This window comes from Cupressus sempervirens, chromosome 10 (genome assembly GCF_028749045.1).
Source record: "Cupressus sempervirens isolate cs-2001-9-10 chromosome 10, ASM2874904v1, whole genome shotgun sequence".
Lineage (NCBI taxonomy): Eukaryota > Viridiplantae > Streptophyta > Pinopsida > Cupressales > Cupressaceae > Cupressus > Cupressus sempervirens.
Window position 1 is genome coordinate 517,160,295 of NC_143127.1, and position 72,089 is coordinate 517,232,383.

Genomic DNA, 72,089 nt, shown 5'->3' on the forward strand with positions numbered 1-72,089 from the left:
GACCAGACTCATACCATTTTTAAACTAGTGGGGGAAATGGGTAAAAAATACAAACCACAATCATTCTTAATTTATTTGGCATCTATAAGGAAATTTTCAAATGTTTTTTTATATTCTTTAAATAACTTGATTGTTCCATGGGAACAATGCAATATTTTCTTTCCCCTTTTTCTTTCTTCCATGATCTATTGGTTTTATCTCTCACCAAGATCACCTTATAAGATCAATATGTCATCAAATTTGGGGTGGAATCACAAGTGGATCATTTGTGACTAGTTTAAATCCAACTCTTTTTTAATATATTAGTATTGACTTATCCAACTACAATGGTCCACATTCAATAGATTTATAACTTAGATTGTCATCAAACACAACAATCTAGTTGATTTATTGGTGGAATAATTATATATAACTCATGTCTCACTTTATCCACAGTTATAGTCACTAAACAAGTCATGTTTCACTAGAGGTTCTATGAGGCTAATAACTTGTGTATCATCCATGCCATGAAGGATCTCATTCCAACCCTTCTCTCTTATCTTATAAGTTAAGTTTTTTCAACTCTACCAAAAGAAGTATATTTTTTATAACAACATCACCTAAGGAGCTCAGATAAAATCCAAGCTCAACATCTTAACATGGTGGATTGTACTTCCAAAGTTTTTTTTCTAGCTCTTTGTGCTCATTTTTACTCACTTGGTATTAAAAAAATTAAGGAAGGCCATATCGTGTTCTCTAGGAAACCAACCTTCTCCAAGAAATTTTTACCATTATGAAAACTTTTTCATTTCTCAAGATGCTTCATCTTATATAGATAGAGTTTTTCATGATTTCTTACATATCTTTTCCTCCCAACCTTCAAATTTGTAGAGGTATTTTTTGACCAAATACTCTTCATACAAAACCTCAAGGAAGTGATTTTCTTAATATTTAATGATAAGGCCCCTGGGTGAAAACGACTTTCTTTACAAAATTTATAAATCCTTCTAGATGAGGTGAAGGTTGTGGTTTGCATAAGGTCTACATTGAGACATTTTATAATGAATCTTTAAGCCAACTACTCAACAAAGAGAATATAAAATTAATACATAAGCTAGGAGACCTTGAAGACATTTGTAACTAATAGTTTATCATCTTTTTCTATGTCTCCTATAGGATTATTACCAAGCCTTGGCCTTAAAAATCCATCATTTTCTTTGAAAATTTTCTTCCCAAGCCATACTAGTTTCATAAAATCCAAATTCATTCTATAAAACATTATTACTATGTGAGAATTCATGGACTGGGCTACTTACTCCCAACAAAGTATCATGTTCCTTAAAATTGGTTTTCTTAGGCCTAGGAATATATTGAATAACTTTTTATTAAGCCATGATGGAAGCATGTGGATTCAACTTTCATTCACACAATCTATGAAAATTGTGTTTGGGGGTGCCACTTCATGCATTCTATTAGGCTTTTGGACTTTTTAGATTTATGTTTCAAGAGTGTCCTTTGGATACTTGTACCTTATGGTTACTAAAGGCTTGGGGTATTTTCTAGCAAACTCTATATCTTGGGGTGAGCCAAGGGGATTTATTTACTTGATTCCCTTCATAGATGGTCAATGATTATTTTTTATATGGTTTTTTCTCACCTTGATGGAATAAGAGTAGAATATCAAAAAGGCTGTTAAATGTCTTGACACCCTTTTCTTGGACTTTAATTCTACTAATTGATGACATAAAACTTAGTGATAATAATACATTATCCTCTAGCTCTATCTTTTATATTCTAATATGTATGGCAGTGGATTGATTGGGTGAAATATTTCATTTTTATTTCATTCCCTTCACCTTAGAGGGCTCTTTTGTCGGCCTTTGGAATGTGGTCCTTGCTAGAATCAAATTTATTTTTTCCTGTTAGATTACAAATATTCTCTCTCTATCTAGTAAATTTTAAGTGTGCTCTTAAATCCTTGTAACCACTTATATTTATTATTAATTTCATTGGGAAACCTCAAATGGATCTTACAACAAGCTTGAGAAGTTAGTAAGAGAATTTTTTGGGCTGCTTCTTGTAGTTTCATAAATTACACCTTGTGCATTTATGATATCTAAACATCTAATATCACACATTTATTAAAAAAAAATCCATATTTGAGTATCCACATTTCAACATCATGAATTTTAAGAACAATGCATTATGGTTGGATAAATATATGTTGTGCAAATGTCTACATGACACATGTTCACCCCCAAAAGATTCAAATTCAAACATAGATTACATATTAGCTTTCTTTTTATACTCCCTCTCTCTCTTTCATTGATATTCTACTTTTTGGGGACTTGAGCACTCACTTGCACTCTTGCATACTTGCATTATACCATAGTATTTCCTTTTATTGCATTTATCTTAGCTCATAGGTTAAACTAGGAAGAATTTCAATCTCTCACATTGTTGGGTCAGTTTACTTGTAGTTACATTACATAATACCTTAATCTTACATCATCATTATAGTTTATCATTGCATTGCATAATCACTTGATTCCTGGATACTAGTACTATCATTTCTTGTACTCTTGAATCTTGTGTTCTATGGTGTACCTTGCAAGGGTCTCCTATCTTGGTTTCATTTGAGAGCCACAATCAATATCATTTGGTTCCTTACACATCATGGATAGAGAGCTATAAGCTATTAATCAAGACTCCATCTCCATTGGATATCTTGGATAGAAGGGTTTATAGAACTATGCTCACTTTTTAGCATACATTTTTGGCACCCACCATGGAGATAGAACCAATTTTCTAGCTCCATTTCTTTACATTTTTGAATTTTCCTATTGTATGTTTTTTATTTACACTCTCTAGCATGAAATATCATATGTTCCTTCTCTAGTTTGTGTGCAATATTCCTCTAGTCTATAGGTCATACTTTGAATTTTCATATTTATCATGTACAAGTACTATGGTTTATCATCTAGTGCTTGCTAGATTATCATTTTGGTTAAAAATATTTGTTACATGGGCCTATTTTGTTGCCTAGCTTCAAACAATTTATCATATGACATTCTGGTTAACTATGATTTAACATACAAACCTTTTTGCTAATTTTTTTTGAGTTGGATAACTTATTTTTCTTATGTCTAACTTGCATTTCAATTTTCTAGTTTTTTTACAATAGCTAACAAGTAGTTTCACAAGTGTTATTGTTCTTTGATTTGATATTATATGTCCTAACTTGCAAGTTTGCTTGTCAAAGGATATCGTTGCTAGATTACTAACTTGTAGTTTTGCAAATTGCCTTGGATATACAAATAAGCATTATGCTTGTTGTTTATTAACTTTCATTTCATTTCATAGACACTTAATAGATCATGACTAAGGGTTCATATCTTTGGTAGGGAAGTATGCTTTTGTCTTTCTAAGACTATAGAAAACCTTGACCCATTATTGTAGAACAAGAAAGTGAGTTGGATAGGTTACTCTTTAGTAGCCTTAATTAACCCTTGCTCGGTGTGTTTGGGAGAATAATTTGGAGTAGGATATTATGTTCTTTTCCTCTTTTAGGGAAATAAACAATCTAGACCTCCACTTTTCATCCATTTTGTGTTAATCTCTTAGTGAGATCTTTTTCCTTTAGAGGGTTTGTCATTAAGGGAAAAATCTCATGGGAATGACCCAAGAGGGAACAAGTGAACCCAAATAATCCAACCCACTATAATCACAAAACCCTTGATAGAGACTAAAGCCTCAGGGGGACATAGTACTTCTATTCATCTTGTGAGGATGCTCATGGGATTGTGACCATGCCAAAAATTCTACGTGGATATTCTTACTTGGTGAGACCATCACATCTAAGTACTCTAGTGGTCGTGAGTCCCTAGTCTTGTATCTGGTGTAAGAGGGATGTTATGAATGGATACCTTACAAATCATCTTAGTTTGAAGGCACCCTATTTTTTCCACATTGATATCTTGGTGTAAGGAATTATCTAAGTGGACTACCTAGATCACCCCAAGATTTGAATCATTGAGTATGTTCCTTTGGATGTGTTAATACCACTCCACAACAAAGCTAATATCAATTTGTGTGAGATGAGGGAGTATCAAGTTGTGGGATAAGGTATTGATGCAAGTTATGACCTTTAGGTAGATTTTTCTTGATGTTTCTTCATTTTGTGCTAGAGTTGTGGAAATTGTTTGAACATACACGTAATGGTAGTTCTAGGGCTTCCATTTTGAGAGCTCACATGTGTGTGTATCATGCAAGGTTTCTTTATCCCTTTCTTGATTGGTTGAAGAATACTACATGTGTCACTATTTTTCTTTAGGAAATTTCTATTTTATACTGATATTGAGTGTAGACATTGTCACAATAGTCAACATTGCCAAAATCACCAAAATGACAAATTAAACTAGGTCATTTGGTCAAAGAATTAATCATTTTTTATTTCTAACCTTCTTTATCACCTATATACTTGAGGTATATTGTACAATACTATAAATTATTTCATAGCTATGTCATCTATCACCTACCTCTTGGTAATCTTTCATATGGCCTTTATCCAAATATTTTCTTAAAGAGTTTTATTATCTTCCTTCTAGCAAAATATTGTATTGTTGTCCTTTTGTCCCCTATTTCATTATGTTTCATTATAAAAATTATGTTCTAAGTCTCTTACACTTGAAAAAAATTCTTGATTGGCTAGGGTAGCCTATACTTGGTCTCTTTGGTCTTTAGACTATTCCAATAGGTTGAAATTTATCTCTAGCCAAGAAATGTCACTTGGATTCCTTGACTATAACCTTAGTTAGCATTTTGTTTGCTTGTCCATATCTTTTCCTATAATTTCTTTGGTTTCTTTTACTTTATCCCTTTTCTTTCTTCACAAGTATTAGACATAGGGCATATCAAGCCCACAACTTGGACATCTTGTGACAACTTATATTTGCTATCTTTTTACTAGATAACTGGACACTTTTCTCATTTAGTTTGGACATCAAGTCATCATAGTCATCCTATTAGCTTTTAAATCTTATTTTGTACATGTGATAACTAGATACCAAATCTACCTAGGAAAATAAACCCACTCTCACTTTGACAAGTCACCTAGAAAGGAATCAAAAACTTGGCTTGATCCCTTTTATACCATTTTTGAATCACCTCTTTCTTAACCTAGGACTGCACATGATGTTTCCTTGAACCTATCTAGAAAAGAATGAGAAAAATAATTAAATGAAATATTCATGGAAAATGAAAGACTTAGATGCATAGAGCTAGAAAAAAAAACCCACTAGGAAGAAGAAGCACAAAACTTAGCTCAACAATTCAATAGACAAACCTTTTGACATGGTTCATTCTCACCTCTAAGGTCACCTCAAAAATCACAACATAAAATATATGCTTCACCTCCATGATCATCACATATTAGACATGCCTTACATGACTCTCAACATGATAATGATTCTAATCTTGAGATTACTAAAGAGGAAATCCTATAATTTTAACAAGATAGAATTTTGCAAAGGCTCATGAAAAAGACTTTAGACCAAAATAGAGATCAATTCTTTCTCTACTTGGCCTCTCAAGGAGTTAATTTTCCACATAAATTTAATGTTGGTGACTTGATACAAAAGGAAGATCCTTCACCCTTAGAGAATTTATTCCAGCAATTGGAAGAAATGAGGAAGGATATGGGTATGTGTAGGACCATGGTGTACCAAAAAGTGGCAATATGAAAAAGTTGTAGTTTTAAAATATCTAAAAGTATTTCAAAATTTTCTCTAACTTTTTTCCCACCCATCTTGATATCGAAGAAGAAATCTAATACCTTACCTTATTGAGTACTTGATCCCATATTGAGTACCCTATATGAGATTGGGTACCCAAAACCTATGTATACAAAATAAAAACAAAAAACTCGAGAGCATTGGTTTTTCACTTGGTGTTTTGAGTTTCTTTACCCCCATATAATGTATACAATCTGAGAGTAGGTATAGGATCCTTCCCAATCTAAAGTAATCTCGAGCAAGTCAAAATTTTTGGTTTTTTAAATTATTTTCATTGAGTTTAATTTAAAATTAGGTTTTTTTGTATATAAATCAATACTTCTTTCATTTTAATTATAAACTATCAATACAATTAGTAAATTTTGAATTTGTTGCAATTGAATAGGCATGGATGACCCAAACAATATTGATAAAAATGAGCCATGAAATAATGTTCCTCATAACCCTCCACCAAACATTCCACAACCCCGTTGAAATCCTCTACTTCCACCAAATGATCTGCTACCCCTTCAAAACCCTCCTTGAATTAAGGATTTGATACAAGAAAATCTTACCAAACTAAGGGGTTTTCAAGACACATATAACAATATACCTACATTGGTTCCCATTTTATCCACATTAAACACCATTGAGGATAATATCCAAACGCTCATCAATCAACAAAATGTTGATCTTCACTAGTGTGAGCAAATGCCTACCCAATTTGATGATGGGTTGGACTATGATGAGGTTGTGGCTCTAAACATAACCAAAGATGATATAGTTAACCTTTTTGTGAACTCAAAAATTGGTAAAATGGTAGAATGCATAAAACCCAAATTATCAATTAAATGGTGCATAAATGAGGCTATGTGTGTGAACTTTTAGGACCACTAGTGGATGGTTTTTGACAAATCACCACACAAAAATTTAGAGGTCCCATTCTATTCCATTAAAAAATTGTATGCTAAATTTATGTTAGGACTCAAGGTGAACTACTAGAGCATGAGGCCCAACATGGGCATAAAAGGAGGAGCTCCCCAGGATAGATCCTTTTCCTAGCAGAAAAAAGCTGGCACTTTTGTCCCCCCTACTAATGTTTCCCCCCCCCCTCCTCTAGGGTAACATCCTAATATCATTACAGAGGTTAGCTCTTAGACTATTAGAGCCATCCATAGATTGAGTAGCCTATTGATCTCCTAGACTAAGCCAATCTTGCCTCCCTATGTTGATGATGCTGGTGCAAATTCATCATCAGTGAGCACACCACATGTTAGAATATTTATCTTGGTCCCATTAGTGATAATTTTAAGTTTCAACTTATATTTGTGGTGGAGGATACAACACACATGCCCAGTGAGATTGTAGACCCTAAGGTAAGAGAGGAGGAGGGGCATGCAAAGCCATGGGTTCCTTTTGTGTTGGTAAGTATATACATTTTTTGTTACGACATAGTTGATTTAAAGTTAATCTTCTAGTAGAATAATCTTAACCCATACCAACTTATACATGTATGTGAACTTAATTCATGTGTAGATTTATGACTGAGGAGGAACTCAGATGGGTTGATGATGTCATGATTTTGCTATTTCATTTGGCCTTGAGATATCTATGGTGCATTAATTTTTTTTCTCATTACTTTTCTATTTAATATTGGAACATACATGGTTTATAATCTTTCTTTTCCTTTATAGGTATGACCTGTTAGTGAGGGATAAAGTATGGGTGGTGAGCCACAATGCATTGACAAGGGAAAGGTAATTAGGCTTTTTTAAAGTGATTAAATATCAATGCATACTTGTTGCTTGTGTATACCAATGAAATGTAATTACGTTCTTTATTGTACAAGGTGTGGCCACTATGATGAGTCCATGTAGATTTGGCATTGCAGACCCTCTAGCATTTCCATTTGTAGCGAGAGCCCCATCATATACATACATACATACATACATACATACATACATACATACATACATACATACATACATACATACATACATACATACATACATACATACATACATACATACATACATACATACATACATACATATATATATATATATATATATATATATATATATATATATAATTTATTTGTTATTTTCCTTATTTTCAAGATTGATTTCCATGATATTGACAACTAGGATTTTGTATCTCATAGGAAACACCTAGTGCCTAGGAGGTTGGATGCTAGAGTTATGTATCTTTGCTAATGTAGTTGATGCTTCCAAAGGATCAACAGAGACAAGTTTTAGTTTTAATTCTTGATTGTATGCTACAAGTTTTGTATGCTATAAATTATAGTTTTATAGTTTAAATTTTAAATCCATCTCACAACCATATTTGAACATATATAGGCCATAACTAGTGAGGTTCGAGCACTACCGATGACATATGAGAAGACTAATGATTGTTGTAGGAAATCAATGAGAGAGGTAAATGATGAAAGTTTGAAACTATAAATCTTCATTAAAATTATCGTATTCATTTGATTATTTTAATGTTACATATTTAGAATCATATAAATTCAATAGATGAGCTTTGGGTTTTCCTTTATGTAGGAGGCATATGATCCACATAGTGTAGCGAAGAGGCTACATTTTGATGATCCACCAACAACATAGGATAGTATAGTTGTCATAGGATATGTCATGAGACATTTTGATATGGTATATGCCACATTGTATATATAAAATTTGATATTATACACATTTCGATGGCATGATTAGCCAAATTTTGTATATGGATCTATGTATTTTGATATATATATATTTGTGTAATTTATAGATATATATTTTTGTCATTTATGTGCACATGGATATAAATTTTATTTTATTATAGTATTGTTCAATTTATTGTGCATCATGTGTATTATTCATGCTTATGGAATATCATTCATTTGATCATGTCTATTTTGATTAAGTAAAAACAAGTTTTAAAGGACCCACAACCTTTTACATAGTAGTAGCAAAATAAAAATTGAGAAGCCTAGAAGAACTATGTATTAGCACCAAGAGTAGAACAAGCTACAACAAGTAGCTAAAAACAACGAGGTAGAAAATACAACAAAAAGAAAGCAAAAAGATATCACAAAACTAGCTATAGGGTCCTCAGAAGATCTATTGCTTGATCAGAAAGGATATTCATGTTTTCTATAGAGGCCTTCAGATCATCCATTTCTTTGGCTTCGACACCCTTTGTCTTCTTTGAATTGGCCCTGGTGCACTTGCTAGGTCCTTGAACATATTTCACTTCTTTGGAACCTTGACCTTTCCCTTGTTCAAATTTGTCCAAGAGAGTGTTAATGTTGTCAACCACTGTCTTTAGAATAGAACAATTTTTTTTTTCCAATTTCTTGACCATCTTCTCCATATTAACCACTCTGTTATCCAGACCATTTTTTTTTGAAAATCTTTTATCAGCTAATCTAGAGCTCTATTTTTGGCTTCAAGGGGTGGAACATGTTTCATTAAATTCTTAACCTCTTCAGCATTACTAATCACCTCAAAAAGTTTATCAATATGTTGTCTCAGAGTTCTCTATCCTCTACTAGATTTTTTGAGCTAGTCAAATTCTCTAACAATGTCTTGCATCTACAGCTGAAAACTACTAATCTCCTTCTTCATCAGCCCTAGATTTCCAAAAATCCCTTTCAAAAACCCTTGGTCATCATTACCCTTGTTATGAGGAAGGTCATCCTCATTCCCACTAACAATATCTCTTTTATAATCGGTCTCCACATGCCCTTTAGCATCCATCTTCCCTTGGTGAAGTGCATTTTTTCCTTTTTGCTCCATCCTCTTAATTAGAGGTTCATCATCAGAAGGTATTCTTGGGGCCCTATCCATTTTCTTCCCCTTGTTTTTACAGACCTTACTAGCAATGCCACTTTTCCATTTCCCCTCTTCCAACTCCTCTTTAGAATCTGTATCTAGATTTGAATCAGTCTCCTTAATCTTCCTTTTCTTCCCATATGAGCTACTAGGCTCCAACTTTTTCCTCTTCTTAACCTCAATCTCCTTAATATCATCCTCTATGTCTTCATCAAAGCCCTCATCCTATTCACTCCCCTTTGTCTCACATTCCATAGTTTTCTTAATGAATTGGGGTTTATCCATTTTTAAAAAAATTTAAGGAGGTTCATAACTAGCACCATTAGACCCTTGTGATAGGCATAGTCACCCTCAAAATCATTCTAAATAGCTAAAATTGTAGTACCCAATGAGTGCTTGAAGTAGAAGGGAAGATTAAGCCTAACCCTATGCCTAAAATGGTTCACTCTAACCATAAAGTGGTACCCAAATATCTTAGTAAAGTGGCCATCCAAAGTTAAATATTCAATAACAAGGAACATGAAAAACCTCTAGGGGTGAGATATAGAACAAGGGCTAAAATAGGAAATACCAATTTTAACTAGTCTATTCCATTACTTTGCCATTTTTGCAAATTCCTCCATAGCCCAATCCAAAAGCTTCCTATCTCTATAAAAGTTGATCCCCTCTATGTCTAGGCCTATAGCTTCCATTATGATGTCCTTAGTAACCTTTATTCATGATTCACCACCAAAATGCTCCCATCCTTCCATATTTTAATGAATTGGTATGTAATAAAAGGGTTATTGCTTTTAAGATTCTCCATAAAACTCATAAACTTCCCCTATTCTAGAATATCTCAAATCTCTTTCTTCTTTTTCCAATCCTTACAACAAGTTGGTTCAACCCTCTTTCCCCTTCCTCCCATTTTCTTCAAATTGTTGCAAATTTTCACAATCTCAAGGTACACATTCAGAAAGAAAATTCTAGTGTTGATATTAAAGCAGAGGGAATTGGTACATAAATGTTCCCCCAATATGTATGGCAATGAATAAAAATTATTTGCCCATCTAATCATAATCTGCTCCTCGCCAAATCTGCTCAAGTAATAATTAATTCTTATTCATCATTAATAAGCCTTTTTTTCCTACTTCTCACCTCATCATACTCAATTAAGGATACTCCCTCAAAAGGGATATTATCAACTTGATTCCAAATCAGCTTCTCATCACTTTTGCAAGCCATATTCGTAACCCAAACATCAACATGAGTAGTTTCTCTATAGTTATACGTGATTATATGATTATGAAAAGAATTGATTAAAAAATGGGCCTTACAAATAATATTATGAATTTTCCAACAAGGATTTTTAACTTTATTGAAACAATTAATAATATTGAGGGAGTCTCTGTCTAGCCAAATCTTGTCCAAATTCATACTCTTGGCATAACAAAGGTCATAGAGAGTAGCACTAGCTTCTGCCACATGATTCATTTGTTCCCTAATAGGGATGGCCATCACACCCAAATTATCCTCATTCATGTTTCTAGTGATGACACTAGAGCCCACCATCCTTGGGTTTCCCTTCAAGGCCCCATCAAAATTAATCTTACACTAGCCTTGAGGAGGACAATCCCACCTAGTCATATCCCTAAGGTTATTTTGATTTTGAGAAACACTTAACCCATCCAAATTCTATTTCTAAGTCACTTTTTCTTCCCAATCTATCTGGGGATGGTGTCTTTTCCCAATAATCCTAATATTCTCAATCACCAAATGCTTGATCTTATAGAACAACTGGATAGAGTTAGTCTCCTTACCCCTAAACACCCTATCATTTCTTTCCTTCCACACTCCCAAACATAGAAAAGGGAGGATAAAATCCCAAATCTTCATAATCAATGTATTACAAGTAGGAGTCTTGCATCCTTTAAGGAACTCTTGAATAGTAAAGGGGGAGACCCAAATCAAATCCAGTGAACCAAATATCCTTTCCCATAACCTTCTGGTATAAGAGTAGTGAATAGTTGGATGATTAACTGAATATTTCACTTCCTTGTAGAGATATCACCTATTAAAAAAATTCATAGCTCTCTTCATCAAATTATCAATGGTTAGAATTTTATCCTATAAAAGAGTCCAGGAAAATATTAACTTTAGGGGTCATTCCTTTATACCAAGCTTGAGCCCAACAAGGTACCTGATATTACTCAAAAGCATTGGTATACAAAGAAGAAAAAGAGAACAAACCATTGGAATTATATTTCCATTTTAAAGTATCCTCCTCTTGAATTAAAAAGACAACATTCAAGATTTTGTTGAGATCATTAAGATTGATATCCACTCTATTGAGATTAACCCATTTTTTCTCTTCCTAATAATCAACAACAAAGATTCCAAATAGGTTCTTACATTAATCCATAAATCCATTCCACCTCTGATCATAACTAAGGGTATGATCAAGAATCCAAATATAATCCCAAAAATGAATATTCCTACCATTTCTATCCTTCCATCTAACCCCTTTTTTATAATCTACTTATTTTTTTGAAGATATTTCCATATTATGATACCTTGTTAAGACATCTCATTACTAAGGAAGAAGTTAAACCCAAGGTTCTCTCTATTATATTTTCATTCCAAATGTCATTCCATTCTCCCTCTTCTTGATTCCATCTCCAAATAAGCTTAGCAAGAAGAGAATCATTCATTGTTAAAAGCATTCTAAGACCAAGACCTCTTTGATCATGTTTTTTATACTCAATTCAAATGTACTAATTTGTGAAGAACATTTTATGAAACTTTAGTATTAAATTTCAATGCAATTTTTAATTTGAAATTATATCATATATTTAATTTTAAATGATGTCTAGGGTTCCTTAAGATGTCTACAATTATCCAAATCCACAACTAATTTGGTCTTAGGAGTTCATCTTTGGTTTTAGGTAACACTTTGTTACTGGATGGCCACAAAATTTTGAGGCTCTTCATGGTTGGAAAAAGGGTCTCTCTAGGGTTAGCTCTTCCATCCAAAGCTAAATTTTGGTGATTTGATACCATAGCCAATAGTTTGTAAGTTACATAATGATGCACCAATGAACTGAGGTACATTGCAAGTTTTGGCATTAGGAAAGATCGATGTGCCAAATCCAAATGGAATGTGATATCTATAAAATAAGAGAGGATATTATAGACCTTAGCATCACTATCTTGTAGCATTTTGCATTTTATCAATAGCCTACATGAGCTTTGAGTTACATCCCTTGAAAGATTGATCTTCAAATGCACTTGGAGCATCTTAGGGACACTTTAGTATGGGGTGGCCGTGAACTTTTGAGGCTCTCCATGGTCAAAATAGGGGTGTCACTAGGGTTCACTCACCCACTTGGAGGTAAAAACACTAATGATTCGATGCCACAATTAGTGATTTGAAAGTTATGTAGTGATGTACAAATAAGCTAAGGTACACTACCAGTTTTGGCATCAAGCAAGATCACTTGCAAAATCCAAATATAATTTGATATCTCTAAATTGGGGGAGGTTATTATAAACCTCAACATCACCATCTTGTAGCATTTTATGTTTCATTAATATCTTGCACAATCTCTAAGTTATGACCCTCAGAAGATTAACCTCTAAATGTACTTAGAGCATCTTAGGGATGCTTTAGTACGGCGTGACCACAAAAATTTGATTCTCTTTGTGGTCATAAAAAGGGTGTCACTAGGGTTCACCTACCCATCCAAAGATAACAACATTAAGAATTTGATTCCATTATCAATGGTTTGAAAGTTACACAGTGGTGCACCAATGAATTAAGGTACATTGTAAGTTTTGGCATCAGGTGAGATCATTGTACCAAATCCAAATGGAATGTGATCTTTCCAAATTGAGAGAGGTTTTTGTAGACCTTGGCTTCACTATCTAGTAGCATTTAACATTTCATTGATATCCCACATGATCTCTGAGTTACAACCCTCAGAAGATCAATCTCCAAATGTATTTGGAGCATATTAGGGATGCTTTAATACGAGGTTGTCATGGACATTTGAGGCTCTCCATGTTTAGAAAAGTGGTGTCACTAGAATTTCAATGTCCATATAGAGCTAACAATATTGATGATTTGATGCCACAATCAATAATTTGAAAGTTACATAGTGATGCACCAATGGACTGAGGTATATTGCAAGTTTTGGCATTGGGTGAGACACATTGTGCCAAATCTAAATAGAATGCAATCTCTTCGAATTGATAGAGGTTATTGTAGACCCTAGAATTATCATCCTATAGATTTTGACATTTCACTAATAGCCCACATGAGCTCTGAGTTATGACCCTTAGAAGATTGATCTCCAAATGCACTTGAAGAATTCAATGCTATGATCAGTAGTTTGAAAGTTATACAATGATGTACCAATGAATTGTGGTAGACTACAAATTTTGGCATTGGATGAGATCATTGTGCTAAATCCAAATAGAATGTGATCTCTCCAAATTGAGAGAGGTTATTGTAGACCTCTACAACATTTGACATTTTATAGATACCTCACATAGTCTTAGAGTTACAACCCTCAAAAGATTAACCTCCAAATGCACTTGGAGCATCTTAGGGAATTTTCAAATGAATAGTCAAAGATCTCTATGGTCAAAATAAGGGTATCATTATGGTTCACCTACCCATCTAGAGATAATGGTGCTAGCGATTTGATGCCACAATTAGCAGTTTGAGAGTTACACAATGATGCACTGATGAATTGAGGTACACTACAAGTTTTGGAATTTAGTGAGATCATTGCGCCAAATCCAAATATAATGTGATCCCTCTAAATTAAGATAGGTTATTGTAGACCTTGGCATCATTTTCTTGTATAAATTGACATTTTATTAATAGTTTGCATGAGCTCCAAGTTAAAACCCTTAGAGGATCAATCTCCAAACATGCTTGGAGCATCTTAGAGATGCTCTAGTATGGGGTGGTGACAAACATTTGAGGCTCTCTATGGTCAAAAAGAGGTGTCCCTAGGGTTTAACTACCTATCTAGAGCTAATGAAACTAACAATTTGATGCCACAATCATTGGTTTGAGAGTTACACAATGATACACCAATAAATTGAGGTACACTACAAGTTTTGGCATCAGCTGAGATCATTGCACCAAATCAAAATAGAATGTGATCTCTCTAAACTAAGAGATTTTATTATAGACCTTGGCATCACCATCCTATAGCATTTGAAATTTCACTGATATCCCACATGAGCTTTGAGTTACGAACCTCCAAAGATCGACCTCCAAATGCACTTGAAGCATCTTAAGGATGCTTTAGTACAAGGTGACCACAAAAGTTTGTGGCTCTCCATGGTCAAAATAGGGGTGTCACTAGAGTTAAATTGCCCATCTAGTTAATGGCTTTGACAATTTGATGCCATGATCAATGGTTTGAAATTTATGTAGTATCACACCAATGAACGTAGGTACACTACAAGTTTTGGCATCAGACAAGATTGTTGTGCCAAGTCCAAAAGGAATGTGATCTCTTTGAATTGAGAGAGATTATTGTAGACTTTGACATTAGTTTCATATAGCATTTTATGCTTCACCAATATTTTTTGCATGAGCTCCAAGTGATGACCCTCAAAAGATTGATCTCCAAACACACTTGGAACAACTTAGGGGAACTTCGGTACGAGGTAGCCATGAATATTTGAGGCTCTTCATGGTTAGAATAAGGGTGTCACTAGGGTTGAACTATCCATCTAGAGCTAATGGAACTAACAATTTGATGACACTATTAATGGTATGAAACTTATGCAATAATGTACTAATGAATTGAGGTACACAACAAGTTTTGGCACTGAGCAAGATTGTTGTGCCAAATCCAAATAGAATGTGATCTATACAAAATGAGAGAGGTTACTATAGACCTTTGCATCACCATCATGTATCACTCAACATTTCACTAATAGCCTACACAAGCTCTAAGTTACAACCTCAGATCATCAATCTAAAAATGCACTAGAAGCATCTTAGGGATACTTCATTGTAGGGTGGCCAAATGTTCTAGGCTCTTCGTGGTTAGAACATGAGTGTTACTAGGGTTCAAAAGTTTTTACAAAAAATATAATTTGTGTTAGTATTGTTAGAATTCTTTTAGAATAATTAAGAGGGGGGGTGAATTAGCTATTTAAGGTCCAAATGTACAAAATAAAACCTTTCTCACAATTTAGTGAACCCATAAAACATTCATACCCATGCATGCACTCATTGTGTATCTACTAAAACTTATATGTTACTATCAAATCAACTTGCAAAAATGTTAAACATGAAACACAACACATTCATCAACACATTTGACACAATGATTTAACATGGAAACCCAATTTGGGAAAAACCACCAGTAGCATGCCACTCCTTTTCACTCTTCTGAAGTGATGCCTTATGAAAGGCCAACCCTATTAAAGGTTACAATACACACTATTAAATGTGACCCTGTTAAGGGATTTCAATCACCTTGTTAGAGGACTTTAGGCCATTCACTTGGAATGCCACCCTATTAAAGGATTTCCCAATGATTGTTAAGTCAACCTTAATCCAAAGGATTTACCCTAGACTAATACAATTGTTAGAGAGTAATAGTAGAGCTTTGATCTGATACAACTTACAACTTCACTTGTAGATTACAAATCTTTATTTAGTCCTCAATTCTACTTGGCTTTCATTCTTTGCAGCTCTAATAGCTGGTTCACCCTTCAAGCATTCATCTCCTTAAGCCTTCTTGCTTGGTACACCATTTTAGACACTTCTCTTGGGTCACTTGATGAAGCAAAACCCCTAATTCCTTTTCCTTATTAGATTCTCATACATAACACCAATCTCTCTAACTCTTTTTCTTCATGACCAAACATTCCTATATAAATGAAATTAAAATATTTTCTTGCTCATTATCCATCATCTAAATTAGGGTTTTGGATGGATTAGGTAGGATACAATGTATCTACCCCATATCTTGTGTTCTCCAAAAACTTCTCTTAGAATCCATTTGAATTTGCCTCCAAAATAGTTTACATAAAATTCTATGCCACCAACTCATCAATCTTATCTTCCTCCTCATTCACAAGTTCCAGGAAAACAAACTTGTTGGCTTTTATTTGGCGAATCTTCGATCTTTGTCATAATACAACAACTCAACATTATCAATCTTCTAATGCTCAACACATACTGCATCACTCGACATCAACTAAATTATACTAGTGCTCGACATCAATTGAAATTCACTCAACATCTACTATCTTGCTCGGCATCCATTAGAATTTGCTTTCACTTGACTCCAACTAACGGTTTGTACTACCTTTTCTTGGCACCTACTATCCACTCGGTCAAGCTTGGTAGATAAAACTTGTTTAACTTATTCCTCTAAAATTTGTAAGTGTACCCAACCATTTTGTAACCTTAAGTAGATCATCAATACATCATGTCATCACTATCTTAACTGATCCTTGTACTTCATTACATAATCATAGCTCAACCTTTTCTCTAGGTGCTTTTGTTACATCTTGTTGATCAAATCCTCCTCATCAATCAACTAAGTGATAGTACTTGAAACATGTGACAAATTGTCTTACTAGGAAATAGTAGGTTTGACAACAGTGACAAAACAATGATTGAAACACATAGTCTTCTTCAATAATCTCATTCTTAACAATACTCTTTTCAAATGATCTTTTCAATCAAATATCAACAATCTCCCTCTTTGGCATTGATGGAAAACCAAACTGATCAACCAAGTCCATAAAATGATGAACATCTTGTTTAACCAAACTAACTAGGTTAAAACAGTAAGAAAATACCAAAAAGAAAACTTGTATTGAAATTTCTCCCTTTATCAACAGCTTTCATCTTCTGATAAGATTAAAAAATATAACTCCCTTTGATTTCCTTCTTATGCCTCTCTTTCATACTAAATTGATCAAAAAAATATCTCCCTCTAATAATTATCCTTCTAACACTCTGATCAATGTTTGACTCTTTGTTCTAATTCTTTCTTTGATTTCTTTCTCCCTCTTTGATCTTTTGATCAATTTTTTCTATTTCTTCCTCTTTGACAACAATTCCAAAGACATATACCAAACACTTGGCATCTTTAATACATGCAGATATTGGCTTTTGTAGGTTCTTTAATTTCTCCTTCTATCAATTTGCTTGTGACTGATTTATAGTTCCAATTTTGTGATTACTTTAGACAATTCCTAATGCAAGATCCACTACATCATTTTGTACTATATGAACATTAGCTTGTTTGATGTAGGGCACTCCCTTTGTCTCTTACATAGCCTTTGATAGGGGTATCATCCCTAGTTTACCTCTTAGATACTCATAAGCATCCTTAGGTAATGTTTTTGTGAAGATATCAACAATTTGTTCTTTTGTGTTAACATATTCCATCTTCATCTCTTTATCTTGAACTCTCTTACATAATGATACTTGATTGTAATGTGCTTTGTCTTTGTATGCATGACTAGATTCTTTGATATATTGATAGCACTTGAATTATAACCATAAAGTATCACTAGTTCCTTGATTTCCTTAAGTAACTATTTGATCCATACACTATTTGTGCAATGGATAGAAACAACAATATATTCTGCTTCAATAGAATATTGGGAAGTACAACTCTGCTTCTTACAAGTTCATGTAACTAGTCTATTGCCTAAGAAGAATGCTCCTCCACTGGTGCTCTTTCAGTCATCAATGTTTCCAACCCAATCAACACAAGTGTAGGCTCTCAGTTCAAAATTTTCATTCTTCATATAGTATAAACCAAACTCTTTGGTTCCTTTATGTATCTCATTATTCTCTTCGCAACCATCAAGTGATTCTCTTTGGAATTAGTAGAGAATCTTGCACCTAATCCCTATAGCTAATACAATATTAGGTCTGCTATGTACTACATATTGCAATTTACCAATCATAGATCTATACAAAATTTGATTCACCTCAATTGAATCATCATTCTTTGATAGCTTGAGACTTGTCACCACAGGTGTACTTGCTGGTTTGAAATCCTCTAATCCAAATATCTTATATATCTCCTTGATATATTTTGACTCAGTGATATATATACTATACTTCATCTGGTATGCTTGTAATCCCACAAAAAATTTGATCTATCCAAACATAGACATTTCAAATTCTTGCTTCATCTAATTTGCAAAGTCCTTACACAAAGCATCTTGTCCTCCAAATATGATATCATCAACAAATATTTCAAATAATAGTATACCTTTGTCCTTTTTTGTCTTCATGTATAGATTATTGTTATCATCAATCCTTTCAAATCCAATCTTCATAAGATAAGTATGAAGCCTATCATACCATGCTCTTGGTGTTTTCTTTAATCCATATAGGGCTTTGTGTAGTCTACATACCATGTTCTTATTATTTTCATCAAGAAATCCTTCTGGCTATTCTATGTAGACTTCCTCTTCTAGTATGCCATTTAGAAATGTAGATTTGACATCCATCTGATAAACTTTGAAACCTTTGTATATAGCATAAGCAAGTAGAATTCTCACTCCTTCCATTCTTGTAACAGGGGAAAATGTCTCACCATAGTCAATTCCTTCTTCTTGTGCATATCCTTTGCAAACTAATCTTGCTTTGTTTCTTGTCACTTCACCATTCTCATCTAGCTTGTTTCTAAATACTCACTTGGTGCCAATCACATTCTTGTCTTCTGGTCAAGGAACTAGACTCAATGTTTTGTTCTTCTCTATCTACTGAATCTCTTATTCCATGGCCTTGTACCTATCATCATCTTCTAATGTATCTTTTACTATCTTAGGTTCCTTCATACTTAACAAACATGATTCACTTCTCAATCTATTTCTTGTCATTGGCCTTGCATCTTTGTTTCCAATGATTTGATCTGCAGGATGATGTCTTTTGACATATTTTTATAGTCTTGGCTTAGTTCTTGTAACTATATCTTATTTCTTAGCTTTAGTGTCACTGAGTACATCTCTGTTAGGTATTTCAACATCTCTTTCATGTATACTAATCTCAAAATCAAAATGTGCATTTTCTTCATTTTGCAACTTGACATTTGAATGTAGCTCAGTTCTTGAATGCAACTCAACCTTCACAGGTTGTAACTCAACAGTTACTAAGACATGCTATTGGTTTGAAACTTGATTTGTAGCATCTTCTTTAGCTGACATTCCTTCATAGAAGTATACAAATGATTTTTATTCTTCTGGTTCTTTAATAGGTTTAGCCTCATGTACTTCTGTAAACTCATCAAAATTCACATTTTCACTTTTCACAATTTTGTTAGTGATAGTATTTAAACACTTATAAGCTTTGCTTCTTGTAGAGTATCCAAGAAATATACCTTCTTCACTTTTTGAATCAAACTTTCCATTCCTAACATCTTTAAGAATATAACATTTTCTTCCAAATACTTTAAAGTATTTTACATTATGTGGATATCCATACCATAGTTGAAAAAGTGTTGAATGAGTACTTTTCATGACTTGCACATGGTTCAAGGTATATATAGTAGTACTTACAACTTCTCTCTAGTATTTTAGAGAAACATTCTTCTCCATCATAAGTGTTTTGGCATAGTCCATTATAGACTTGTTTCTTCTTTCAACAATCCTATTTTGTGGAGGGGTCCTAGGTGCCGATGTCTATCTTTTGATTCCTCTCTCATTACAAAACATCTCAAACTAATTTGAAGTGAATTCTCATCCTCTGTCTAATCTAAAGCATCTCAGAATTTTGCTTGTTTCTTTTTCAACTCTTGCCAAGTACCACTTAAACATTTGAAAGGCATCAATTTTTCATTTTAGAAACATGACTATTATCATCCTAGAGTAATCATCAAAAAATAGCATTATGTACTTATCTCCTCTATAGTTTTTCACTTCAATAGGTCCACACAAGTTATTATGAACAATCTCTAGTATTTCTTTAGAGGAATAAGTGTTACTTTTAAAGCTTGACTTTGACATTTTGCCTAGCTTACATTGTTTGCATAATATATTATCTGGTTTCTTCAACATAGACAAATCTCTAACTCTTTTCATGTTACTGATACTAACTAAATTGTCAAAATTAACATGACATAATCTCTTGTGCCAAAGGCATACATCATCAAATTTTGCAATAAGACAAGTAGCATCCTATATATCTAGATTGAATAGATTACTTCTAGTTTGATCACCTTTTCCAATCAACTTCCCATTTGTATCATATATCTTGGCAACTTTATTTTAAAATTCAACTTTTCATCCCAAATTATTTAATTATGACATACTTAAAAAGTTCTAATTTAATCCTTCAACATAGTAAGCATTGTCACATGAAATCTTCTGTGAGTTTGATAGACCCTTTTCCTTTTATCAAACATGGTGCATCATTACCAAACCTTACACTATTTCCATCATAACAAGTTAAGGTAACAAACTTACTTTTGTCTCCAGTCATGTAATGTAAGCATCCACTATCAATGATCCATTTATCATTCTTGTTCACACAAGTCACAAGTGCAGTTGCCTCATCCTTATCAGATTTCTCCTTCATTGCAACATATACCAAAGTCATGTTCATCAACAATGTAGCATACTTCTTTCCTTTGTCTTTGTAGTCTTTGCCATCATCTTCTCTTTTATTTTTGTGCTTGTTTCCTTCTCTGTAGTTCTTTTTCTGTGTGCATCTTGCAACAATATGACCAACTTCATTGCAGTTGAAACAGATAATGGGTAACTTTCCTTTGAACTTGCCCTTTCTTTTTTTGAAATCTTCTTGCCAATAGTACTTCCAATTGTTCAATGTCTTCCCATAAAACATTCATAATGCATGCATTCATTGTGTATCTACTAAAACTTATATGTTACTGTTAAATCAACGTAGAGAAATATGAAACATGAAACACAACACATTCATCAACACATTTGAAATAATTATTTAATGCAGAATCTAAATTTGAGAAAAACCACCAGTAACATGCTACTCTCCTTTTCACTCTTCTAAAGTGATGCCTTGTAAAAGGCCAACTGTGTTAAATGTTACAATACACACTGTTAAATGTGACCTAGTTAAGGAATTTCAATCACCTTGTTAAAAGTGACCCTTGTTAGAGGACTTTAGGCCATTTACTAGGAATGCCACCCTGTTAAAGGATTTCCTAGTGACAATTAAGTCAACCGTAATTCAAATGATTTTTACCCTAGACTGATACAATTGTTAGAGAGTAACAATAGAGCTTTGATCTAATACAACTTACAACTTCACTTATAGATTAAAAATCTCTATTTAGTCCTCAATTCTTCTTGGCTTTCATTTTTTGCAACTCTAACAACTTGTTCACCCTTCAAGTATTCATCTCCTTACTTCTTGCTTAGTATGCTATTGTAGACAATTCTTTTGGGTCAACTGATGAAGAAAAACCCCTAATTCCTTCTTCTTCTTAGGTTCTTGCACATGACACTAATCTCTCTAACTCTTTTTCTTCATGACTAGACATTCCTATATAAAAAAAATTAGAATATTTTCCTACTCATTATCCATCATCTAAATTAGAGTTTTGGATGGATTAGATAGGATACAATGGATCTACCCCATATCTTTTCTTCTCTAGAAAATTCTCTTAGAATCCATTTGAATTTGCCTCCAAAATAGTCTACATAAAATTCGGTACCACCATCTCATCAATCTTATCTTCCTCCTAGTTCACAAGTTCTAAGAAAACAAACTTGTTGGCTTTTTTTCAGTGAATCTTCAATCTTTTTCATAATGTAGCAGCTTGACATTATCAATCTTCTGATGCTTAGCACACACTGCATCACTTGTCATCAACTGTAATATAACTTGCAATCAACTAGATTTTACTAGTGCTTAGCATCAACTAAAATTCACTCAGCATCTATTGTCTTGCTCGGCATTCACTAGAATTTTCTTTCACTTGGCTCCAACTAACTTTCTGCTTAGCTTGTACTAACTTTGCTCAGCACCTACTATCAACTCGGTCAAGCTTGGTAGATAAAATTTGTTTAAGTTATTCCTCTAAACTTTCTAAGTGTAGCCAACTATTTTGTAACCTTAAGTAGATCATCAATACATCATATCATCACTATCTTAATTGATCCTTGTACTTCATTACATAATCATAACTCAACCTTTCCTCTAGGTGCTTTTGTTACATCTTGTTGATCAAATCCTGCTCATCAATCAACCAAGTGATAGTACTTGAAACATACAAGCAATTGTCTTACTAGCAAATAATAGGTTTGACATCAATGACACAATAATGATTGAAATACATAGTCTTCTTCAACAATATCCTTATTAAGAATACTCTTTTCAAATGATCTTTTTAATCAACTATCAACAATCTCCCTCTTTGGAATTGATGGCAAACCAAACTAATCAACCAAGTCAATAAAATGATGAACATCTTGTTCAACCAAACTAACTAGGTTAAAATAGTAAGACAATACCAAAAAGAAAATTTGTATTGATATTTCTCCCTCTATCAACAACTTCTATCTTCTGATTAGGTTACAAAATATAACTCCCTCTAAGTTTCTTCTTTTGCCTCTCTTTCATACTAAATCGATTAGCAAAATATCTCCCTCTGATAATGATCCTTCTAACTCTTTGATCAATGTCTCACTCTTTATTCTAATCCTTTCTCTATTTTCTTTCTCCCTCTTTGATCTTTTGATTAGTTTCTACTATTTCTCCCTCTTTGACAACAATGCCAAAGACATATACCAAACACTTGACATCTTTAATACATATAGATATAGGCTTTTGTAGGTTCCTTAATTTCTCCCTCTATCACCTTGCTTGTGATTGATTTGTAGTTCCATTTCTATGATTACTTTAGGAAATTCCTAAAGTAAGATCCACTACATCAATTTGTATTATATGAACATCAACTTGTTTGATGCAGGGTACTCCCTTTGTCTCTTACATAGCCATTGATAGGGGTATCACTGCTAGCTTGCCTCTTAGATACTCATAAGCATCTTTAGGTAATGATTTTGTGAATATATCCACAATTTGCTCCAGTGTGTTAACATATTCCATCTTAACCTCTTTATCTTTAACTAACTCTCTTACATAATGATACCTAATTGCAATGTGCTATGTTTTTGTATGCATTACTAGATTCTATGATATATTAATAACACTTGTATTATCAGAATAAAGTATCACTAGTTTCTTGATTTCTTCCTTCATTCCCTTAAGTAACTATTTGATCCATACAATATTTGTGCAATTGATAGCAGTAGAAAAATATTCTACTTCAATAATAGATTAGAAAGTACAACTCTGCTTCTTACTAGTTAATGTAACTAGTCTTTTGCCTAAGAAGAATGCTCCTCCACTGGTGCTCTTTTGATCATCAATGTTTCCAGCCTTATCAACATTAGTGTAAGCTCTCAATTCAAACTTTTTATTTATTTTTATAGTATAAACCAAACTCTTTGGTTCTTTTCAAGTATCTCAATATTCTCTTCATAACCATCAAGTGATTCTCTTTGGGATTAGCAGAGAATCTTGCAACTATCCCCACAACTAATGCAATACTAGGTCTGCTATGTACTATATATTGCAATTTTCCAATCATGGATCTATACAACATTTGATTCACCTCAGCTAAATCATCATTCTTTGATAGCTTAATTCCTATCACCATAGGTGTACTTACTTATTTGGAATCCTCTAATCCAAATGTATTCTATATCTCTTTGGTATATTTTGACTGAGTGATATATATACTATACTTTATATAGTATACTTGTAATCCCACAAAGAATTTGATCTCTCCAAACATAGGAATTTCAAATTCTTGCTTCATTTGATTTGCAAAGTCCTTACACAAAGCATCTTGTCCTCCAAATATGATATCATCATCAAATATTTCAAATAATAGTATACCTTTGTCCCTTTTTGTCTTCATGTATAGATTATTGTTATCATTAGTCCTTTCAAATCCAATCTTCATAGGATAAGTATGAAGTCTCTCATACTATGCTCTTGGTGCTTACTTTAATCCATATAGGGCTTTGTGTAGTCTACATACCATGTTCTTATTATTTTCATTGATAAATCCTTATGGCTATTCTATGTAGACTTTCTCTTCTAGTATGCCATTAAAAAATGCAAATTTAACATCTATCTAATAAACTTGGAAGCCTTTGTATATAGCATAAGAAAGTAGAATTCTCACTCCTTCCATTGTTACAACATGGGAAAATGTCTCACCATAGTCAATTCCTTCTTCTTGTGCATATCCTTTGTAAACTAATCTTGCTATGTTTCTTGTCACTTCACCATTCTCATCTAGCTTGTTTTTGAATACCCACTTGGTGCCAATCACATTCTTGTCTTTTGGTCAAGGAACTAGACTCCATGTTTTGTTCATCTTTATTTGCTGAATCTCTTATTCCATGGCCTTGTACCGATCATCATCTTCTAATGCATCTTTTACTATCTTAGGTTCCTTCATGCTTAACAAACATGATTCACTTCTCAATCTATATCCAGATAGAACAAATTACTTCTAGTTTGATCACCATTTCCAATCAACTTTCCATTTGTATCATATATCTTGGAAAATTTATTTTCAAATTCAACTTTGCATCCCAAATGATTAAATTGTGATACACTTAACAAGTTATAATTTAATCCTTCAACTTAGTAAGCATTGGCATATGAAATCTTGTTTGTGAGTTTGATAGACGCTTTTCCTTTTATCAAACATGGTGCATCATTACCAAACCTTACACTATTTCCATCATAACAAGTTAAGATAACATACTTACTTTTGTCTCTAGTCATGTGATGTGAGCATCCACTGTCAATGATCCATTTACTATTCTTGTTCACACAAGTCACAAGTGTAGTTTTCTCATCCTCATCAGATTTGTCCTTTATTGCAACATATACCACTTTATCATTATGTTCATTAGAGTCATGTTCATTAGTGATGTAGCATGACTTATTTCCTTTTTCTTTTTAGTGTCTACCATCATCTTCTCTTCTATTTTTGTGCATGTTTCCTTCTTTGTAGTTCTTTTTCTATGTACATCTTGTAGTGATATGACCAAATTCATTGCATTTGAAACACTCAATGGGTAACTTTCCCTTGAACTTGCCTTTTCCTCTATGAAATGTTCTTGCTAGTAGTGCTTCCAATTGTTCAATGTCTTCCTCATCTGTATTATTCTCATTGGATGCATATTTTATATTTCTTCTTTTCTTCTTCTTCTTCTTCTTCTTCTTCTGCCTTACATCCTCAGAATCCTTTAATAACAATTTAGCTTTGAAAGCTAATTTAAGACTCTCTGATTTGTGATTGTCAAAATTAGATAGCTCAAAAGCAGTGAGTCTAACTACCAAACCTTCAAGGGTGAGATTATTTCCTAGTATACATCTCAACCCTTGGATTGTAGAAACTCTAATAGCATAAACATGTAGTAATGTGCTCAAGACTTTACTTAGCATAGTATCATCATATATTTGACTAGTAGCACCTTTTATTACACTAACAACTTCTTTTATCCTAGCAACATATTGAGTAATGTTCTCACCTTCTTCCATTCTCATGTCATCAAACTTACCTCTGATGGTCTTAGACTTGGCTCTTTGAACATTTTTGTCTCCTCCATAGATGGTAGTTAGGGTATCCCACATCTTCTTTGTAGTGTCACATCTTTTGATATCATCAAATTCGGCATAGCTTATTGTAGAGGCAATCTCCAACATCGCCTGATTGTGTTCTTTCTTTTTCTTCATATCTTCAGTAGCTAGGGCTCCTACTGGATCAACATGCTCCACTGTAATGGAATATTGTGCATGATCTCCAAGTCCTCCAAGGTGTAGCTTCATCAAAAAATTTCATGTAGGAAAATTATCTCTGTTGAACTTGTACTTCTCTTTTAGACATCTTCGTCTTTGTGCTTCTAGTACCTTAAAACTAGTCCTTTTAAGCAAATGGCTCTAATAACAATTGTTGGAATTCTTTTAGAATAACTGAGAGGGGGGTGAATCAGTTATTCAAGGTCTAGATGTATAAAATTAAATCTTTCTTACAATTTAGTGAACCCATAAAACATTCATACCCATGCATGCATTCATTGTGTATCTACTAAACTTATATGTTACCATCAAATCAGCTTGCAAAAATATAAAACATAAAACACAACACATTCATTAGCACATTTGACACAATAATTTAACATGGAAACCTAATCTGGGAAAAACCACCAATTATATGTTACTCCTTTTCACTTTTATAAAGTGATGCTCTATAAAAGGCCAACCCTGTTAAAGGTTACAATACACACTATTAAATGTGACCTGATTAAGGGATTTCAATCACCCTATTAAAAGTGAGCCTTGTTAGAGGACTATAGGCCATTCACCTAGATTTCTACCCTATTAAAGGATTTTTGAATGACTATTAAGTCAACCTTAATCTAAAAGATTTACCCTAAACTATTACAATTGTTAGAAAGCAACTATAGAGCTTTGATCTAATACAACTTACAACTTCACTTATGGATTACAAATTTTTGTTTAGTCCTCAATTACTTGACTTTCATTCTTTGTAGCTCTGATAGCTTGTTCACCCTTCAAGCATTCATCTGCTTAAGCTTTCTTGCTTAGTATTTCATTGCAGACACTTCTCTTGGGTCACTTGATGAAGTAAAACCCCTAATTCATTTTGTAAGAATTTGGTATAGCTATGATACCATGTAAGAATTTACCTTAGGAAAAAATCAGCCAAGACCAAGGAACTCAAGCACAAGCACAATAGTAGACCAAAGAGAGTATGATTAGAATGACGATATAATATTCATTCAATATTCGATGTTATGAATTGATATGAAAGTACACAAGGAGTGCCTATATATAAAGGCCTCTAATATGCATCTAGAATACATAGGAATCAACAACATGATAAGTCATACAATTAGGAACATGTCCACCAGGTGTGGATTATCCTCCATTAAGTACGGGAGTAAGTGTGATGATAAGAAGATAAGCCTACAATGGTGTAGCATGCAAAATAATGTTGTAGACACCATGTGCTAAATTAGGAGTGTGAATAACTATGTTGTCTACATGACAACTTAGTTAATTATGCAAACTCTAGTGTTGTAGACACCATGTGCTGAATTAAAGTTGCTTACTCCAATGTTTTCAATGTGACAACTCATAAGAGTACAGAAACTCCTAAGTGTCTGACCAAATAAATAATAAAATAATGCATTAACCTAAGTAAAATTAAGTAAAGTGTATAAGTAAATACTTATTTACACCAACACCTCCCCTTAAGTGCAACTTATGGGAATGCACTTAAGCTTACAAAAGCTAGAATGAAATGCAAGATGGTTCCTGGCTACTAGGCCATGTTAGGTACCCATGTACACAATGAAATGCAATCTCTCATGAAGTATAGAAAGAGGGAAAACCTCATGCGAAAAGCCCTCTCTCAAAAAGAGAGATGAAGAGACAAGATGCATGGATGGATGGAGTAATCAAGACCCCCCCCCCCCCCCCCCCCCATTACAACATACATCAAGTATATACAAAAGAAAACTATGAGAAGGACAAAATCCCATAAGAGGAAAAAGTCCTCCTCATAAAAGAGAAGAAGAAGGAGACAAGGTAGTTCCCCCCCCCCCCCCCTAAATGTAGTGTGTCATGCAGTGATAGTTGCTCAATGTAGAAGCTAATCCATGACCATTGAATGGTGTTCCTCCCCTTTGGAAGAAATAATGGCAGAGGTATAGATGAGATGCTTAATTCTAAAAATGAATGTGGTCTTTGAAACTTTCACAACTATCCCTATGTCGATACTAATGGTTACTCCTTCCAATACTACTGAAAAGGAGTGCAGGTCAAGTAGGGAAGGATGGAGAACCTATCCCAAAGAACTATCTGTCTCCTTAAATGATAAAGAGACCTTGTGCAACTACTATTCACAAGTATCCACAATCATATCAATCTGTAAAGACTGATATGTAGAGAATGGACAAGAGGATCAAAGTCAGCCCTCACAACAACTAGAGAAGGATCATCGTCATCAAAGAGAAGATGTATATCATTAATGGTGTCTTCCAAATCTACTATGTGTGACTCCACAAAAAAACCTAAAATATCTATCAAGAAGTCATCACTTGATGTTAGAGCTAGAAGACTAGGTGTACCTTGCTATTTTGGACCTATCACTATGGTAATATGTGCATGTAGAATTTGCTGATGTTGTGACCTCTCCTTGTATCTGTCAATAAGACCCCACATATCTAAATCTATTGAAGCACTATTGTTGGTGTCATGATTAGTTTCCATAATTTATGAAGTAATCTCCTCAATAAAGAGAAGACGGATGGTATCGATGATGTCTCCCACATATTCAATGTGTGACTCCACAAATAGACCTGCAATATCTGAAAGGAAGTCATCCTATGAAGTTGAAGTAGGAAGACATATTGTTTCTTTCTATATTGAATTAGAAGCATCTATGGCTAGAAATGGATTAGTAGAATCAATAGGAGTTTTAGGAGGTGTGATCTCAAGTGGAGTTGGAGGAACCAATACTGAAGCTACTAAAGATAAAATGTCATTTGGAAAAGGAGGAATTGTGGTATCTCCATATTTTTTCCAAAGAGCCATCAAATATCATACAAGTGAATGAGCTTATTAATGACATGCTTAGTATCATAACTAATATTTAGTATAATAATATCCTAGAGTCTGCTAATAGGTGGCTATATTTCAATGTTAGAGATTAGTTCGTTGGAACATAAATAAGTAAATACTTCCTTATTCTCACTTCTTAGATGATTAGTGACTAAAGCACTCCATTTTTTATAGTTCCTTTTTGTCAATGGTGGTCTAATTCCAAATTGACATGTGAAAAAAAACTCACCCATGAGATCAATGAATGTATGTAACCGCCCCCCCCCCCCCCCAATGTATGATTTGGGCACCCTATAGCCACTTGCCAATTTAGGGCCTATTTCTGAAAACAATATTTCTATCCATAGAACCTATAATCTAATTGTAAATCTAGAAAGTAGGCAAAAATATATGTACTTTAAAAAAAATGGAACCGAATCATGTGTCCAGATGAGCCTGTACTAAGCATTTGAAGTGGCAAAAATTGGGATTAGCGAGTTGCAGAAAAATTTAGAAAAAAAGATCTTAAACAATCTGTACCAATGTGTAAATCATGAAATTATACCCCAAAAAAAAAAAAAAAATTTGCTCGCAAAAAAGAGTCTGTATGAGGGAGATATCGTTGTTTGAAAATTGCCTCTACTCTTATTTTTCCTGAATCACTGTCATTATGCCTCCAAAAAAAAATGACTCTAGATTTTGCCTCAGATGTCCAATTTGGATATAAAAAAATTTGATCTAGGGGTTTTTGGACCTTCTAAATGTGATGCAAATATCTAATTTGCACTAGCAAGCTCTAATATTCACCTGCAAAAATCTCTCCTACTGGCCTAATTGCCAAATTTTTTTCCAAAAAATAATGTAGATCCAAAAAAATAGTAGAGATTCAATGATAAAATATGTATATCTAAAATTTAAATTTAGAGATCTAAAATGATCATACCAAATCTTCAAATCGAGCCTTTGGGTTTCGATTTGCAATTTTTATTTTGCCTCAATCTTGACTATAGCTCAACATAGGTGAATTTATAGTTAAATTTCACTGAATCAATGCTCTAGATGAAATGGTGATGTCCTCTTTGGCTCTAGATGCTTCCAATATCTATAGATTCTCTAGATTTGGGTTGAGGTGCTAAAACAAGAATGATCTCAAATAACTATGTGAAGAAACTCTCCCCGAGCTTTGATACCATGTAAGAATTTGCCTTAGGGAAAAATCACCCAAGACCAATGAACTCAAGCACAAGAACAATAGTAAACCAAAGAGAGTATGATCAGAATAATGATACAATATTTATTCAATTTTCAATGTTATGAATTGATATGTAAGTACTCTAGAAGTGCCTGTATATAATGGCCTCTAAGATGCATCTAGAATGCATAGGAATCAGCAACATGATAAGTTATACAACCAAGCACATATCCACCAATTGTGCATTATCCTCCATTAAGCATGGGAGTAAGTGCAATGATAAGAGGATAAGCCTACAATTGTGTAGCATGCAAAATAATTTTGTAGACACCATGTGCTAAATTAGGAGTGTGAATAACTATGTTGTCTACATGATAACTCAATTAATTATGCAAACTTCAGTGTGGTAGACACCATATGCTTAATTAGAGTTTCTTACTCCAGTGTTGTCAACATGACAACTCATAAGAGTATGCAAACTCCTAAGTGTCTCATGAAATAAATAATAAAATAATGCATTAACCAAGTAAACTTAAGTAAAGTTTAATAAGTAAATACTCATTTACACCAACACCTTCTCCTTCTTAGGTTCTCACACATAACGCCAATCTCTCTAACTCTTTTGCTTCATGACTAGACATTCCTATATAAAGGAAATTAGAATAGTTTCTCACTCATTATCCATCATCTAAACTAGGGTTTTTGATGGATTAGGTAGGATACAATGTATCTATCCCATATCTTGTCTTCTCTAAAAACTTCTCTTAGAATCCATTTGAATTTGCCCCAAAAATAGTTTACGTAAAATTCTATGCCACTAGCTCATCAGTCTTATATTCCTCCTAGTTCACAAGTTCCAAGAAAACAAACTTGTCAGCTTTTATTTGGAAAATCTTTGATCTTTGTCATAATGCAACAGTTTGACATTATCAATCTTCTGATACTCAACACATACTACGTCACTTAGCATCAACTGTAAAATCACTCGGCATCAACTAGATGTTACTAGTGCTCAACATCAACTGAAATTCACTCAACATCTATTGTCTTGCTTGGCATCCACTAGAATTTTCTTTCACTCAACTCCAACTAACCTTTTGCTCAAATTGTACTAACTTTGCTTAGCACCTACTATCCACTCAATCAAGCTTGGCAGATAAACTTTGTTTAACTTATTCCTCAAAACTTTCTACGTGTAGCCAACCATTTTGTAACCTTAAGTAGATCCTCAATACATCATTTCATCACTATCTTAATTGATCCTTGTACTTCATTACATAATCATTGCTCAAACTTTCCTCTAGGTGCTTTTGTTAAATTTTGTTGATCAAATCCTCCTCATCAATCAACTAAGTGATAGTACTTGAAATATATAAGAAATTTTCTTACTAGCAAATAGCAGGTTTGACATCAGTGACAAAACAATGATTGAAACACATAGTCTTCTTCAACAATCTCATTCTTAACAATACTTTTTTCAAATGATCTTTTCAATCAGATATCAAAAATTTCCCTCTTTGGCATTGATGGCAAACTAAACTAATCACCAAGTCAATAAAATGATGAACATCTTATTCAACCAAACTAACTAGGTTAAAATAGTAAGACAATACTAAAAAGAAAACTTGTATTGAAATTTCTCCCTTTATGAGCACCTTTCATCTTCTGATAAGGTTACAAAATATAACTCCCTTTGATTTCCTTCTTATACCTCTCTTTCATATTGAATTGATCAGAAAAATATCTCCGTCTAATAATGATCATTCTAATCCTCTAATCAATGTCTCATTCCTTGTTTGTTCCTTTCTTTGATTTCTTTCTCCCTCTCTGATCTTTTGATCAATTTCTACTATTTCTCCCTCTTTGATAATAATACCAAAGACATATACCAAATACTTGGCATCTTTAATACATGCAAATATAGGCTTTTGTAGGTTCTTCAATTTCTCCCTCTATCACCTTGCTTGTGATTGATTTGTAGTTCTAGTTCTATGATTACTTTAGGCAATTCTTAAAGTAAGATCCACTACATCAATTTGTATTATATGAAAATCAGCTTGTTTGATGCAGGGCACTCCCTCTATCTCTTACATAGCCTTTGATAGGGGTATCACCCCTAGTTTGTCTCTTAGATACTCATAAGCATCCTTAGGTAATGCTTTTGTGAAGACATCAACAATTTTTTCCTTTGTGTTAACATATTTCATCTTCACCTCTTTATCTTGAACTAACTCTCTTACATAATGATACTTGATTGCAATGTGCTTTGTCTTTGTATGCATTACTAGATTCTTCTATATATTGATAGCACTTGTATTATCACAATAAATTATTAGTGATTCTTTGATTTCTACCTTCATTCCTTTAAGTAACTCTTTGATCCATGCAATTTTCATGCAGTTGATAGCAGCAGCAACATATTCTACTTCAATAGTAGATTGGGAAGTACAACTTTGCTTCTTACTAGTCCATGTAACTAGTCTTTTGCCTAAGAAGAATGCTCCTCCACTAGTGCTCTTTTAGTCATCAATGTTTCTAGCCTAATCAACATTAGTGTAGGCTCTCAGTTCAAACTTTTTATTCTTCTTATAGTATAAACTAAACTCTTCGATTCCTTTTAAGTATCTCATTATTCTCTTCACAACCATCAAGTGATCCTCTTTGGGATTAGCAAAGAATCTTGCAACTATCCTTACAACTAATGCAATATCAAGTCTTCTATGTACTACATATTACAATTTTCCAATCATGGATCTATACAAAATTTGATTCACCTTAGCTGAATCGTCATTCTTTGATAGCTTGAGTCCTATTACCATAGGTGTACTTACTAGTTTGGAATCCTCTAATCCAAATTTTTTCAAGATCTCTTTGACATATTTTGACTAAGTGATATATATACCATATTTCATTTGGTATACTTGTAATCCCACAAAAAATTTGATCTCTCCAAACATGGACATTTCAAATTCTTGCTTCATCTGATTTGCAAAGTCCTTACACAAAGCATCTTGTCCTCTAAATATGATATCATCAACAAATATTTCAAATAATAGTATACCTTTGTCATTTTTTGTCTTAATGTATAGATTGTTGTTATCATCATTCCTTTCAAGTCTAATGTTCACAAGATAAGTATGAAGTCTCTCATACCATGCTCTTGGTGCTTGCTTCAATCCATATAGGGCTTTGTGCAGTTTACATAGCATGTTCTTATTATTTTCATCAACAAATCCTTTTGACTATTCTATGAATACTTCCTCTTCTAGTATGTCATTTAGAAATGTAGATTTAACATCCATCTAATAAACTTTGAAAAATTTGTATGCAACATAAACAAGTAGAATTCTCACTCCTTCCATTCTTGCAACAGGGGAAGATGTCTCACCATAGTCAATTCCTTCTTTTGCATATCCTTTGCAAACTAATCTTGCTTTGTTTCTTGTCACTTCACCATTCTCATCTAGCTTTTTTTTGAATACCCATTTGGTACCTATCACATTCTTATCTTCTGGTATATGAACTAGACTCCATGTTTTGTTCTTCTCTATTTGTTGAATCTCTTCTTCCATGGCCTTGTACCAATCATCATCTTATAATGCATCTTTTACTATCTTGGGTTCCTTCATACTTAAAAAATATGATTATCTTCTCAATCTATTTCTTGTCATTGGCCTTGCATCTTTGTTTCCAATGATTTGATCTATAGGATGATATTTTTTGACATATTTGGACAGTCTTGGCTCAATTCTTGTAACTACATTTTGTCTCTTAGTTTTAGTGTCACTGAGTACATCTTTGTTAGATATTTCAGCATCTCTTTCATGTATATTGATCTCAAAATTAGAATGTGTATTTTCTTCTTTGGCAACTCGACATCTGAATGTAGCTCAATTCTTGAGTGCAACTTAGCATTCATAGGTTGTGACTTGGTAGTTACTGAGACTTGCTATTGGTTTGCAACTTGATTTGTAGCATCTTTTTTAACATGCATTCCTTCATTGAAGTATACAAATAATTTGTATTCTTCCCATTCTTTCATAGGTTCAACATCACGTACTTCTATAAACTCATCAAAATTCACATTTGCACTTTCCACAATTTTTTTAGTGTTAGTATTCAAACATTTCTAGGATTTGCTTCTTATGGAGTATCCAAGAAATATAACTTCTTCACTTTTTGCATCAAAATTTCCATTCCTAACATCTTTAAGAATATAACATTTGCTTCCAAATACCTTAAAGTATTTCACATTAGGTGGATATCCATACCATAGTTCAAAAGGTGTTGAATGAGTACCTTTCTTGACTTGCACATGGTTCAAGGTATATATAATAGTACTTACAACTTCTCTCCATTATTCCAGAGCAATATTCTTCTCCATCATAAGTACTTTGGCATAGTCCATTATGATGTTTGTCTTTTGATTCCTCTATCATTATAGAACATCTCAAACTCATTTAAAGTGAATTCTCCTCCTCTGTCTAATTTCAAGTATCTCAAACTTTTACCTGTTTATTTTTCAACTCTTGCCAAGTACCACTTAAATATTTGAAAAGCATCAAATTTTCATTTTTTGAAACATGATTGTCGTCATTCTAGAGTAATCATCAACAAATAGCATTATGTACTTATCTCCTCAATAGATTTTCACTTCAATAGGTACACACAAGTCAGTATGAACAATCTCTAGTATTTCTTTAGAGGTATAAACTTTACTTTTAAAGCTTGACTTTGACATTTTGTCTAGCTGACATTGTTTGCATACTATATTATCCAATTTCTTCAACTTAGACAAACCTCTAACTCTTTTTATGTTACTAATACTAACCATATTGTCAAAATTAACATGACATAATCTCTTCTACCAAAGCCATACATCATCAGATTTTGCAATAAGACATGTATCATCCTCTATATCTAGATAGAAAAAATTACTTCTAGTTTGATCACCTTTTCCAATCAACTTCCCATCTGTATCATATATCTTGGTAGTTTTATTTTCAAATTCAACTTTGCATCCCAAATTATTCAATTGTGATATGCTTAACAAGTTATAGTTTAATCCTTCAACATAGTAAGCATTGTCACATGAAATCTTGTTTGTGAGTTTGATAGACCCTTTTCCTTTTATGAAACATGGTGCATCATTACCAAACCCTACACTATTTCTATCATAAAATTACTTTTGTCTCCAGTCATGTGATGTGAGCATCTACTATCAATGATCCATTTATCATTCTTTTTCACACAAGTCACAAGTGCAATTGCCTCATTCTCATTAGATTTGTCTTTTACTGTAACATATACCAATCCATCATCATGTTTATTAGAGTCATGTTCATCGGCAATGTAGCATGACTTCTTGCCTTTGTCTTTGTAGTCTCTACCATCATCTTCTCTTCTATTTTTGTGCTTGTTTCCTTCTTTGTAGTTCTTTTTCTATGTACATCTTGTAACAATATGACCAAATTCATTGCAATTGAAACAAATGATGGGTAACTTGCCTTTGAACTTTCCTTTTCCTCTGCGAAATCTTCTTGCTAGTAGTGCTTCCAATTGTTCAATGTCTTCTGCATCTGTATTACTATCACTACATGCATATTTTGTCTTTCTTTTCTTCTTCTTCTACTTTACCTTCTCAAAAGAATTCAATGACAATTTAGCTTTGAAAGCTAATTCAAGATGCTCTAGTTTGTAATTGTCAAAATTATATAGCTCAAAAGTAGTGAGTCTACCTACCAAACCTTGAAGGGTTAGATTATTTCCTTATGTACATCTCAACTCTTGGATTGCAAAAAATCTAATAGCATAAACATGCAATAATGTCCTCAAGACTTTCCTTAGCACAGTATCATCATCTATTTGACCAGTAGCACCTTTTATTGCAATAGAAACTTGTTTTATCCTAGCAACATATTGAGCAATATTCTCACTTTCTTCCATTCTCATGTCATCAAACTTAGTTCTGAGGCTCTCAGACTTGACTCTTTAAACATTTTTCTCTCCTCCATAGATGGTAGTCAAGGCATCCCACATCTTCTTTCTAATCTCACATCCTTTGATATCATCAAATTTGGTATTACTTAGTGTGGAGGGAATCTCCAAAATTGTCTAATTGTGTTCTTTCTTTTTCTTCATATCTTTAATAGTTAGGGCTCTTGCTAGATCAACATGCTCTACTGTAATGGAAGATTGTGCATGATGTCCAAGTCCTCCAAGGTTTAGCTTCATCAAACTTTGCCATGTAGGAAAGTTATCTTTGTTGAGCTTGGGTACTTCTCTTTTAGACATCTTGATCTTTGGGGTAGGGGGGGCGGGCGAGCAATCGGTTATTCAAGGCTTAGATGTACAAAATAAAACCTTTCTCACAATTTAGTAAACCCATAAAACATTCATACCCATGCATGCATTCATTATGTATCTACTAAAACTTATATGTTATTGTCAAATCAAATTGTAGAAATATAAAACGTGAAACATAACATATTAATCAACACATTTGACACAATGATTTAATGTTAAAACCCAATTTGGGAAAAAGCACTAGTAACATGCTTTTAAAGGTTACAATACACACTTTTAAATATGACCCAATTAAGGGATTTCAATCACCCTATTAAAAGTGAGCCTTGTTAGAGGACTTTAGGCCATTCAATTGGAGTGCCACCTTGTTAAAGGATTTTCTAATGACCATTAAGTCAACCTTAGTCCAAAGGATTTACCCTAGACTGATACAATTGTTAGAGAGTAACTATAGAACTTTGATCTATTACAACTTACAACTTCACTTGTAGATTACAAATCTTTGTTCAATCCTTAGAATATTTTCCTACTTATTATCCATCATCTAAATTAGGGTTTTGGATGGACTAGATAGGATACAATGTAGTACCCCATATCTTGTATTCACTAGAAACTTCTCTTAGAATCCATTTGAACTTGCCTCCAAAATAGTTTACATAAATTTTTGTGCCACTAGCTCATTAATCTTATCTTTCTCCTAGTTTACAAGTTCCAAGTAAATAAACTTGTTGTCTTTTATTTGGAAAATATTTGATCTTTGTCATAATGCAACAACTCAACATTATCAAGCTTCTGATGCTTGACACATACTATGTCACTCAGTATCAATTGTAAAATCACTTGGCATGAACTAGACTTTATTGGTACTCAACATCAACTAAAATTCACTCGACATCTACTATCTTGCTCGACATCCACTGGAATTTTCTTTCACTTGACTCTGTAATACCCCAAAATTGGCTCATTGCCATTATACCAATTCTGGTCTATTTTGATCAATTCTAAGACCTATTCTAATAGGCAATTCTCATTCTGCTACTCGCTACTTGACTTAATTGTCAGATGTAGAAAACCCTAATCTGCATTCATCATGCTCATTATTTAATCCCTATAGTACGTACTCATATTAGCCACATTAAACCTATTTGATTTCAATTTAATTTAATCTAAAGTATTCATACTATACTAGATTAAATTATCTCCTAAGGCTCATGTACTACATAATTAAATTTATTTCATTTAATAAATATGCCTATTTTAATTAATTAAACAAAATTATTTAATTAAGTAGAAAAGCTATTTCTAATTAATTAAGCAAATTTATTTAATTAAATAGGAAGCCATTCCTAATTAATTAAATGAAGTTATTTAATTAAATAAGAAAAGTGTCTCCAATTAATTAAATAAAATTATTTAATTAAATAGAAAAGGCATTTATGAAAGCACATTTCATTTTATTAAATAAATATTCTTTCTAATTCTTCTCTTCAATTCAAAAATTGAAATTCTTAGATAACTACTGATCAAATTAGAAGTGATCCAGATCACTTGCTCTCACACAAAAGTCTATTTGAGTTAACTGACTCTTACACTCAGATCTGAGTTAGTTAACTCTCTTTAATTTGGGAATGTTCTACCTTAACTGAACCTCATCTTCAATCCTAACCATTGATTGAAATTGATCTCAACCATTAGAATATTTTAGAAAAATCTATTTAAGAGACCCTCATTTCTTCATTTTGAGAGTTTGAATTGAAGAAGCATCGAATTGCTGCTGCATTTTACACTCATCTAGCTTTAAGATATTCTCATATATTTTCATTTTTAGCTTAATGTCTTCTAGATTTAATATGCATACATTTAGTATTATTTCTTTTACATGTTTTTAGATTAAAAATGCATATTTCATTTTAGATTAATTTGCATACTCATATAGATTAATTGCATTCTCAAATCCTTCATTCTTAGAGGGTCTGGTTGCCTACAACTCAGTTTTGAGGATATTAATAGGAAAAATCCCTTTAGATAGAAGGCAATAGGTCAGCTTGTAGGGTAAATCTTGGGTGAACAATCTCATGTTCATTTTAGGATGAATCTGCATACAATGACTGTGTTGAAGTGTGTGTGTTAAACAGAGGCCACATATTCACGCATACATTTCTGGTGCCCACTGTGGGGCTTGAGAAAATCAAAATTTCAGGCTTTCTCTACATTTTTAAAATTAGTTTTCAAGCTTTCTATCCATACAATTCCATATAGATTCAAGAATCTTTGCACGAGACATTCTATTTTTGCACAAGGATTCTGAATCTTCGCACAAAGATTCTTTTTAGTTCATGCAAGAAAGTGCTCGAGTGCACGAATCTTCACGTGGCACCTTATTTCTTCACACGGGCCGTAAAAAGATTTTGCATGGCTCTGCTAGAGATTTTGCACGAGATCTTGTAATAGCAGCCTCTATTTCAAGCATTTTCACTTTGCAAGTTACTTAATTTCCTTAATGTACTTTTCTTGGAATCTATTTTGTTTTGTTTCTCTAATCTTTTGTAGCTTAACTATTGTCTACAAGACGATTTGTTGAAGATTCCTTTATACAACCCACTCAAACATGGACTAATGGTTTGTTTACAAGATGATTGCCAAAGATACATTTGATGAAGACCAATTTTTCAAACCCACAAACATTGTGTCTTATTTTCTTGCTTTCCAAACTAGACTAAATAGGGCTTGTGAACTTCTTAGGGTGCAAGATGGAAGAATAGGGGATTATGCTCTTCACCACTTGGAGGTCATGACCAAGGGTGAATCAGAAACCTAGATGCTTTTGAAAGATAACATTCTGAAGGAGGCAAGAAATTTAGTGGTTCTCCCAAATGAAGCCTTTAATGAAGGGATGATGATTTCCTTTTAAGGAATCAAAGTCTTGGAATAGGCCAAGGTGGGATTGATTAAGCTAAGTCAATGATTAAATTGTTTTTCATGTTTGGGTGAGAAAGTAAGGTAGAGGAGTATGCTCTTTCCCCTTGAGGGAAATCAGTAACTTTGACCCTTATGATCAAACCACCAGTTTGAGTCAATCCTTTAGAGGGCCTGTCTGAGTAATCGAACCTTTGGAAATGAACCAAGTGAGCACACTCCTTTCATTGAAGATTCCAACTCACTATAATCAAGATGCCTTGTAGAGTGAAAGACTCCAAAGTCAGATTAATTTCTTCCTCTTGATTCTTGATATCGCATATCAAGGGGAAGCTCTATCTGTGCACTGGTTGACGCCAGCCCCTGGCTTGTTAAGCAAGTAGTGTGCACTTTCAGATGCTGGTGTGGGCTATTGGTCTCAACTCTACTTGCAAAGCCACCAGGAATTAATACGAATGGAAGCCAAGTAAAAACCTTTAGTTAGAAGCCACCCAGTTTACCTCCGAAAGGAGGCATAATCTTTGTGCAAGGAGGGGGAAGAATCTCTCTTGTAGAACTCACCATAGGCATGCTACTAGACATTTGAAGGTGGTATACATGCTCATCCCTTGCCACAAGGGTGCTCATTTAGTGTATACTATTGAGTCCTTTGAATATACCAAAAACATGAGCACCCTCTAGGGGTGACACAGTTGTGTGAGGTACACACATGCGCATAAGATGTGGGACAAAGGTTTTGCCTCCTCTACCAATTTTTGTTTTTAGGGATAAAGTGTGTTTGTTCTTGAGTCATAAACAAGTTCAAAACTATCTACAAAAAAAAAAGGTCAAGACTCCTCTATCCTATCAAGTTTCTTTTCCCTTGGTAGGACTGTTTTTGACTACTGCTTGTTTTTCACTGTCTTGTTCAAACACATTGCCTTGATTGAATCCTAAAACATTGTCCAAACATCTTACAAGGTCAACCTCACTGTCTGTCCTATTGAATTTTTCTCGTAAATCTATCCAATCTGTCTGAACATTCTAAAAATCTCTTCGAAATCCAATGTTGTTGTTAATCTGGTCCTGATTTTTGCACAGACTTGTACTTTTTCGTGCGAGAATTCATCTTTTTGCTTGAGCTGGTTCAGGTCTTCGCACAAGATCTTGAGTATATTTGTGTGAGATCTTGCCTCTATCCTCAGCTATCTTGTCATTTCTTCATGCGAGATAGAAAAAGTACTTGCATGAAATTAAACTGCTATCATGAGTCTTCACACGACCCAGTGAACTTCCTCACATGGTTGGCAGAGAATCTTTGCATGAAATCCTACTCTAAAACTATCAAATTATTTAGTTTGACCAATCTACAATCTTAGTCTAGTCAGTTTCCTGCACTGAGTTATCCTTTTCTATTTGTGCATAGTCTTGAATAGTGGCATTTAGCTGAACCAAAGATTTGTGATTCACATTTTGACTAGTCTTACCTTTTACTTCTCTAGATTCTTGTTTCTTAATGCTTATCATACTCTATGTTACGATAGTCATAACCTTTTGCTATTCTAGCCTTCAAATTAGACTACTTGTGCCTTAGTCCTTGTCCAGGTTTTTTTTGCTTCTTGTCCTTGTCTATGACTATCGCAAATAGAAGCAGCAACATGTTTGATCCTCTTAGACTTAGGCAGGGTCATGCCAGGGGTCATAATTGTGGTATAGGTTGCTTACCTTTTGTTACACAATCTGTATCTAGTTCAACTAGTGAGGCATCTTCACAATCCTCCTCACTTGTTAGGTCACCTCGAATTTAGCAAAATTTTTCCATAAACCTGCAACAAATTAGGAATCCTTTGTATCAAGAGGATACTAAGACATGTAGAGGTCCTGTATCACCAAACATGATGTCTGATTCCTTTTTTAGAGGACCTTTTGAAACACAACACACTAAAATTTAACATGTTCCTATAATGACTAATCGTGAAATTGAACATGGTAGTTATAGTCAACATCAAGAACCACCTAGGAATGACAAAGAGAAAGAAAAAGACCATGACATTGATGAGGAACAGGAAGAAGTGGAAATGCTCCCTAAACACATAGAAAAATGTCAAAGAGACAAAAACTTTCAAAAGGTCATGGGAATCCTACTCAAAAAAGAAAAAGAAAATTACTTTCTCAAACTTGCCCAAAAGGGAGCTAAATTGCCCTCTCATTTCAATGTGGAAACCATTATCACACCTAAAGAAGAAATTAAGATTGCTAAACTCCAAAAATAATTGAAAATTATGCAAGACCAACTGGCTCAGATGATGCATAAGAAAGAGAAACCCACGAAAACATACACATTGGATGCTCTTTGTCCATTTCCATTTGACAAAAGCATAAACATGCCACCTTTCCCACGAGGCATAGAGCTACCCAAGTATGAAAAGTACTTTGGTACTACTGATCCCCAAGATCACTTGCAAGAATTTGGTGCTTTGTCTATGGAGTTTATACATATACAAACATACCTCATGTGTTTATTCCCTAGAAGCCTAGGTGGTCAGGCTTTGGAGTGGTTCTCACATTTACCTCCTAGTATCAAGATGTTTGACAAAATTGCCAATCTATTTGTTCAGCAGTATTCTCATAACATACAACATCTTGTCAACATTCAAGACTTATGCAACCTTAAACAGAAAGTTGGAGAACCTTTTCTCACATTCCTCCAATGGTGGAGACAACTGTACACTAAGTATTCTCACAAAAATCTAGAAATAGAGAAGCTTGACATTTTCACTGATAACCTCCTACCTGATTTTGGATATAGAATCCAACTTCAAGGTCCACGTACCTTTGAAGACATGATCATAGAGGCTATTCGTATTGAGGAATTTATGGTCAAGAAAGGTGAAATTACTCTTCAGAAGGATACAAAACAAGGTTCTACTTCCAACAGGGATAAAACCAAATATGTCAGCAAGAACCAAGAAATTGTACATGACAGAGTCGTTGACAATGTCACACCCAAACTTGCTAAAGTGGCATTTAGTCTCACAGATGGCCTCAAAGCGGCCAAAAACACTAAGAAACCTCCTCTTGACAACAAGACATCTGGGAACAAACCGAGAAACTCATGGGAAACATGCCCTAAGTGAGAGTATACACCCTTGGGAGAACGTTTGGACGTGGTTTATAAAACATTGCTACAACATAAGCTTATTTCACCAATGGACAATCTTTGTCCCAATGATCCACAACCACGTCCACCATGGTGGAATGAAACCTCATTTTGTGAGTATCACCAAAACAAGGGACTCAAAACTAGTAACTGCATAAACTTGTGCCATAAAGTTCAAGACATGATTGATGTTGGTGATCTTGTGGTAGATGGACATAGCAAAAACTCAAACCACAAAGCATTCAAAGAGCCTTTCCTAGCATATGAAAAAGGAAAGAATTCGAAACCACAATCCAACAATAAGTTCAACTATGCATATTCCAATAATGACAATGTCATCAACATGGTTGAACCTATGGATTCTAAATACTACGACGTTATTACCATTAAGGGAAAACAAGATAATGAAAAACCCAAGGTACCATTTGTCTTAAGGGGCCCTACTCCCAATGCAATGGATAATATGCCCTTGCAACACTGTGCTAATGCTATTACTCGCTCTTATGCCAAGTTGGTGCTCAAAGGCCCTGTGCCTCCTACTTCAAATCTTGAACAACACAAAGACAAAGCTCTTGCTAGTCCATCTGGCAAAGGTGCAAAACCCACAACAAACTTGACAGCAACTAGTTATAGTGTTCTTGATCAATTGAAATGAACTAATTCTTAGATTTCCATCTTTGAGCTGCTTAAAATCTTGCCTGCTCATAGGTAGATTTTAGACAAAGCCCTCACTGAGGAAAATGTTCCTCAAGATCTTGATCTTGAGTGATTCCAATCCATGGTAGGTCATCTAACCTCACCTTATCTTATGACCTTCTCTAAGGAAGATGATAACTCGCTGAGTCACCCACACAATCAATCTCTTCACATCAAGGTTATGATCCATCCGACATGTGTTCATCGGGTACTCATCAATAATGGTGCTGGCCTAAATGTTGTCTCTTCTACTCTTCTTAGACAATTGAATTATTTTGAGGACTCTATTGATCCTCGACAAAAGATCACTATCAAAGTGTATGACAAAATAGAACAAAAGTCTCTAGGTCTTGTGGTTTTACCAATTCATGTCGATCTTGTAGAAAGGGATGTCACCTGTCAGTTGCTTGACATTCCCTTAGCTTACAATATTTCATTAGGACGGCCATGGATACATGAGATGCATGTTGTACCATCCACATACCACCAATACATCAAGTTACCATTTCATGGCTCCAAAGTTACTATTCCTGCCACTACTAGCTATACCTACAATATGCTCAAAGCTGCTGAAACTTTCATCCCTGCTAACTATGAGTCCACTGATTATCACAAAAATAAGTTGAAACAAATTGAGCATTCATTCAAACTAAAAGAAAATGGCATGGGAGAGTATCACATTGAACCAGTGCTGTCATTAACATCTCTCCCATAGTCTCCTCGACATTATGGGAGACCCTTAGAGGCAAAGAAACCATTCGTGATGACACCCTAGACCAAGTAAAATGGCACTTTTTTCAAGGCTACAATTCCCTTAGAAGATGAGAGTGAAAACAGAGCCATTGCTACATGGCTTTATAGAGAAGAGGCTCCAATGGACCTAACATAGCAAGCTCGAGAAATCACTCTTGAGAAATATGGGCCTGGTCTTAGGCTTATGAAACATTTTGGTTACAAGGGAACAGGCCCTATTGGATGCAATAATAATGGCCTAATTGATCCCATCAAAGCAACAACTTGAAGCAATAGTGATACAATTGGCCTAGGATTTAAGAAGGTCCCTTTCCATTTGGGATCAAATAAATTCATACCCAAACCTAAGAGTTCATCTAAAAATGAATCACAATCTGAGTTAGATACTTGAGAGGAAGAATCTGATGATGAGGATTCCTATCCTCATCCTATTCCTCATGATCTTGCTAAATTATTTGTTGAACTAGATGACTTTGTGCCACGTGTTAGCATTGTGGATGATACTAGTGACTCTTCTCAAGAAAATGCTAAGCAACTCAAATATCATTTAGAAAAGGGAGAATCTAGTCAGTCATTTTGTATTGAGTATTTGTGTAAGAACCCAGAAGATGAAGGCGAGTATGTTCCTATCATTTTTGGGGAATTTTATAGTCTCTCCTCATGTAGCACTAATTCTAAGGAATATGAGTTTGACTCTCTTTCAGAAGTGACCACTGATAAAGACATTGACCAAGTGCATGTCTATGAAAACGAAATCGAAGTGGGTGAAACGTCTAGGGTTAGGTCACATGGGTTTGATCCAACTAGTGTCCTAGAGTCATTAATTACTAATGTTCATACTTCAAGGCATTTAAACACACCTATGGATGAGGTCGCTGCAGGTCTCTAGTTTCTGGTCCAAGGACTTAATGACTATACTATGAATGAAATTGAACTAGCCACTACTCTCTCACTCACACATCCTGAGCTTATAGACTAGAACCCCAATGCATCTAGCGAAGTCCCCATGTTTCAGAATGACTATGCTCTTGCCTGTTACCTAAATGCTATCGAACCTGTAACATCTTCCACCAATGAGCAGAGTGTCAACATGACTAAGGCTAACATCAAATATCTCAGTCATACAATTACAAAGAAAAAATACAAAAGGTATGATGGTGAAAACCACATTGTGGTAGTGTCAGAACCCAAAAAAGTAAAAACAAAAGATATATTCAAGGGTGAAAACCTCTCTGAGGCACCCACAAATGAGATATTTGATGCGCTTCCTGTATATGAGCAATGTTAGTATGCTCTCTTGTTGAGTGGCTTTGTCTAAATAGATAGGATGTATGCTCAAGCTTATGCTTCAAAAAGGGCTTCAAATGGAGTTGGAATTTGGGTGTGAGTGTATGGTTTTGATGTAAAATGGCTTCTTAAAATGGCATTATGACTTTACTTCATGGACTGTGTTCTTTTGCAAAGGAGAAGGATCCAATTTATAGGCAAGAGGCTTGAGGGATTGAGGGCTAAGATGCAAGGATGGGGAAAAGCTCATGGAGGGCTCAAATTGCATGAGAGGAGAGCACATGGTTTGTGCTTCCTTACAGCCAATTAGGGAGTGACACATGTCACAGGGTGAGAGGATGGAGGAAAGGGGAAGGATGAGTCAACAAAGGAGGCTTAAGGGATAAAATCTTCATAAAGACCCTCATAATGGCTTGTAATAGCAATGAAAGAGCTTGGAAGAGTCATTTATGGCCTAGTGAGCTTCATAAAGTTTTATGGTTGGGATATTTTGAGAGAGATGAGAGGAATTTCGACTTGGGCTTGATTAAGAAGGTTTTAAGCTTGCTTAGGATTGTGCAAATGATTAGAGGATGGATTAGGATGGTTTAGGATTAGCTCAAGGATAGGCAAGTGGATAGCATTTAATGAGGGTGGGTGAAGGAGGAGATATTTGTTAACTTTGGCTTGGGTTAGTAAGTCTTAACTCATGTTTAGGGAATGTGACAAGGTTAGGAGGGGATTAGGATTGGGTTTAAAGACATCTTCTAGAAGAGTCTAGACTTTGGATGAGGATAGAGACTTTCTAGAATAGTCTAAAACTTCCTAGGATGAGGATGAAGACTTTCTAGAAGAGTCTAGAACTTCTTAGGATGAGGATAAATTAGATTTTTAGGAAATAAATAAAGTTTTATTTATTTCAAGAGTTTGGGTTGATGAGATATTTATTAAAACTTTTTTTAATAAACATGAGGATTAATATTTAATCTTAATTAAATATTTTGATTTGGGATTAGGGGTAGGAAATGATGGGATTAGCCTTTAATCAAAATTAAAGAAGGATTAGAAGATTTTGGAAGAGGTTAGTGTCTTAAGGAAATTGGCCAAGTTTTGGACAAAAAATAAATTTTTAAATTTATTTTGATTTTTTTGGTCAATTTATTAATTAAATAATTAATAAATAAGAAAATAATGTTTAAATAAGATTTAAACATTTTTGGGAGGGATTCCTTAATTAAATATTTTTAATTAAGATAAAGGGATTTAATGGCATAAAAATAAATAAATTAATTAAATAAATAATTAATTAATAAATGATGATGTCATCAGGATTTTTTTCAAAAAATAAAAATACTTTATTTTTAAAAGGATTTAGGTGTCTACATTTTGCCCATCTTTGATGTGATGCTGCAAGTGGCATGACATCAAAGATAAGAAAATAAGATGCCCAAGGCTAGAGCAGAAGAGGAGAGAATGGACTGCGAGATGCCCCCTCAAGAAGGTGGCAGGGAGAGAAAGCGAGGCTCGACGACTTCTTGAAAAGTACAAGAATTTGAGATGAGGAAGGAGACTTAGATTGGCTTAAGAGAAGAGGTTTAGTTAGCTCAAACTCTCACTATGGGAGAATGATAAAGGGAGAATCAGAGGCACAAGAGGAAGCAAGCTTAAGATCTTAGGGATTATAGAGGATGAAGGAGTGAAGCACTATAAAAAGATATCCAAGATAGGGAGATGGATGATGGGATGATAAAGCTGATGCAATAGGATTTCAAAGAGTTAGATTGGCAGAAGATGGGTTTCGAAGATCCCTAGGACTAGGATTATGGAACTCGAAAGATGAGGCTTGGTGGATTGATTGGATTGGTGGATCCCTATGACTAGGATTGTGGATCCCTAAAGCTAAGAGTGATGATTGATTCTGAGAGATACAGTTGCACAAGCTAGGGTAGTAGAGATGGATGCTGGATATGGATGGGGGATAATGGAGATGAAGGGAATCCGTTGAAGCTTTTTGAGTAGGAGGATACTTCAAAGAGAAGTACCACCATGTAGTTGAGCACTAGATTTGCTATAGGACTGTTGGTTAACTGCCAAGGGTACCAAGAACATCAAGGCCTTTTCACCAACTGTCCAGAGGACTGATGAACTGACTCAAAAGAAACACGCAAGGATTGCCCCAGCATCACACATGAATCCCAGAGGAAGCAGTGTGGAACCAACACTGGGTAACCCACAAGTAGAAAAGAAAAATAAACAAAAGACCTAATCAAGACCTTATGCTCAGATTGCCCCATTCATAGTATACCATGATATGAAAGATTGTGGCAACCTTGAGGAGGGAACAAGGAGATTTCTTGGAAAAGATACTTCAAGACCCAAAAGGGAAGATTCCAAATCAAAAGAAAGAGAAAATCCAAAAGAGAACCATTTGCCAATGAGATGGGTAGGACGAGGTACTAACAAACCAAGATTAGACATGTGGAAAGCTATATCCTGCAAGGATCTATCGAAGAGCACCTAAGCTGATGGATTTTGGATGAGTGATGCATCTGGCAAGCTGAACTAAGAAGGATAACACTTTGGTGATAGGAGATCTAGCTAAAGGATGCATTGGAATAGCTAACCAAGGGTTGTGCGATGTGTATAAGATGCTGATCAAGGAGGAACTAACATGAAAGCTAGATAGATACAATGGTACTAAGCTAAAGAGGATGTATAAGCTAATGGACCAAGATATGTTACAAATGTACAAGGTTGTTCATGTTTTGGTTTTTGTGAGATGGGAATGTTTGTGAAGGGTGGGATGTTTGCAATAGTTGATAGGTAGATAGGTAGATGGTTTGCAAAAAGCTTAAGAAAAATGGGATTCTTTGTGTGCATGTGATAGGATACAAGCTAGGATACAAGATTTGGCATATAATACAAGTTGGAATATGGTACAAGCTTTGGACAAGATTTGGATATACAAGCTATGATACAAGGGATGATACAAGATTTACAAGCTGGGGTACAATATTTACAAGCTGAGGTACAAGATTTACAAGCTGTATAGGAAGTATTTACAAGCTTCATTAGATTTGGATATTTGGTCAAAACACCAAGGGAACAAGCAGGTGTTTTATTGGATTGTGAATGGATGGATGAGGGAAAGGATAATGATAGATAATGGATTAGTCTTAGTACAAAAGGCACCTAAATTACCAGGTTTTCACCAAGGTACCTATCCAAGGTGCTTGAATTGCCAAGTTTTCACCATTAGATGCTTATTTCTCTTTACTATTTTTTTGTATTTTTCAAAAGCTAGGTATACCAAAGATCTTCAAGCATAGAACTTCTTGAGATGAATGATGTTAGTAGGATCATTCAAGAGTTCTCCTTTTGGTGTAGATAGTTGATAGGTTTTGGAGCCAAAGATGGTAGTGACAACATAAGAACCAAGCCAGGTAGGTTCAAACTTGCCTTTCTTTTCACGATCAGCTTGGACTTTCATATTTTCTTTGAGGACCATGTCGCCAAGCTGAAAGTGTCATGGAAAAACCTTCTTATTGAAATTCCTTTTGAGACGAGTTTGATAGACTGTGAGATGATCATAGGCTTGTTGTCGCTTCTCATCTAAGAGATCTAGTTGGGTGAGCTGAGCTACTCTGTATTCTTCATTTGATATTTTCCCTTGCAAAGATATGCGCAAGGAGGGAAGTTCAACCTCTATGGGTAGTACTACTTTGGCACCATAGACTAAGGAGTATGGAGTTGTGCCTGTGGATGTATGAAAGGAAGTTTGATAGGCCGATAGGGCTGGATTTATTTGTAGGTGCCAATTGCGGCTGGAATCATTGACAACTTTCTTTAGGATTTTGAGGAGGGTTTTGTTAGTTGCCTCTGCCTGGCCATTACCTTGTGGGAAATATGGGCTAGAAAAGCAGTGATGGATGTGGAGGGAAGTGCATAATTCTTCCATGTTGAGATTTTCAAAGTTACCTCCATGGTCGGTGAAGATGGTGGATGGGATGCCAAAGCGGCAAACAATGTGGTACAAGATGAACTTGGAGACCTGTACTCATGTAGCCGAGACTAGGGGGACTACTTCCACCCATTTAGTGAAATAGTCTATAGCTGTTATTATCCATTTATGTCCATCAAATGAGAGAGGTGTGATAGTTGCAACTAGATCAAGGCCCCAACAAGCGAAAGGCCAAGGTGGTGCAATAGGCTATAGATCCTGTGCTGAAGCGTGCACAAGATTTGCATGTTGCTGACATGGGAGACACTTTCTGACAAAGTCACAGGAGTCTTCTTCAATGGTAGGCCAATAGTAGCCTGCTAGGATTTGTCGTGCGAGGAAAATACCACTCGTGTGGGCATCACAAAGTCTGGAGTGTACTTCTTTTAATGCCATTGCAGCCTCATTTTCATCTAAACATCGAGAGAGAGTATCATGATAACCTCGACGATATAGGGTATTGGCTATGATAACATAGTAGGATGATTTTTTGATGAGGTTTTGGAATTGGGTACATGTGAGGTGAGGGGAGATGATACTATCTTTAAGATAAGCATGAATCTCATGGTACCAAGGGGATTGGGGACTAACCAAGATACAAATACAGTTTGAGTCATCATTCGCATAGGTAGGTGTGAGGAGTTTCTCAACTAAAAACTCATACTACATAACCACTTGGGGAATTTCCAAGAGCGAGCTGATAGTAGCCATAGCGTCTACTGCTTTGTTCTGTATTTGAGGCACTTGTGTAAACTGAAGCTTTGTAATATGCTAGGTTAGCTGATCAACTAGCTCTTTGTAGGGTAATAGCTTTTCATCTTTGGTTTGATATTCATTTAAGGCTTTCTTGATGATGAGCTAAGAATCGCCAAAGATTTGTAACTCAGCGTTGTTCTATTCTACAACTATCTCTAATCCTGTTATGAGAGCCTCATATTCAGCTATATTGTTGGTGCTAGGGAATTGTAGCTTGAAGGTTTTTGGAATGTAATCTCCTTGAGGTGTGACCAACAATATTCCTGCCCCTAATCCATGAGATGTATATGAGCCATCAAAATAAAGTTTCCATGGGGGTTGTTCTTCAATTAGACAAATATGCTCATCTAAAAATTCTGTGATCAAAGGATATGTATCTACTAGAGGTGCATCAGCTAGGTGATTTGCTATATCTTGCCCTTTGATTTCCTATCTGTCCACATACTGGATGTCAAATTCACTAAGGAGCATAACCCATTTGGCCAAATGGCCTGTAAGTGCTATTCTAGAGAGCATATACTTAAGAGTGTTGATCTTGGAGACTAGTTGGATGGTATGACTTAGCATGTAGTGGCGAAGCTTTTGAGTTGAGAAAAAAATTGCCAAACAAGCTTTTTCCATAGGAGTATAATTGAGTTCATAACCAACTAGGGTTCTACTAATGTAGTAGATGGCTCTTTCTCTGCCATAGTCATCGAGCTATGCTAGAAGTGCCCCTAAAGTAGTAGGCATTGTTGATATGTACAAGATCAAGGGACAACCAGGAACTAGTGGAACCAAGATAGGGGGATTGATGAGATACTGCTCTAGATGATCGAAGCTGCATTGACATAAAGTATCCCACTTGAAGTTTTCATCCTTCTTCAGTAAGTGTGCAAATGACGTACACTTATTTGCAAGCTGGGAGATGAAGTGCCAAATGGATTAAAGCTTTCCCTAAAGAGTGCGAAGTTGTCACAATGTCTGGGGAGGAGGCATGTCTAAGATAGCTTTGACCTTCTTGGGGTCAATCTCTATACCTTTTTTAGAAACTATAAAGCCTAGAAGCTTGCCAAATGTGACCCCAAAGACACATTTCTTGGGATTTAGCATGAGATGATATTTGGCTAACCTATCAAAGACTTTCTCCAGGTCAGCAAGATGATCCATGAAGGTATGAGATTTAACCAAGATATCATCCACATAATCCTCCAAAATGCTATGTATAAGATCATGGAAAATGGCTATCATAGCTCTTTGATAGGTAGCCCCAACATTCTTTAGGCCAAAAGACATCATGTTGTAGCAAAAGGTTCCCCAAGGGGTAGTGAATGTTGTCTTATGCTAATCCTCTTCTACAATCTTGATTTGATTATACCTAGAAAATCCATCCACGAGGGATAGAATTTCATGTCTAGCTGTAAGATCTACAATCATATCTATGTTGGGCAAGAGAAAATCATCTTTTGGACAAGCTTTTTTAAGATCTCTAAAATTAGTGTAGATTCTGATGTCATCAGAAGGCTTAGTGACGGGGACCATGTTGGAGATCCACTTTGAGTAGTCAATAGGTCGGATAACCTTAGCAGCTAACATTCTTTCTAATTCAGCTTTGACCAGTAATGCCACCTTGGGGTGCATTTTTCTAAGCTTTTGTTTGACGGGCTTGATCTTTGGATCAACTGCAAGATGATGAACTACAAGCTTTGTATCAAGTCCTGGCATGTCTTGATATGACCATGCAAATTGGCCAATGTTCTCTCTTAAGACCTCAAAGAGGAGGTCAGCTTGGTCTTGTGATAGGGATGCAACAATGTGAACAAGTCTAGGGATCTCTGAAGAATTGATGTTGACTTCTTTAGTATCCTCAATTAGAATAGAAGACACCTCTGGTCAATTATTTTAAGGAGGCAATGCTAAATCATCATGTTCTGCTTGTGACTTTAGATTTTCTTGCTGAGGGGTTCTCTTTGCTACCTTAGCTAGTCTCGGATTCACCTTAGTTCTAGTTTTGGGTGTATCGGAACTAGGTTGGGGATTTTCTCCAAAATACCCCTTGGGATCTATCTTATAGATATAGGTAGAATCTGGCTTTGTTTGCTTGTGAGGAGTTTCAACTCCCATGAATCTCAGAAGCACTTCCTCTTATGTGAACTCATCAATGTGTATGATGCTTGGTTGGTCCCAATCTATGAGTTGTGGATGGGTGAGAGGTAGGTGAATGAAATGGATGGATAGTTCTTGGAGAACAGAGTCTTTGAGGAAGATTTGTTCTAGGATATTATCGTAGGCTCTCTTTTCAACTTCCTCAGGAATGTCTTCGATTTCAACAAGGTCATGGTGAATGTTTGAAAAAGTGTGACCATTCTCATTGGTGCCCCCAGTTGTGGGTATTCCAAAGCCAAGACCTGACTTTGATTCCCACTTGTGTGCATTGATGGGGCACTACATGCCTCTTTCTTCTAGTCCTAGACCACCACCTTGATAGTTCCATTTATCAGTGATGAGCTTATGTTCTTGGGGATACTTCTAGTTGAAGTGATCAAGGCATGCTTGATTTCTTGGAGGTGCATTCTTATGTAACCAATTGTTGATATCTGGAGTGAGCTCCTCATGAAGAGGGATTTTTGAGGATACAAAGGTTGTTGGGCCAAACTATTTGTATCCAGGAGGTAGAATCTCATTAGCTTTGTGATATGTCAGTCATCCATGGGTGTGTGGATCAAGTGGGAGTGCCTCGATAGCAAATGCATCTAACAGACTATACTCTCCATAGCCTTTGTTATTGATCTTCACGGTAGATAGGGTGGAGGCAAGGATGGTTTCTGGGTCATTACAAGTGTGGGATGAGCTGGCGATGGCTGTGCCGATATCAACTCTAGGGAAATGGTTTGCATATGAAGCTTCAATCACATTGTAGTATGAAAAGGGTTATGGATCGGCATGTATGGTTACATTAATGCCCTAATGCAGAAATTTGATGCACTGATGGTAAGTAGATGGAACAACTTTCATGGCATGAATCCATGGGCAACTGAGGAGGATATTAAATGGTAGGTTTAGATCAATGACATGGAAAAGTGTTTCTTGGATTACTGGCCCAACCTTGATTGGCAGAAAAATAGTTCCTTCTGTAGTTCTTTCCAAGTTGTCATAAGCTTTGATGGTGATAACCTCACTGATGATATCTGCCTTAGTATACCCAGCTTGTTTTAGGAATTTTAGGGTGCAAATATTCAAGGCTGATCCATTATCTATCAGTACTCTTTTTACGGCAAAATTGTATACCATAATGGCTATGCAGAGCGGAAGGGTGTGATCTAGCTTGACCACGGGTATGTCAGTGGGTTTGAATGATAGGGCACATGAGGAGGATAGGTGTCCAATGAGATTATGAAAATCAATAGCGTTGATATCTGAAGGGACACAAGATTCTATGAGAGCACTGTCAAGGATGTTTTTGTACATAGGACTAGTGTGGAGAAGGTCTAAAATGGAGATTTGGGCTGGCATGTTCCTAAGGTGTTCCAAGATATTGTATTGGCTTTTTTATGGAGCTTATGGTGCTAGTGAAACTAGTGGGCCTGCGATGTTAAATTACGCTCTTCGAGTGGTGACTGCACACTCATTCTTTGGTCCTTAGATATTGATAACATTGACAGAAGGCACTTTCTTAGATATACAACCTATGAGGCTACCATAATCTATATAGGATGAAGTGTGGTCATTGTTCTTCCCATGCTGTTGGTTTGGCTAGCGGTTGTTTGTGTTGTTGTTGTTGATTTGGATAGGTGCTTTTCTAGGATTTTGGTTGTTGTGAGGGGGAAAAGCATTTTGATAGATCTGTAAGCCTACATTGGGAGAGGTTTGGGCACCAATGGTGATTTCTTTTCGATCAATGAGGTCCTGCACATAATCTTTCAGTTTCATGCATCTGAGGGTGGTGTGACCTTTTACCCTATGAAATTTGCAGTACTCATTATCTTTGTACCATGCAGCTTTGGATTGGCCTGGGTCAATTTGCTGGTAGGAGGAAATTTGATGAGGTTTTCCTTAGTCAATTTCTCAAAAATGACATCCAATGGCTCACCAAGGGGTGTATAATTTCTAGGTGCAGGTTGGAACTTGGACTTTGGTGTTGTAGCTACATTGATGGCATTAGCTTGATTGCTAGACCATTGAAAGTTGGGTCTTGGATTGTGGTCTTGATAGCTTTAGTGATTTTGGTGTTGGTAGTTGATAGTTTGTTGATTGTTTGGTTGATAAGGTGGGTTGGACTGATTTTCAGAAGGACCAACAATATTCACATGTCTGGTGTCAGTGATGCCGTCTGTTGCAATGTGCTTGTTTTTTTTCCAATACCTAGATTTGTCATTGGAATGTGATTGATTTTGGTTGGCTTCCTTGTAAATATTGACCACACCATATTTAATGAGTCCTTGCTCAAGGATCATTCCTTTTTCTTTGATATCTTTGTAGGTCTGTAAATAGTTCATGGTCATGTGTTGAGCCAAGCTGGGATGGGCATTATCAATAAACATTTTCACCAAATGGCATTCTAGCAAGGTGTAAGATATGCGGGTGGTAAGGGTTTGCCATCTTTGTAGATATTTGGGAAGGCTTTCTCCACCTTTTTGCTTAGTGTGGACAAGATCAACTACTGAGAGCTGTGTTTCAACAAGATGGGCATATTGGGCTACAAATGCCTTAGACAATTCAGAAAAGTTTTTAATTGTTCCATATGGGATTCTATAAAACCATTCAAGAGCTAGTCTGGCCAAGCTTTTGGGAAAGAGACACAAGAGGAAGACGTCACTGTATGCCACTTCTTGTCAGTGCATGTAAAATTCTTTGATATGTGTGAGGGTCTCCTTTTCCTCTGAATTTTTCAAACTTGGGTATCTCAAAGTGTTTGGGAAATGGTGTCATGGTAATGGCTCTGTCAAATGGGTAAGGACACACATTTTCAAACTTGAAGGTTTTTGGATCATTTCCATCCTGGATGTTCTTCAAAGCTGTCTTCATGGCTTCCCATTCTAAATTAATGGGTGATGGCTAGGGTGCACCCAATGTAAGAGTACCTTGAGGTAGGTATGTGCTAGATGGGGCAATGGAACATGGATGGCTTTGAGGTATGGGCTAGTAGGGATTGTACATGGCTTGGGTAACTAAATGGTGGATGATGGGTTGCTGAGGTGGAGGAGGCACATATTGCTGCATGTGTTGTGAGGCTTGCTGCTGATATGGGATTTGGGATAGGGATTGAGGGACATAGGCTCATTGTAGGATAAATGGATTTCTTTGTGGAGGTAAGGTATAAGATGGTTCTCCATTGTGAAACTTGACTTGGGATTTGAGGAGTTTCACCAATATATGTGGGTTGTGCCCCCATTTGGGAGGGTATCAGGGAAAAGGAGACCAAGTAATTGGTGGTTGGTGGTGGTGGATTTCCTCCTGGAAGTTGCATAGAAAAATAGTTAGTAATAGGAGGTAATGGATTAGTTGGTGGTGGAGGTGGTGGGAATTGAAAGCTTGGGAATGGAACTGATGGGGTTTGATAGCTTGGTGGCTAGATTTGAAATCTTAGTAGAGTGGTGGTAGGAGCTTGGGTCACTTGAGAGCTTGGTAGAACATTGGTAGTAGTGTGTGGGGTTTGATAGCTTTGTGGAGTGAGGGCAGTAGCTTGTGGATTTGTGGTTGATGGCACTGAGCTGCAAGGACCTAGTGGAAATGTTGGAATTGTGCTCTGAGCTGAGGTAAAAAAAGCTGGGGGTGATGAAAGGTTGATTTCTTGGCCCCATGGGTGGCATCCCGGTTGTATATTGCTGAGGGTGGCCAAAGATGCTAGCATTGATTTGGGAGATGAGTGGATTTGGAAGGTTGGGTTGGAGAGCAACAACAACAATAGTGAAGGGAGTGAATGATGAGGTGTTTTGGGTGAAGGGTGTTTGGGATGGAGTGGTATGGACCAATGGTGGAGTGGTGGTGGCTAGATTGGCTTGCAAAAGGGAGATTTCAACTTGAGTGGAGGCTGGTATGTTTGGGTCTATTGGATCATAAGGATTGGCGTTGAGGCTCTTCTTTTGGCACATATTGAGGATAATCTGAATCATAAGAGCCTATTGGGAGTGGTAGTTGTCCAAACAATGGGTGAGATGGATTTGATAAGGGAGGAGGTCTTCCAAAGTCAAAGGCTCCTATATTGTCCCTTTGAAAGTTAGCCATGATTGTTTCTTTGTTCTTGTCTATAATGGCATTCACCAATACTACATTTCCTGGTTGGTTCATGAAAGCTTCAATGTTAGTAGGTGATGGTATAGTGTTCTCTGGGCTGAAGGATGGTTGAGTGCTCAAGGGGAGCGATGTTGTTTGATCCAAATGATAGGGTTCCATTGTTTCTTTCTTCTTCTTGGCTAAGCGAGTGATGGGTGGCATGAAAATGTTCCTAGGGATGAGATGCAACAATGTTGATGGATGCCAAGGGGTAAGGATTTTATTTGCAAATGATTTCTTGGGTTGAGGGAAAGCTATATGAAAAACCTAAGGAGGATTGGGTTGGGGATTCTAACTTCAAAGATATGTCGCCAAATCATGAAAGGTCTGCTTTCCTATGTGTAAGCTTGGTGGTGATTGTGTCAACTTTAAGGATAGACTGATGATCCTTTAGGAAAATCACGAGATTGACCACTTGTGGATCCCAACCTTTGGCTCAAGGTGATGAGGGATAACAAGTGACAAAGCTAGATTACCCTAGACAAAGCTTTGTCAGAGGGATAACCTCAGTGAGATTGGTGGATTTGCAAGATGGTAGGAATGGTAGACTTTGGCAAGGTGACAACAATTTTGAAGGCTTGGATGTGAAGTTTAGGATTTTGGGATGCTAGCTAGGTTTGAGGGGATTGGTTTGGTTCTAAGGCAAAGATCTAAATGAGATGGGTGAGCTAAAATTCTTAAGGGGATGACTAAGGGTGGCTGGCTTGCCTACAAGGATGACTCTAAAGTGGAGCTTATGCAAGAAGATGTGGAGGAACAAGGGGGCCTAATCATAGAAATCATGCCTAGTTGGTAAGGCATAAGAAGGTGACTAAGAAAAGAGGTGATACACTAGAAGTTACTATGAAGAAGTAACACACATGTAACAAAGAGGATTATATAGTTCTATGAAATACAGATAAAGCACATCTTCCTGTCAAGGCTTGCACAAGTGATTTATGATAAGGTTTCAAATTTCTACCTCACTTTGACTAATTTCACCTATAAACACATATCATAAGTTGAAGAAGACTTACTTTTCCACAAAAAGGTGTTGGAATGAGACAAAAAATAGGGAATAATGTAAACATTCACAGGTTAATTTATCAAATCATTCAAAAACACACACATAATTTGTAGAAAGGAAAAGAGCTTTAACAACTTACTTCATAAAGCATAATCACACTACTGTCACTGGCATTATTTCTTCAAAATGTTGAATTACAGACCCTGTAACAAAGCTTAGGATTCCAAAGATGTCTCCAAAACTCTATCATAAAATTAGAACTCCTTTTCAATGAGTTAGAAAATTCATTAAGTACAATCTCAACCCCCTGGGTCGTATCCAAATTGTAGCACAAAAAAAAGGACTTAAACACTCACATAATGAAGTCCTACCCCTGAGAAAACTCCATTATCTCATAAAGAACCCAATGAATCACTAATAACTACCCTAAAAACACTCTAACATTCAATAAAGGCCCTTCAATTGCCATAACAAGTTTAAAGTTGACCCTAGATTCCTTCCTAAACAAGGCTCTTGCTATCTTCAAATTTTAACATCCTCATAAAGATCATATCATGAATATCATGCCCCAATTTCCTTTTGCATTAAAAATAGAAGACAAATATTAAATGATTTATAATATTATCATTTCAATATTGTTTTCTTTACAACAATAACCATGAAAAAGAAATAACTCAATATAACCCCCTTTCAAATATACTAAAAATATGTGAAAAGAAATTTAAAAAAAAAACCCCACATAAAAGAAACCCCTACGAACTTCAAAATGTTTATGGAATATAGAAAAGGGCATAACAATTTTGAATACCCTAAGTGTCATTCAATTTTTTCATTCGCATGCTGGAGGTCTTGAGAAATTTGAGGGTTTTTAGTTATGTGCCTCCATTGATGAGTTCGTTGTATTCATCGATGAGTTTGTCATATTTGATACACTGTATGAGGTCAATGATCTCTTGATTTTTTTGTTGCATATTGCTTGGTCTTTCATTTTCCCATGACTGTGCACCTTCCATTATAGCCACAGAGGTACGAATTTAAATTTGTTGAATCTGATGTTGTCACTATGACTTTTCTGGGACAAATTCAAAACCATGACTGGGCTCTCTGCACTTTCAAATAGCATCTGAAGTTTTGAAGTTTCTCTTTAAATATATAGCAAATTATGTTTTGAAAAACCCAAATAGAATTTATTGCTTTAATCCACCATGAATGGAAGCATGGTCATTTATCTGTTGTTAATGACACTTCCATACGGGTTTTACTGGTTTTCTTCTTATTTTCATAGGAACCCAAATGGGTTTTCTTCTGGTTTTGGATTGAGGCCCATATTTTGTTTAGGATGACTTGAAGCTGGAGTGTTATCAGCCTGAATGGTGTTTCTATTATTGTAAATTGGATTAAATTCATCGAACTCACCTTCTCCTCTCTTTCCAAAAATTTCCAAATTCAGATGAAATATATCTATTTGCCTTTGTCCAGTTTCTGAAATTTTCTTAGATTGAGTGTCTAGTGGTAGATTCAAGTCACTAGTTGCATGCTTGCCAGAATAAATAGTCTCCTTGTTGTCATCTGCTAGAATATGAACATTATCATCACTTCTGAAACTTTCAAAACCTGATCTTGCACTCAACTCAGAAATTTTTACCTTTGCGAGATCAGCTGCTACGCGAGCAACTGCTAAAACATCTTGCAAGTCGATGTTGCCTTCACTTGACAGAATAAGGCTTTCACATTATCTTCACCATCACGCATAGCAAAGCCAGCATCCAAAAGAGTGCCCTTTGAATCTCCTAGCTTCAACTTGCAAGCATAACTATTTGTAAAGATTTGTGACTTTGTCTTCCTTAGAAAATTACTTCTCTCATCGTCTATATCCTCTTTCTCCCAGCAAATGTCCAAATAGCGTAATGCCTTTCTATACTTTCTTAAAGCCATTTTGTAATCCCCTTTCTTATAGTTCTCATTTCCAAAACTTTTAGCAGAATCCACTACCATCATCCACCATGAAATATCTACTAATTTTTCATCAAGATCAGCTAGCCAATTCTGGGTATAAATCTTCATCCTTAAAAAAAATCACAGATTCCATCATCGGCCCCCTTTGGAATCTCCCCATAATCTGCAATTACAATATCAACTATGGGGTGCTCATTAGTACTATCTATGGGAGTGTGCTCAATTGCACACATAGCTCCCATTCCCTTAATCACTTTCCCAAAGACTACATGCTTCCCATCTAGATGAGTAGTCCTTGTCGCGGTGATGAAAAATTGTGAACCATTTGTGTTGGGTCCAGAGTTTTCCATTGACAACATTTTGGATTGTTTGTTTGATTGTATGGATCGAGTATCATGCACTTAAGCCAACAATTTATAGTAGAAATTACCTAGATCTGCTGCATCCCATGACACTAATGCTCCAACATCTGTTATTGCAATGGTATGAGCTTGGCCACAAGCCATACGCAATATGCGATATGTATCTGAAATAGATATTTGAACAGGAGATAACTGTGACTCTCCAATGCTTGGTATTATTTCCTTTCATCAGCATTATTTAAGTTTGAAGTTTCTTACATATCACTCAGGTCCCTTATTAAACTTGATTACATAAGAGGAATATTTTGTTCGATTTTGATCCTTTTCAGAACTATTGCATATTGAAGTCTCAAAAGACATAGATAGATTCTGATGCTATTGTTGATATTAACTAATTTTCCTTTGGAGTCTAGTTGTTTCTTTCAAGATTGATTGCTAGAAAAAACCATCACACATTTCTTGGTTCAATTCATTGAGAACTCCAGTATTCAATGATCTATGTGTTTCCAATTACAAAGCATCATTGACCAACTTTGAGTGAATAATTTCCCAACTTCAACTGGCTATAAAAGCGTATCAGAGGTATCTATCTTCAATGAAGAGACAACATAATCTTTTATACAATTTGCACTAACCATTATACCCTCAAAACTTTTCTAAACCCTATCAAATGCAGAGATATTCACTTGGGCTATGACTTAGCTGCTATTGGGATCTCTTTAAGGGAGCATTCTAGTCACATGGTAATTTGTTACAACATAACCTTGTTCATCCTGTGTATGCCTTCTGAGATTTTTTCAACATACTTTCCAGTGGCATGGTTACCTTTGCAATGAAAAATCCTTGCTTCTTAGCGTTGCTTGAAATATTTTTTGTTACTTTTTTCTCATGCTTTCTTGTAGCAAGTACACTCTTGCAATCTGTGATGTTAATAATTATTTATTCATTGAAATCTTGTAGCATACTATTCTGTGAGGTTCGAGCACGGGCTCGTGACACTCATAAATGACTTTTATTTCTTTCAGCTTTCTTGTCTTTCATAATGAAATGCACCAACAGATAGAGTATGTAGTCATAGAGATAAGTAGTCATTTCTTAGATCCTTCAGGATCTAACATTAGTTGCTTTCATGTTTTTTTGCAGATGCTAAAGATCATGGAGTTCAGAGCTGAATCCTGCTATGCTAGGGAAAGAGTGCATAACCAGTCAAAGAAACAGGCAATGATTGGTTATCTCTACTCTTTATTTCTTTCATTCATATGTATCTCTATTTATGCATTTCCTTATGAAAGCCACCTAGCTAGTTATACTCATGGCTTGTGTGAGATCCTTTTTTGTTTAGCATATCATTTCATTTCATTATTTGAAAATGTCAATGCATATTTAAAAGTAAATTAATATAAGGACATTTCTATTTGTTTAAATAAAATGAAAAAGAAATTCTATACTTTCATTGCATGCATGCTTAAATTTTTACACATGTGCAAAAATTAAGTAACATTTTTGGTGACTTCTGCTGTATGTCTGCCTACTTGACATTTGACCAGTTGTTCTTATTTATTGGGCATAGAGTCTGATTATGCATTCCTAGCACCTAGACCTAACACAAAGTGACTTCTAAAGTTGCTGGTTCAGTTTTGAATGTATGTTCATCAATTTAATAAGACTGGAAATTCTTATTAAATTGATGGGTATGCAGGGTCAAAACTCAGGTATCAACTTCAGGAGTTGAACCATCATAGTTGACCATTTGGTTGGCATATGTGTAGATGTATGGACTTAAATGATTGTATGTATGCAATGTATGCATGTATATGCATATATGTATGGCTGACAACCAGACATATTTTATGTTAACGATATATATATGTGTGTATATGCGAGTGTGTTGGATATGTGCATGCATTTAAGCACACATATCTATGCATGCATGAATGAAATGAGTGGATATGACTACAAAATAATGTAAACTAGTAACTAAACTAAAGTAGACTACCAAACCAAAACATAATAGAAAACAAAACAAAACAAAAATGTAGATGCATTTATTGAAAATAGGGAAACTAACCTATTATATACGAGGTAGGACTGAAACTTATACCTCAAAACATGGTTTGAGGTGGATCCCATTCACAGGGATCGGTAATATGTCTCCTTCCATGGTAGCAAGCTAGTAAACATTATGCTATTTAAAATCGACAATTTGAAATGGCCCAGCCCATATGTGATCAAATTTATTGTGCTCGCCTGACCTGCTCTTCAAAACATCCTAGTTTAGTACCATGTCACCAACATGGAACTCCCGAGCTCGAGCTCTTCTGTCAAAGCTCTTCTTGATTTTCATTTGTTGATACTCCATGGTTTCCATGGCCTTTTTCCTTGTTTCCTCCAACTCCATTAGTTGAGCACACGACACTAAAATAGGGTCACCTTCCTCAAACAAAACTAGCTGTGTAGCAAGGTCAAGTGTGGGTAATTTTGTTTCAATGGATAATTTGGCTTCTTTCCCATAAACAAGCCTATAAGGCAAGTTTCCAATAACTTTCTTTGGAGTAATCCTATCAACCCATAAGGTGACTTTCAGCTTTGAATGCCAATCCCTCTTATTCTCTTGCAAGTTACGTTTGATAATCCTTATAAGATTCTTATTTGAAGACTTCGCTAATCCATTACCCTGTGGGTAATAATTAGAGCTGGTGCTAAGATAAATCCCATGATTAAAGGCCCAATCAGTTACTTTCATTCCAATGAAAGAAAGTGCATTATCTAAGATTATAGAATCAGGTACTCCAAACCTGTTCACAATGTCATCATAAAAACTTAGGACTGCTATTTCATTTGCGTCTTTTAACGCTGTTGCCTTAGTCCAGTGCATGAAATAATCAGTGGTTGTGATAATCCACTTGTGACCTACACTTGATGAAGGGTTAATAGGCCCTATAAAATCAACTCCCCACTTCTGAAAGGGCTGTTCTATTTTAATTGGCTACAAAGGCAAAGCTGGTAGCCTTTCTTTTCTTGCAAATATAGCACATTTAGTGCATTTTCTGACATGTGCGTGACAATCCTTGAACAAATCAGGCCAGTAATAGCCTACTATTAGAATCTTATAAGTTGTAGTCCTTGGAGAAAAGTATCCTCCTGAATGACCATCATGAAATTCGTGTAATATTTGGGCAATCTGATCTAAATCCACACACCTGAGAAGGACTCCATTGAAATCTTTTCGGTACAGAATGTCATTAATTAGCACAAAAGGGATTCATTGCAAGTGATATTATCTTTTCTTTGCTCTATCTAAAGTAGCTAGACATTGACTAGTTTTCAAAAAATGCATCATATCCTTTAACCAGGTTGCTGGTTGATTATCAGTTCCGGTAGCTCCACTCAACAAAACTGTATTTTCTTACTTCTCAAGTTCTGAAATATCCTTATCTGCAATTTGTTCACATAATCCCTTTCCTCTAACTAGCTTAGTGATCTAAATATCTATGTCATACTCCATGACGCGTGTAATCTAGCCAACTCTCTTTTCATTCAGGTCCTTACTTAAGAGGAACTCCTTGACACTTGGGTGCGTGACACACAAAATAACTTTGTTATGTGTTAATAGGTGCCTGAATTTCTTAAGGCTTTTCACAACAGCAAGGACATGTTTTTCAACAAAATTGTACCTTTTCTCATACTCTTCTAGACCTTTGCTAAAAATGTGATTGGCTATTCCAATCCTTCTGCATTTTGCTATACCAACATGGCTGAAATCACGTCATAGCCCCCATACGCATAAAGAATGAAGTCCTTACTAAAATTTGGATTAATTAGGATAGGTGTTGATGCTAATACATTTTTGATGGCTTGAAAATTTTCTTTAGCCTTCTTTGTCCATGTGAAAACTGCATTCCTTTTAAGCATAGCTATTAAAGGCTTTAGGAGTGCTGCTATATCAGGCAGAAATCTTTGCACGAAATTGATGCGGCCAATGAAACATTGATGGCCTTTCTTGTGTTGTGGTAAAGGCAGGTCCAGAATTGCTACAACTTGTTCAGGGTCCACCATGATGTCTACCTTAGACACAATGTATCCAAGTAATTTTCCTTCATGCACAGAGAATATGCTCTTTTTTGGGTTTAAAGAGATACCAAATTCTCTACAATGCTCAAATTTTTTCCTTAAATGATCAATATGATCTGCTATTTTTTGTGAGTAGACTATGACATCATCTAAATAGACCAAAAGAAAACCTATACATCAAATTTATGAAAGCCATCTCCATAGCCTTTTGAAAGGTAGCTCTAGCATTAGACAATCCAAATGGTATTCTTTTGTATGCCATTGTACCCCATTTTGTTGTAAACACTATTTTATATTGGTCCTCTTCTTTGACCAAGATTTGGTTATAGCCTAAAAAGCCATCTAGCAAAGAGAACCTTTTAGCCCTTGACACACACTATAATATCTACTCCATGGATGGAAGTGAGTGCCTATCTTTCAGTGAGACCCAATTCAAGTATCTAAAATCTACACACAACTATAACTGTCCATTTTGCTTCCTTACTGGGACCAAATTTGCAACCCAACTCGTGTGCTTGATAGGAAAAATTATCTTACTCTCGATTAATATGATAACTTCTTTGTGCATCAAGGGTTCCAGCTTTGGATTAATAGGCCTTTGCCTTTGCCGCACTGGTTTTGCTGATGGTTCCATCTCTATTAGGTGCTATGCCAATCTCGGATTGAATCCTCTTAAATCACTATACTACCAAGCGAACACATCGCTGAATTCTTGAAACAAGTGAAGAAAATCTTCTTTTTCTTTAGCTAAATTGACTTTACCAAATTTCAAACATTTACCTAGTGCATTTTCCAGGTCTGCATACTGATTTTCTATAACTAGCAAGTTAGCCTTTCCATATTTGAGCTGATCATCTGAATTAAAAATGCTCTCCAGCATTACTAAACCTTTTGGCAACTTTTTGTTTTTTAACTAGATCACCTAGTCACCATACTGATCCTTATACCTCTACTAATTAGAATTAGCAAAAACATCTTCTTCCAGCAAAAATTGTAAAAAATTTTCATCACTATCAAAAACTTGCCAATTAGTATCATTATCAGGAACTGAAGGCCTAGTAATGATTTTGATGTGTTGCTGATTAGTATGTGCAGACACGCTGTTAACAATATCATACTGAGCTCCTATAGCTATTAGCCTATCAGCATGCTAGTTTTTATTTCTAGGAATAGCCAGTATGTTAAATGCATCAAAATGTTCAAGTAAATCCCAAACATGATGTCTATAAGATTTCAAAATATCATTCTTTACAATATTCAGACATCTATTTTGATTTACTACTAATTCACTATCATCGTATACCTTTAAAGATTGATTCCACATTTTCTTGCCCATTCTAACCCTTGGATTAATCCTTCAGACTCTGTTGTACTCATGGTACAAGAAAAAATGAATTCAAAAGTAGCATAATATTTCTCATTATTAGGTGAAATCAACATGACACCCCCATTAGCACCTTGTCTACCTCTCAAACCATCAAAAAATATGCTCCATAGCTGATCTTTGGACTTTGCTGACTAACTTGCTAGTTTGACCAAAGCTAGAATGACTTCATTTTGTTCATGGATAATGTAGGTCCCTAAGTCAGTATTTGTTATATGATAATACTAATTCTCAAAGGTTTAACTAGAGGCCCATTCATCAAGAAGAATATTTGGAATGTTATCTAGCTATGTTCAATTTTCAGCTGTTGTATGACACTCCTCTTCATTAAATGCAAGCAGGTTTGCATTGACAACACAAGGTGTATAAGGTTCTATATAATTTTTTGCAAGAAACTCAGATTTAATGGTTACTTTAGTGCCATATCTAGTCCTAAAAAGCATATGAGACCAATCAGATGATAAATAACCACCGATCTTTGCTGTAAAGTCCCTAGACAAGTAGATAGCAAAGTACGAAGGTAAATCTATGACATATATATCTTGTTGAATGGAAAAATTAGGATAGGCATAAAGGGTGACACTTGCATCTTTAATCACACCTATAGTACCTACAAGCGTCCCATCAAGTTGAACAACACCCTTTTCAATAGGCTAGTATTTTAGTCCTAACTGGTCAGCTATCTTTTTTGGCATTATCGAGCTTGTAGCTCCACTATATACCATACAATTATGGACTGACTTATCACCAATTATCAAGGAAAGGTAAAAAGGAGGCAATTTTATTACTTTATTTGATTCCTTGGCAGTTTTCTCACTATCATCCTTCTTTTCACCAACGTTGTTTAACACCGCCTTTGCTGGTTCATTCATCACCTTTGTGAGATTTGCTTCATCTAAAAGAGCCTTTTGTAGGATATACATTTGACCAGGAATAGCTAAAGTCTCCCACATTGAAATAGAAACGTTCATCTTCTTCATATTCTCCACTATGTTGAATGGCACAACAAAGTGTGATTTCTGATGTATCTTAGCAGCAGCATGTTCTGCTAGCTTGTGAATGGTTTCCTTAGTGACAGGGATGTGAGTGTCTCCCACCATGTTTGTAGCACTTGATGATGGCTCAGCTGTATCAATTGCTTTACCCTTGTTTTCTATTTGGTCTATTTCAAGAGCTCTTTTCTTAGCTCAGGTATTTGCTGATATTGATGAGTTATTATTGATTGCACAAAACTCATCTCTTTGCCAGTTGAGGAAAGCAGTCTCAGGAGTCGGTGCATCATGTTGCTGTTCAGGTGCATCATTTGTGACATTTTGTTGTCCCACTACTGTATTTTTCATCATTAATGCCTAATTTATAACTCCATTTGTGCATGTAGTTTGATTGTGTGGTTCATTATAGGGATAACACCACTCAAAGTCCACTACAAGATTATTCTGCATGGGCACTATGTCTCTAACTAGATTTGTAGAATTAAGAGGAGCTGGATTATATGGCTAGAAAGGCCCTTGGTTAATATTTTATCTATAGCCCATTGCATTACCTTGAAATGGTGGCCTATTTCCTTGAGATTGGCTTTGATTTTGATGCTAGTAAGGTGGATTTACTACTGGAGTCTGCTGTTGGTAAGATGGCCTAGGCTAAAATTGTTGTTTCTTTAAATTCACTAGCTCATTACTAAACATTTGCATCATACTTTTGATTTTGAGCTAACTATTTTTAATATCCTACAACTCTAGTGAAGGACCTGCAGTATTTAAAGGGCCTGCCATGGTATTTTCTTGGCTGGGAGCGACAGGTAATGGGTTAAATGGTGGAATTATCAATGGCATATTTGACTGAATGTCCAAAAAAATGGGCATTGGAGGCCTAGGGGCCATTTTACCAGCCTGTATAAGACTATTCTCATCTCTAATAGTGATATCATAAGCTTGAGGTAGCGAAAAACCTCCCATAGACTGAAACATTTCTAAAATATCACTATTTAAGCTTCTCAAATAATAAAGAAAAGCATGATCTGCTGAAGGTCTTACCATATTGGGTATTCTAGTCCAGGTCCTTTGAAATCGGTTATTAAAATCCATCATTTGTTCTTGTGGTGCACGCTTTATGGTTGTGAGCTACTCCACAAGTGATAGAAAGTTTGACTTATCCTCAAAATGTCTTGTTAAAGCGTCACCCAAAGCATCCCATGAGCCTATAGAACCAACAACTAGGCTTCTAAACCATTGAAGTGCTTTTCCTTTCAATGATGCTACTAGTAGCTTGGTAGCCACATCCTCCTCTGTAACATGATGTATGTTGCATAAAGTTGCAACATCTCTTATGTGCTCATATGTTGTAGTTTGATTTTCTCTAGTAAAATCTAGCAGACTTTTCAATGCAGCCAGTGGTATATCATGGTGTTTAGCAAAATTCAAGGGGCTCCCTTGATTAAAAGGCACAAAAGCATATGCCCTCGCCATTGGTGGAGGTTTCTGTACAAGCTGTTGTACTAGTTACTACTGTACAGGTTGCTGTTGAAAACTTGTTTTGACTATTCTTGCTGGTATAAAACCAGTACTTGTCAAATTTTCAGTTGAATCAGCAAATATGTCAAAAGAATCAGCTCTTACTAATGGGCTTGCTAAATGTCTAACTTTACTTTGACATGTTTAGTTGTATACATGAAGACCAGGGGCTGGAAGCCACTTCCTTGATGCTAGCTTTGTCCTGGATAAGCTCCTTCCACGTCTTTTTGGAGTTTCCAACTGCAGATATTCAAAAGAAGTGGAACTTCATGTTTTAATCTTTCTCATAAATTCATCACCTTCTGCTGGCTAGTTGAAAAATGACCTTAAGCTATTCCAGCACAATTGAAAAATGTGCTCAAGTCCCAATGGGCATGCCAAAACTATTAAGTTTCAAGATTTGCACCCTACTGAACTAGCAATGTTCAGTAACCCTTACTTAACATGGGAGTCATTTCATTATGTGAGACTGGATAATGAAATGAAACCTCCAGATTCTAGGCTGGCTCCTATTAGATCTTTTAGTGAAACACTCTAAAACTTAATGAAAACTTAGAGGGAAAAGGTAAGAAAGTGCAGAAAATAAACCTAAAACCTAAAGCTTAAACTAAGAAAAGAGGTGATACACCAGAAGTTACTATAAAGATGTAACACACACGTAACAAAGAGGATTATATAGTTCTAATTTTATGATAGAGTTTTGGGGACATCTTTGGAATCCTAAGCTTTGTTATAGGGTCTGTAATTCAACATTTTGAAGAAATAATGCTAGTGATAGCAATGTGATTATGCTTTATGAAGTAAATTGTTAAAGCTCTTTTCCTTTCTACAAATTTTGTGTGTGTTTTTGAATGATTTGATAAGTTAACCTATGAATGCTTACATTATTCCCTATTTTCTGTCTCATTCCAACACCTTTTTGTGTAAAAGTAAGTCTGCTTGCAGGTTATGATATGTGTTTATAGGTGAAATTAGTCAAAGTGAGGTAGAAATTTATCCTCTTTTTGTAGTTTTAGTATTGAAACCTTATCATAAATCACTTGTGCAAGCCTTTACAGGAAGATGTGCTTTATCTGTATTTCATAGAACTATATAATCCTCTTTGTTACATGTGTATTACGTCTTCATAGTAACTTTTGGTGTATCACCTCTTTTCTTAGTTTAAGCTTTAGGTTTTAGGTTTGTTTTCTGCACTTTCTTACCTTTTCCCTCTAAGTTTTCATTAAGTTTTAGAGTGTTTCACTGAAAGATCTAATAGGAGCCAGCCTAGAATCTAGAGGTTTCATTTCATTATCTAGTCTCACATAATGAAATGACTCTCATGTTAAGTAAGGGTTACTGAACATTGCCAGTTCAATAGGGTGCAAATCCTAAAACTTAATAGTCAATAGGAATTGTATAACATATGAGCTTTGTTCTATATCCAATGATGATAAATTGTCGAGGCTTGGTAACCAGACCTAGGTTTAGATTTAACATAAGTCTTGCATTACATACTTCACTTGCATATGCATGCACTTCAGTTGTGATTCTATTTCTCCCCTATGTGGTGAAGGATTGGGGGCATCTTCAAACATATTAGGTTTCTCCACGGCTGCACAAGTATTTGATTTGTCAATTCGTGCTCCTCAATGGAATACCTTTCACTATCAAGTAAAAACATGCAACACTACATGAGATGTCAACCCATTTCCATATGCATTGCATCCATATACTCATAATATCTACTCTACATGTTCATAATCATATCACATCATATTGACATCTCATGTACATCAGAGTGAAACATACATAGACAATGACATGTACACACTGATACTCAGCTCAAAAATCTCATATATATCTATCAAAAAATGGGTAAGTACAAAAATGAGCACTACTCGAGTGCTATCAATCAAAATGATACAAAATAGTGTTGGCACACCAATCAATACATAGCCAGAGATCAAAATCAAGATCCAGACACACAACATCTAACTCTATCCTGTACCCTCATCTCTAAGAGGAGCAGGAGTAGGAGCCACAAGCGAAGGAGGAGGTGGTGACATGTTAGGTCTACTAGGAGGTCGTGCACCTCTTGACTCTCAAGCATACTATGAAAAGCATGAATCTTGGAGTGTCTCATCTGGTATCACTGTCAAATATGTAGCAAAGTAGTAGGCTGCCCAGGCTAACTGTAATCAAACCTCATCCTTCAGTGTCTCCACTCTCTACTTAGCAGTCTTGATGCACTCTCTACATTGATCAATCTCTTGTTGCCACTCCACCAGCTATGAGTCATAGACAACTACCTATATCTACAAATCTCCCAACTGTTGGGAAGCCTGACAAATCTACTCTTGATAGCATCGTACTATGTCCTGCACCCCAATCATAGGCTGATCTGGCATATCCTCATCAAGCATCTTAGGTGCTTGCTTCTGTGGTGGTGCTTGTTGCTGTGGTGGTGCCTCCTACTGTGGGGCCTACTCCTTTGTCCTTTGCCTCTGCCGCCGATCATGTCCTGTCCCACTACCCCTAGCACCTAGGTCTAATCCCATCTGCCATGGGGGAATTTGCAACTATTATACCTGATGTCAGACCTATGGCTGCTCCTATGGTTGCATATGTGGCTATGGCTATGCCTCCTACTACTAAGGCACCTATCTCTGTGTCTGACCTACCATCCCCAATGGATCAGTAAATCATGAGAATGGATGGTTGATCAAATGAGCCTAATAGGCAGGCGTCATCCCTACATCTGCTACCTCCAGAAGGTAGTTCCACTGAATCGCAACTAGGTTGTGCACATCTATCATGGATTGGCCTGGATCCATATGTGGAGGCCACCCCCGCCTTACATCCCTCACCAGTTTGGCATAGGAATAATACTCCTATGAAATATCCTATGGTCAGCCATACTTCCACCACACCCATGAAATTATAAATTGCTCTATGATCTGCATAGTCCTGCCCAACAGTGGCCGCGAGTTGAACATCCAGGGAAACTCTCTTTGAGCATCATCCCAATCCTCCATCTCTCACCAAGGCTGCCATACAATGGAGACCAAGTCATCAAGACGTGTCCTCTAGTGCTATGTCTTACCCAAGAAGACCTGGGTAATATGCCCCCGATACCTGTAGATATATGGCTCCATTAGCTCTTGGGAATCCTCATGAATGGGCCTACATATGGGAAGATGCTCCCATGCCCAAATCTGCAACACATACACACCGGTAGCCATAGTCTTCTTCTCATGGAAGACTATCTCATGCATCTCATGGAATAAGTGGGCTAGCATACACTGATCCCACCCAAAAATCTCAAGTGCCTCTACCATCCGGCATAGCATAACTCCCCATCCACACTCTAGCCTATGCTATCCTCTATCAAGCATTAGAAAACAACTCAGGAAGATCGCTAGCACAGATGCCAGTCTATGCATCTATCCATATGTGTGCATCAGCTCATCCCAACTGATAGCTCAACCTCTCTATAGCTCCCTCCCAAACACAGTAGAAAGTGCCTCTGTACCTACTCAAGGCACTGTATCATAAACCACTCAGGCTCCATGGAAAGGGATTTGCAATATCCTCCAGATGTCCTTCAGGGTGATCATCATCTCCCCCACTAGTAGATGGAAGGTGTTCTTCTTTGAATGGAAAAGCTCTACCATAGCTATGAGTAGGCCATGATTCACCATTGCAGCTAGGATCTAGCATAGAGAAGATAAACCCAATTGAGCGATATGTACCTGATCAGCATCATCTAGACTCCACAATAACTCTCCATATGGTCGATAATGTGATATGAATGTGACATTGTCAAAGACCTCCTGCACACATACAAACAACAATGATAAGAAAATGATTAGTACCATAATGAAATGGTGGAACAAAGCTAATCAAGATGCAAATTTTATGCACCAAATTGAAAATTTTAACTTCTTCTATCATGGGTTCTCACGTGAAGATCTTCATATCTCACGCGAAGATCTCAAAAACTCGTGCGAAGTTTCCCTCTTTCGCGTGAAGAATCTCTTCATCGCACGAGAGACAAAGTTCTTGTGCACAAAAAATCTCATTCTTTGCGTGAGAGGTGTGTATCTCCCACATGAGAAACCTCACCGATGTGCACGAAGAAACAATGCAACCTATTTCTTCGTGTGAGGAGAGAAAATCTTCGCGTGAGAAAGGATAGTCTCATGCGAAGACCATTTGGACAACCCTAAAACATGCTAAAACATGCAATAAATGACCTTGTAAAGTGTGAAAGCA

The 72,089-nt window shown here is 35.6% G+C and overlaps 1 pseudogene; it reads right to left on the reverse strand.

Moving 5' to 3' along the window:
* Positions 1 to 40,527: 40,527 nt before the first annotated feature.
* On the reverse strand, positions 40,528 to 59,864 carry LOC149534922 (peptidyl-prolyl cis-trans isomerase CYP40 pseudogene; annotated as a pseudogene).
* Positions 59,865 to 72,089: the final 12,225 nt, after the last annotated feature.